Here is a 53,261-nt window from a genome sequence, read left to right as displayed (position 1 = left end):
TGTCATTTCTTCTACATCACCATCTTACGTGCACTGTGAAAGCAGCTAGTGAGGATAATGAAGATCCTTGTCAAACCTGCATGTCCGAACAAATGGAGGAACAGAATTGCACTGTATCAGAGCTATTTAGTTACCAGATGTTACACTCATAGCTTTGTGACACTAACTGTAGACATTTTCACTCCCCCCAAAAATGATTGACTTGCGAGTATTTGAACAACATAGTTACTGGCTTTCTATTTGAGCCTATGCTTGGCAATTGGTCGGGGTACAGTGTGTCAGGTTTTGTAGTTGACATGTTTTTAGTGATGAAATGAAGCCCACATTGACCTGACAAACAGATGAAGGAGCTGCTAAACCGTGTTTAGATTGTAAAAGCACGGCTGCAAAGCCAGCATCTCTCTCTCGTTTGTGTTTTTTGCTTAAGCAGTTTTACTTAGGCTTGAATCCTGCAACCAAAATTCACACTGAAGACATTTGGCCCCTTTTTCGGTGGGGTGGGTGTCATTTGAATGATATGGCTTCCATCTACAGGTGGTAGACTCTAAATTTGTCATGTTGTCCGTGAATCAAATCAAACCAACACAAAGGCCCAATTTCAATCTGGCACTTCCACTGTGTGGAAGAGTCTGTTAATTATGAAGGAGGGCAGAAATAAAGCGGAAAAAGTCTGGGATGCCCTCACCTTTCTCAGGTGAAAACAGGTACTTCCAAACAGCTCCTTTGGAGATGTGCGCCGCTATGAGATGAATGTATTAATATGTCCATGACATATTGGAAAATACGCCGTGTTGTGTTTCAGTTTGATTCAGGTATTTTTAACATGCTCCAGGTCGTTATGGTGATTTTACATACTGCTCTCTGTTATTAGAATTTGTTGCAACAAAAATAAGAACAAATAAATTCAGATGCACTTTTAAAAACATGTACAAATGTAGAAAACTTCCACAAAAGTGTTTTTCATACTGAGATAGTCTTCAAACAGTCCTTCTTATCTGTAAGTGTGTTTCCTCCATGTAGCGAGTAAGTCAGCACAGGTGCACACTTGGTGTTTTGCGGACTCTAGAGCCCACCACCACATAATGCTTGTTGGAACAGCACTTAATGTGGCCTCCACAAAGTGCAAACAAAGTGAAAGGGTGTAGGTGGCTGGACTGGAATTGGTTTAGTATTATATTTCATCCTACTATGACTGAGGATGGAATACTACTATAATAATACTAGTCACTAGACTTGGATATTTAAGATCACCTCTGTTAAGCTTTAATATCAGAAGGTGAAAACAGCACTGGAATCCACTACTGCCAGCAGCAGAATCTTTAAAAGACTTTCATAATAAATTATTTTACAAATTCAAAAAATCAAAATGGCGATATCCAGATATCTATAGGCTACTAATGTGGTGAACTTCTGTAATTACCAGTTCTTGTCCCAACTCTCCAGCTCAGCTGCTGGTCTACATGTGCAAGTATGTGCGTGGTAATCCAGGAGACGCACATCAAGCAGTATTAACCAAAGGCACAGAGAGCTCTTTAGGGTGCCTTATTCTCTGGTCATCTTTACAGAACACAAGTATTTTTGTTGAAACATTTCCTCCTCTAGACATAAAAACAAAAACAAACTAAAAATTAAAAAAAAACACAAAAAGAAGAAAAGCCATATGTGTTTTAGATGTTTTTAAAACTAGGATATTTGGCCTGATGCATCACGGTCTGTGCTACAGTTCTGAGTTAGTCAGTGTTGACGGCCCCCGAAGCTTTTTCCATGTATTTTGTACAACTACGAGATTTTTAACAACAGAAGCTGAACCAGGTGCAGTTGGATAAAACGCACGTTCCTTGTTTGTTCACCTCCATGTTCGATGTATTCACACTGATGTTGTCATTATGCTGACGATGAAGGTCTTAATCAACGCCTTAATCTTGTTACGTCTCACTGTGTAGCTCTGCTATTGTTGCAATACACTGTAAACTACCTAATGTATCTGCTGTTCTTGTAAATACTCGGCCAATATTATTTTCACTTTGCTTTTTACATATTTTGCTTTCATACCTTTTTATTGTGGATGTTATGTGTTGCTGTTAATTTCCAAAGTTATGTTTGTTCGGGTTTTTTTAGGGTGACTTGAAAAGCGGCTCCACCTCTGAATGTTTCATAGCTGCTATCGTTGACTATGAGAAGATATTTTTGCTAGTATACGATGAAGATTTCTATTCACACAGACAATACTTCAGATTTAAATGTCAGACAGTCTTTTCCATGAGCAGTAAAAAGCAGAATATGATGAGCTCAGTTACATTCGATTACAGCTGGTGACATAACGCTTTCATCACTTACAAAGATTTCGATTTCCCTCTCATCAATAAAACTGTTGGCCGTGACTGCAAGAACGTGCCAGTTCTATCTTTTCTATCATTTACAACCATGACAATAATTAGAAAGTGATTGATAGATAGTATAGAGTGCGGAAAAATATTTTTTGAAAAATATGAGGGTCATTGGCCATGAGAACTGTAATGTTTTCAAAGATGTTACTGCCTCAAGCATAGTAGTTACAAAAGCTTTCCGTAAGAGCCGCCATGTTTGTTGAAAAGGTTTAATGTATTTTGCTCTCTCTGGTCTTATTTTGATGTTTTCTGTCAAACACAAAGTTGTATTGTGAGAGACAATTAAAAAGTTCTTTCAATATAAAGTTGTTACGTTTTTGGCACAAAGATGTTTTACAGGAATCCTTTCAAGCTGAAATGTTTGCCTTCTTCCCAAAAGTTGGAGGACAAAATCTAAACGATACATCTTTACAAAATAAAAGGAGTCACTTACCAGCATCCTGAAATCTAACTGAATAAGTTATGTGTATTTTGTTTAAAGGTATTTACTAATGTTTTTTAAAAATTGTTGGAAAAGATTCCAAAATTAACTAAAACTGTCCACCATCTCCGATCTGTGAGACATTAATTGACATAAACTACAGCTGGGATGTATTTTTATAATATAATATAATGTTGTACAAAACATGTTGTGATCAGGATGCAGTGCATCAAGTCCTTTAGTTGACGTGTTGATTAAATAAAGCCCACATTGGGCTGACAAAGGTGTGAAGGAGCTGCAGAGTCAGCATCTCTCTCTCGTTCGTGGTTTTTGATTAAGCAGTTTTACTTTGGCTTGAATTCTGCAACCAAAATTCACGCTGAAGACATTTGGCCTCTTTTTTCCAGTGGGGGGGATTTCTATGTTTTGACTTCCATCTAGTGGTGTTCTAGAGGTGATACACACTTTTATGCTACAGTTCTGAGTCGGTGATGATGCTCCCAAGACTTTTTCCTATGTTTTGTACAACTACGAGATTTTTAAAGCCAATATTATTTTTGCTTTAGCTTTCTACATATTTTGCTTTCATACATTTTTATTGTGGATGTTATTGTGGATGTTATGTGCTCCTGCTGTTTTTCAAGGTGACTTGAAAAGCAGTTCCACCTCTGAATGTTTCATAGCTGCTATCACTGACTATGAGAAGATATTTTTGCTAGTATACGATAAAGATTTCTATTCACACAGACAATTTAAATATTTCAGATTTAAATGTCAGACAGTCTTTTCCATGAGCAGTAAGAAGCAGAATATGATGAGCTCAGTTACATTCGACTACAGCCAGTGACAGAACACTTTGCTTTGAATCTACTGAGCCAGAAGCAGATTGTATAACAGCTTGTTATATTTTAAGAAAATCCTTCATCAATTGCAAATTTTCCTCTCATCAATAAAACTGATGTCCATCAGTGCAATAATGTGCCAGTTCTGTATTTTATATATATTACAGTCCATCTGGAAAGTAATAATAGCATCTTAATCTGTTCCACATGAAACAGCCATATTCCAACATGGATAATATTAATTTTCATACATAATTTAACACACAACACCCCTTAATGACAAATGAAAAAAATGCTTAAAAGTCTTTGACACCCACAAGTATTTCTGAGTGTGACCTTACAGGCTTGGCACACCTTTTTGGGGGAAGTTTCTGTCATTCTTTTTTCTTCTTTGCAGCACCTCTGCAGCTCCATCATGTTGGTTGGGAGCGTTGGCGCACAGATATTTTCAGATCTCTCCAGAGATGTTTGGGTTCCGGTCTGGACTCTGGTTGGGCAACTAAAAGACCTGATGCTCCAGACATGATGCTTAGCATTCAGGCCAAAGAGTGCAATCTGTGTTTCATCAGACCGGAGAATTTTGTTTCTCATCTGATAAAAAGGAAGGGCTCCCATCTGATAGCACTTCAGGTACCTTTTGGCAAACTCCAGCTGAACTATCATGTGGCTTTTACTAAGCAATCACTTCCATCTGGTCACTGTATCATACAGGCCTGGGTAGAGTGCAGCAAAAATACTTGTCCTTCCGGAAAGTTTTCCTCTCTCCATAGAGCAACGCTGGATTTCTGTCAGTGGCCATTGGGTTGTTGGTGAACTCCCTGACTATTGCTGAGACTGGCCAGGCAGCCAACTCTTGGAAGAGTTCTGGTGGTTCCAAATGTCTTCCATTCATGGTTGATGGAGGCCACTGAGCTCACTGTGACCTTTAATGCTGCAGATATGTTTCTTTTTTCCCCCAATCTCTTCATCGATACCAGTTTCTGAGGTAAAGGCCATGAATACTTATATAAATCTTATATTTTCATTTTTTAGTTTCCATAGATTCACAAGAATTTCAACTCTTTTCACTCATTATGGGGTAGTATGTGTGGAATTTTAAGTAAAAATTAATTCAATTTATTCTGGAATAAGGCTGTAACAGGAAAAACATGTGGAACCTGTTCTGCAAATACTTTCCAGACACACTGCATAATCATGGCAATAATTAAAAAGTGATAATGTATAGTGTGGAAAATATTTTTGAAAAATACAAGCATTATCGAATGATGCCACTGCTAAAGCACTGTCATTCTCATAACTCTCAAAAACACAAAGCATATTGTCAAACTATATTAAAAAACCAAACAAACACACAAAAACAGCAATAGTGCAAATGATTACACGTATAAGCTGCTGAACCTTCCTCTCATTGCACTGCTAGATGATCACAACAGTGCTTCTTGGCACATGGAAGCAGACCTACACAACATGAAGAGGCACAAATGTATATCTACAGTAAAGCCTGAGCAGGAATTGAATTGGGCTGTACTAATGTAAAACCATAACAGACTGTGTTTGGTACAAAATGACTTATGTCAGCATCACAGTGCTCAAACACTCCAGTGTGGAAACAAAAGTACTGTTACATTTGGAAGATGAGGTATTTACAGACAGTTTATAGAATTTAAGGTAATACACATCTTCAGTCCAAAGGCAAAGTGAATAAATGTAAACACCAACCATTACACTAACATTTAAATCATTTGTGAACACCATTAAGCATCAACCTCCCAACTTTTTTTTAAAGCGAGTGACATAAATGTCAAAGTCCTCCCCTCTCCTCCAATTTCTGGAAAAGGGCCAGGCTGCGGAGACGAGACTGTCTTTCTCCGTTCTTCCACAGAATGAGCAGGTGGTCCGCCGAGCATGTAACCAAACCTTTCTCCGTGAAACTTACGAACATCTGAAATAAGTCCAAAAGACATTACTGCAGCCCTGGCATTACATAATTATAAGAAAGAACTTTAGTTTAAGCCTTATGTACCTGGACTGCTCCTGAGTGTCCAATCAGATCTCCAGTCAACTCTAGCATCCTAATGTTGGGAATGTCTATAACCTTCTTTGAAGGAGGCCCAGATTGTTTGTTTGAACGGCCAAAACTCCACATCCCAAAGAACCCTGTCGCGTGGACAGAAAATTACTGTTACAGGATACCCAAGGAAACTGTACTTGTTGCTGATGATATTGCTGTTAAAAATTTATTTTCTGTGTTTACGGGTAGAGATGACAGATGACAGGATAGGCTAAAAACAGCATTACCATGACTGTCAGAATAGTAACTAATAGGTCTGCTCTAAACGTCATAATAATGATGTGACAGGAACACTGACTTGTGCTAACCTGCTACACACCACTTTTATTTCATATACACAATACCACGTCTGGCCAACATTACAGCACTCCCACCTCCACACACACATTCCTCAGTCTTTAAAGTTTCCAGTCATAATTATTCATAAGTAAGTAATAGATCATGGGGAATCTAGTTTTAGCAGTGTGTGTGTGTGTGTGTGTGTGTGTGTGTGTGTGTGTGTGTGTGTGTGTGTGTGTGTGTGTCTCACCTGAAGAAGCTGGTTCAGCCGGCAAAGGCAAGTCTTGGATCTCCCACATCCTCACACTGCCATCTTCAGAGCAGGACATCAGCTCACTAAAACAGAGGCAGTGTCACACACATACACACACAGATTGTCTGCATAGCAACAGCTATTTGAATAATAGTTGCAGGCTGATTTACTGCTAGATAATTATATTGAAAACAAAACTATTAATTATTAAATTTGATTAAAAATGCACTGGTTCATGGCTGTCCAAAAAAATCTTTTATCAGTGAAAGATATGACTCCCTACATATTTATCATGTGGCCGTCTTGTCTTGTAGGCATAAATCTACTAATGTTTAGATAATAAACAGAAGCTTGATTCACAGTAGAGAAGGCACAGAAGCCAACAAAGCCTTAAGATTCAGTCTATGAGGGTTCAACATTACATAAACCAGGAATAATGAGGCTTCCCTTAGTGTTATGGATGAAAACAGCAGGAAGGCAGTATTGGCGCTACAGCTGAACTACATGAGGGTTGACTCAGTGAAAGAGAGAAAATATTTCAGCCTGGAGTTGATTTGAGCACCTGTAACTCCATTAAAGTGTCCTTTATCAAAACACCTGTTCAACAACTTCAGAGGAAAAGCAATTATTTCAGCTCCACCACAAGTTTGTTTCACACAGCAAGACAATATGTTAAGAACAAGATAAAACATCAGCTGACTGTATGACTGCTTGTTTAGTTTTCCATAATCTTTATATTTGGAAGATATCTTTTTAAACTGTCTACAAGCCCAGTCTTTCATACCTGCAGCTTTCAGAGATTTACTCCACCGCATTTATTTCAAAGTTGTAGTTACTACTTATTTTGCACATTTAGATCCTTTATACAATAAGACTTATTGAATTGGTTGGTGCCCTGTATAAAACCATGGACAAAAAACAAGAAGTAAAATCAGCAAACTTTGGTAAGATAAAAGTAACTTTTGACTGGTACTGTACATGCTCTTAAGAATTAAGTAAAATATGTCCTGACCTATGAACCTGACTGAGACTGTTTTTAATTTTGCAGCTAACTCAGACTTTAATAACATTACAGTGCTGACCTGCTTCTCTGAATTAATTTGGCTAACAGTCACTGCTCATGAACATGTTACTCTAACATGAACATGTTACTATAGAGTCAGTCTCACTCCCTCTTGAAAGTTGAGTAAATTGTACTAAGCTTTCACTGATCCTTTGTGTCTAACGTTTCCCCACAAGTAATCTAATCACGTTGCCGTCATAGCAATCACCAGACTCTCATCCTTCAGTTGGACAAACTCCAACTCAACCATCTTGATCTGCAGTTGTTCGGTTATGAAGATGAGCTGTGAGTTGGAGGGTCACCCCAACCACAACCAACAGCAGGTATAACTTAGACACTATGATTCTTACAACTGTAGTGTCTATGGTCAGCATGTAGGAAGTACCACATAAAGATTTTTCATTTTTTACATTTGACCTCATTTCATATCTGCCTTTCTTTCAAGTTGAAAGAAACTCCATCATGCTACCCTTATCTGATTTTTACTACACTACAAACCGCTCAAGTACTTTTCAAAAGAACAAAGAAAAACCAAATGAATACATACAAAATACAAAAGTATTCCTTTAAAAGTTAATACTAACCAGAGAGTGAGCTCTGAGGGTTTCTTTTTTATGAATGTATTCAAGTAAGCATAGATCACCGTGGAGTGCATGTGCAAACTGCCCAAGCTACAGCTATTGATTTTTAGGTGGGTTGTTTAGTTTTCCTTTCAGAAAGTATTTTGCCCGTGTGTGTTCTAGAGGGTAAAAAAAAGAAGTCTTAGAAAAGGTGTAAGATCTTACCAGTCAGACAGCAGCATGGTGTGTAACACATTAGAGTCGTGGGCAACCTTTCTGTAGGCCACCACGCTTCTGGTCTGAACACTGTAGACGTAGAGACCGCTGCCCACAGCAGCAAGGATGAGCTACAAAACACACAAACAGAAAGTTCTCATTTTAAATGACAATAAAACAACAGAGTATTCCCAGTATACAAGCCCATCCTGCCCTTTCCTGTCCTCACATTTCCATTGGTGGTCAGGTGCTGAATGGACATCTCGCTGGGTTTAGGAGCCCCCATTCGTATTTCAGTCTGATTGTAGTCTTGAGACTCCTCCCAGAGAATGTGTTCATAGGCCAGGAGGTTCCACTCAGTCGCATTCCATAAGATCAACTCACCCATATGGGACCCGCTGGCGAAGAGCCCGTCTGAAGAACACAAGAGGAAAAGGCATGAGTCCAGGGCTACAAACACAGTGAGAATAAAGTGTTGACATAGCTTCTAAATGTATCAAACCTGGTGACCAGGTGATGGCGGCTGTGGCTGCAAACAGTCCTAGAGACTCTACAGGAAAAGAGCTTACCGATTTAAATACTCTGTAAAAATGAGTTCACGGTCTCAGCTCCTCATTTTGGGCCATCTCGGATAAAAAGTGAAGTCTATTTTGTAAATCTTGGACTATGTTTCACCAAGGAGGATTATCTGTGGCCACTAATTAGCTAACGGCTGGTGATTGGAAAGTCGACAGCCAGTGAGAAAGCAGTTTAACAGTGAGACACGCACATCTTTGTCAGACCCGTTTTAGTTTTTTTAGTTTTTAAATCAAGATAACAAAGGGTGAAAATGCTAATCTCAAGCCTTTGAAACAGATCTTCAGTAGCTACATCCACCTTTTACACGGTCTGTGGGTTCAAAATGCAGTCTCTTTGCAGCTTAAAAATCAAACAGACACACCGAGTTTCAGACTGACCATTGACGTTGATAAGAGCTCGGATCTGATCCTGGTGGTCGGAGAGGCAGCGGATCTCAGCCACTGACAGAGAGGAATCAGCAGAAACTGTCAAGCTGTAGATCACTGCAAAGACAAAGGAATATTTTGTTTCAAATAACGCACTTTTAATCTACTGATCTGTTCATCCGCACCATATTTTGTGCTCTTACTTATTTTTTTATCCATGGCAGCTGCTATGTAGTTCTTCGGCAGTTCAATCAAAGCAGTGATTCCTTCGACACGTCAAAACACAAAAACATTGATCAGCGTCAGCGGCCAGCACGGTTGGTGTAACAGTAAAAATGTGGTTGTGCGACGGACATTTTTTTCTCACCAGTATCACTGTGGTTGGGTCGCTGACACTGCAGCTGAAAGTCTCTATTCCACACGCATAGTTCTTCCCCACCAGAGAGCCACACACACAGTCGCTCGAGCACCAGCAAACACTGAGACAGACACACAGCTGGATCAGGATGTGAAATATCATTTTAGATTTTTTTTTTAAATTGTTTTAGATTTTTAATTTCTATATACACCAAAATAATTTGGTGGAAAATTCATCCTTAAGAAAGGCACTAAGGAAAAAAATGCCAACATCAAGAGATGATGAGCAGATCCTGACGTTTCTAATGAAGAAAAGGAAGAAACTGAGATTCTGGATTCATCCAATTCTCACAAGAAGGCAGCGACAGAGACAATTGGATGGTTTGATCCAGCAATTGAAGCTGTATCATGAGTACATTTGTACAACACTGTTGAAGATGTCAGTGGGGCAGTTTGGTATTATTTTACTATTTGTATATCCAGGATTGGAGCGCATTTTAAAACTGTGTATACACAGTTTTCCATTTTCACTTCCAAAAATAAATAGCTGATAATACAGATGCAAGATGTGTGTGTGTGTGTTTTTAGGGATTTCAAAGGTGTTTTTTGCTACCTTTACAGAAGAATGAAGATCTGAAATGGTCTGGACCCTGTTGCCTGTATCAGGGTCCCACAGCTGACATGCAGGATTAAGGAGACTCAAGCCTGAATCACAAAGTCATGAATTACTCATGAAACACTTGCTGTACATTTGTGTGCATTGTTTCAGGATACACTGAGGCTTCGGTCTGAAGAGGCAGTGATAAGCGAGGTGTTCAGTGTGACTTCATTTTTGCAGGTGATGGTGGTTATGGCTGTTATCTGCTGAGAATGGCCTCTCAGCTCCTGCAGCCTCTCCCCAGTCTAGCAATCGGACAAGCAAAAATAAAAGCAATTAGCAATTAGTCCCACTGTGCTGTGTGCAATTTCGCAAGACGCAGAAAGAAAGAAAAAAAACTGGCAGCATATTACCTCAACATTCCACACCAAAACAAGGCCATCATCCCCTGCTGAGGCACATCTGGGTAACATGAGAAGAAAGGTAAGAGTTATTTCTTGAATTTAGACTCCTGTGTCACACTGGCCCCTCAGCTGAGAATTGTAGGACTGGCAGGACTCTGCTTTAGCAGGTCGACTAGTCAATTGCAGATACAACCTATTCATACAAGGAATCATTTCCTGCAGCTTCATCTCCACCGAGAAATGTTAAAAAAAAATACATCTGTCCTGGGGCTTATCGCGTTACTTGCTTTCTGACCCTGAACCATCCAAACTGCCTGTTCCCAAAACCAACAGACAGGATGAGCGGATAAAACAGAGACAAAATGAGAAGAGAGGAAGTGTTGAGGATACATTTTCAGACTTCAAAAGCAATCTGGAGAGAATTTTCTGGCCTTTGCCCCCAACTGTGGACCTGTGAGCAGAGAGGACGAGACCCAAAGGAGGAGGTGATTACTGGAGGAGACCAGGCGTAAAGCAACCCCCCCTCCACCCTGACATACACACACACTTAGGTTGGGTATAAATCCCAATCTTACACTTATGCAGGTCCACTCTGCCATCCCAGTGTGTAGCATGCTTCCACAATACAGCGCAAACGAGGAGAGCAGGTGCAAACCTTTATGTGTGTGTGTGTGTGTGTGTGTGTGTGTGTGTGTGTGTGTGTGTGTGTGTGTGTGTACGGACAGTATTAAAAGGCTTTGGTTATACTGTACCATGCACACACCATCACATAGTGGTGATGATTGGGCTCCTGTCATGCTCTGTAAGTTTGTTGTAGGTGAGGATCTCCTGTCAATCATAGTGGGATGGAGGCCAGCCAAGGGTAGAGAGGAGAGAGGTTATAGAGGGAAAGAGAGATAAGAGAGGGCAGGAGAGGCGAGAGGGAGGGTTGGGGAAGGGGAGAGGGGGCCGTTTGCGGTCGGCTTACCTGAAGTCATCAATCTGCACCAGAAATCGAACAATGTCAAAATGTCCTTTCAGCACCTGCAGCTCAGTGAAGCAGTTTTTGGGCTGTTCCTCTCCAATGCACAGCACAGGGCTTTTCTGCAGACACAAGAGGGAAAGCAGTGAGACAAACAGGCCGCGGTGCTGTACACCCAGCCCTGAGGCTGAGAGTAGATAGGGAAGACAAGAGTACGGGAAGAAAGAAGTGGAAAGCAAACTTGTACTTCTAAGCAAATATATTTTTAAGGGATACAAATTGGCATTTATATTTTTATTCACTTTTGTTTTTGTTACTTTACCCATCTTACAAACAAAGAATAGCCATCGCTGCATTCTGATTTTATATCAAAAACATGACAAATATACCAGCTGTTCAATTGTTACTTTTTCTGTAGAGTGAGTTGTTTTGCTTCTCATACTTAAATCCCAACTGGCAATATGTTGGAGTTTTTTGTCATATGTACAATAAGATGGGTGGAGGGTTTCATTACTTCCCTGATATTGTTACTACTCATGAACGTGCTTAACATTTAGTGCCTGTTACAGGTTTCTTATGGAAGCACTTTGCATTGTTATCCTGAAATACCTTTTTGACACAGCTGATAAGGCCTATGTTTTATAGGCTAAACTGTTTTGGAATAGCTAGCGATATACATATTATATAGGTAATTCATGTTCTACTTCATAATGTAAGTGGGCTTCTCAGCAACCATCATACATTTCAGTCTATGTCCTGTCCACAAAGTATAAGCATGGTCTGACACCACCATGTTAAAATACTACATCTCTGATATTGGCCTTACTTTGAGAATAAAGCCAGCATAAAATATTTTGAGCATTGAGTTTAGTAACAAGGAAATTATCTGTCTTTTATCAAACTGAAAATAACAAAAAAACACTTTATCACTTTATTATTATTATTATTATTATTATTATTATTATTATTATTATTAACTGCTTTTTTAACGGATTGTTAAAGTAAATACAGAATAAATCATTGACATGGCAGCAGTTCAGTGCATTCATTAGCAGGTGGACTTGGTAAAAACAACCTGCTGAAGTTCGAACTCAGCATGCGAAGGATGAAGAAAAGTGATTTAAGTGAGTGAACGTGGAGTGCCGGACATGCTGGTCTGACTATTTCAGAAACTGCTGATCTACTGGGATTTTCCTGCACAGCCATCTTTAGGGTTTACAGAGAAATGTCCAATGAGAAAATTTCTAGTGAACAGCAGTGAAAAAGTCAGAGATCAAAGGAGAACAGCCAGACTGCTTTGACCTAAAATGGGGATAAAAGCAAATCCAACAACCATTTATTACAGCCAAGGCGTGTAGAAGAGCACCTCTGAAGACACAACACACCAAACCTTGAAGCAGATATGAAATGTTGCCCAGTCTGATAAGTCTCCATTTCTGCTTTAAAATTTGGATCGTAAAGTCAGAATTTGGGAGTTAAAAAACAAAACAAAACTTGAAAGCATGGAATAGTTCTGTCTGGTGGTGATAAAATGGTCTGGGGATAGTCAAAAGAGCCTGGATGACCTGGATGACTGTGAACCTTCACAGAGATGCGGTGTCGGGGATAGTTTTTTGGCACACTTTGGGTTCCTCAGTATCAAGTGATCAACAGTTAAACATCAAATCCTATCCGAGTATTGTTGCTGACCATGTCCATCTTTTCATGGCCCCAGTGAACACATCTTCCGATGATTGCTTCCATCAGAACACAACATGTTACAAAGCTCAGATCACATTAAGATGGTCTCTTTTACATGACAATGAGCTCCTGTGCTCATATGGTCTCCAGTCACCAAATCCCAGTCTACCATGGGATTGGGATGTGAAGGAATGGAAGATGGCAGCAACTGTGTGTGACCACTACAAAGGTAAAAGGGTGTCCAACCCAGTACTAGCAATGTGTAACTAGCAAAGTGACCGGTGAGTGTTTACGCCTGTATTTAGTGGATATTTATATCACATACTGAGACAGGCTTCCTGAACATGGAGGTACAATCTGCTTTGGAATACATGAGTCTTTGGAGGAGTTTGGAGGAGAGGAGCGTTTATGGGACAAATTACAGCATATTTCCATAAGTTACACAGGTAGACTCATAAAATCATCACATACATTTCCAAACAAGGTATGCTGCAAACACGAGCTCCCAGGCTCAGCTTACCTCCGCTGAGCTCTGAGCTTCCCGACCACCGAGAATCCACCGGAGCATGACGTCAGCCGGTCAAACACAGTAAAGCCAGTTTTTACAAACGCTTCTCTGAACACGAACCCAAAACTCAAAGCACAACAAAGCAGCTAGCTAACGTTACAAGCTTCTCTATCTGAAAAGTCCCCAGCGTCACACAGAAACAGCCTCTCGCCGTTTTCACTGTGAGGAAGCTTCGGCGGGTAACGCTTCGGTTTGTTGGACAGATAATTTAATTTCGCCAGAACTGAGAGAGTCACGTTAATACTGCAGTTTTCAGCTACATGTTTCAAAAGGTTTTCAGTCACGACCACAACAAACCATTCATGTGACTCGCACTACGGAAGCTTTGCATGGACACGATTCACTGAAGTCGAATGATAATTGGGAAGTAAATATATTTAGACCGCTGCGCATTTTAATGATTTCATGGACTTTTGCGACACTTGGAAAACTGAACCCAGCATCCACTCAGGCAGTGTTTGTATTCGTTTGTGTGTTTTGCTTAAAATAATCTGCCCATGCCTATTTAAAACTAATAAATCTGCACTCCGAAATTGCTTTACTTTTCAGCATAATGTTACATTAAAGCTTGAAATGTATTATTAATAATAATAAAAATACTGAATTAACAATTGGGCGATATAAATAAATAACGACATAAATGCAATTAATGATAAAATAATAAGCTACACACGTTGAAAGCATAGATCTTGATAGAAATAGCAGTGGACCTGTAGAAACCAAAAACAACTTAATCCGGAGGGGTTGTTTTGTTGTTTTTTTTGTTTTGTTTTTTACTTTGAGATTCTCATTTATGAATTTCCGTCTCGAACAGGGACTGACAGAAATCTGGTCTTGAGCAAGGTCAGTCTTTGGAACAACCTCAATGAATCCTGTTACAAAGGTAACACATGTTGAATTTCAGTCAAAAGTGAAATCACTTTTTTATGTTGGTCACACCAAACCTGGGTCTCAGTGCACTTTTAAGCTCAGTAGCGATATAAGCAGATTTAGTTAAATATAACCAATAAAACCCAGGTTGCCTTTTTGGTACATAGGCGAGTCAGATGCAAGGCCTGCAAATCCACAGCAAAAATTACTTGCTGTTGAGAAAATGAGGGAAACAGTCTAATCTGGGAAAGCTGGATGTATTTTTTTTAAATATTTTAAACAGTTATTACTCAAAAATGAAGCTTTTTATGCTCCACTTTAAGAAATATTCTGCAGATATACATGAAAACAGCCTAGTACTATCAAATTATTTACATTCATCAGTCTGCACAATGAAGCTCAAACATTCAAGATTGCTAAAACACATTTTGGAATCAGGTCAGATCTTTAAATGAGCGTCATTCCTCTTCGTACAACTAGATGGCAGTGTGTAACAATAACACAAGATCAGAAGAAGTCTCAAAACTCTACTAGTGAGGAAAATCCTTTTTTTATCAGTTGTTTCCTTTTGTATAAAAAAATTATGATGTAATTCTTTTTTTTTATATACAGATGGGTCAGTTCAGCATTTTCTGCCCACAGTTTCCTCTCTTCCTCTTGTTTATTTTTTTTTTCCTTCATCGACTTCTGCAATAATGCTGACCTTCTCTTCAACCAAACCTTCTTCCTCAGCTTTACAATCTCTTTCTTTGAGTGTATTCCCTGTTAACACACACATACACACACACACACACACACGCACCCCTAGCTGAGTCTGCTCCTGCTCCCCCAATTGAGACGACACGCAGTGTAGGGCCTGTGACCTTCATGGTGGCTCAGATCTGTGGCTGGCACTGATTTCTGATTTAGTGTCGATCCGCTGCGCTTGTCAGGGGCTGCGAGGTGCTTTCCATGCGGTAATAGAAAAGCTCAAGGGCAGCTAGAGAAAGGAGGAGGGTTAGGGCAAGGGATCGGTTGAGGTGGAGTGAATGGGTTTTAGATGTGAGAATGTTTGTTTTACTACAGTATCTGTTAGATATCTGAATGGATGGGTCAAAAATTTAGATTGCAGAGCACTGTTTTGAATCAATATATAATTATTAGAAAAGTTGTGACTCGTGATCCTGTTACTGAGAGTCTACTGTTACTGAATAAATTGTGCTAGATGAAAAGTCAGAGAATGAGAAAAATCAGAAGAACATGTGGCCATGATGGTAGCACTTGTTAGTGTTTCAGGATTGAATGAATTGGATCAAGTGGCAGATATTATTATGTAAACAATGTAGACAATCCAAGATTTTTGAAAAATACAGGAAATAAGGTTGATAGAGAGAACAGAAGTTAAAGAACAGATTCAGGTGCGCAGTGGGAAGAAATGTGGAAAAGAGGGTTTGTTGAGTGCAGTAGCCGAGGAGGACGAGGTGTCAAATATGACCAATGGTAGAAATCATCTAAGATGTGAAAGCCCTGATGTGATTGTCACTGAAGCACTAAAGACCAACAGATTCAGGGTGAGAAAGAAAAGAAGTCTGTGTGCTCCCTCTTTCTCCACCATAGTGCCTGATTTCACCCCCTATCTCCAGCCTGTAAGGAAAACAAATGGTTATGATGATGGAAAAGAAATTAAGTAGTAATTTAACAAAGGGCCAACAACAGTATTCAATAACACACTCCCTCCCTTGCTGTTCAGAGGGGTCTTGTAGAGAGATAGGCTCATTCCTGACCAACACACTTCACTGTCCCTCTTCATCAGGCGTTCACTGTGTTCTGCTTTATCTACTGAGGGCCTGCTCCACTTAGACCTGAACACACAGGGCAGCACCTTTATAAGTTCGCAGCTAATGATAATAATAATAATATTCTTTTATTTGTAGGGCAAAACATAATTACAGAGTTCTTTGCAGAGCCAAATAGAAAATCACACGTAAAATTGAAAAAATAAATAAATAAATAAATCAATAAATAAAATGTAACATAAACCTATTTTGTAAATTTCTTTATAAAGCTACTTTAATTAATATATTCTGCTTCTCTGAATTGTTTGGGGACACTCAGCTTTATGTACATTCATTGCATAAAAATCTTTGAAATTGTTTATTTGTTTCGTCTTTTCTTTTTGGGGATGCTGAGGATGCTCCATTTTAATGTGATAGTAGTCACTTGTCCGAAAGAAAGGTAACCAAGGTAACATTTAGCATTATTTCACTCTAAATGGGAGTATAATGACCTAAATACCACCAAAAATAAATAAATGACTGAGACTGTAAACTCATCGAAAGATTTTTACTACCATCATAAATTAAGAAAGAAGAGTATGGTGAAAGGTTTGGTAATTTTCTTACAGACCTATGTACAGAGTTCCCTTTGAAACCAGAAGATTCACCCTTTACTGGCTATTAGAAGATAAGCATGTTTAAGGCACTTCCCATTTTGATTTACTTTACAGACCTTTGAGTCTACTTCCTTCTTATATGCAACAGACACACTTGGTAAAGTCGTGGATGGAGATCAGAGCATTGTCAAATATTTTGCCACAATGTGCAGTGAACATGCAATTTTGTTGCCTTTGAAATGGTTGTTTTGAAGTCAGGCGTCAGGTAGCCAACCATTGCAGTCAGTTGCTAGTTTCAGGCTGACTTTGGTGACGGTGATATAACACTATAGCAATTTGGAGACAGGTTGTGCAATTGTCTTGTGATCAAAAATGGTCACCCAGTCGTTGATGTTGATGCATACCTCTGAATGCTCAATTGGTCTTTGGAATTATTTTGGAATTATTATGAATTTTACTTCAGGATGATCCCAGAGTACCCTTCCTTTCTTGTAGATGCAGTGGATGTGCAAGTAGCAATTTAGGCCTTTGTGTAAGATGTGTTCAGGCTCATAGCAAGAAAGTTAGCAAAATAGCTCTAGCTAACAAGTTTAGGTTTATTAAATAAGCTAATCACAGTCAAACCTTAGAAACACATAATTATTTGTAACTGTTAACATTTCTCCATATTACAAGTAACCTTTGGAGCTGTTTGAGACGTCTGTGTCTATTTGTGTTGCTGCTGTCATGATTAAAAACCCACAGAAGTGACTGTCAGCAGCATCTTGAGCTTTCTCTTGACATCAAAATTGTCTTTTCTTCGTTATCCTGTGCTGATCCTTTAAATTCGTAGGTTCCTCCTGCGCCTAATTTAAACAGAAACAGGATGTGCACTTGACTTTAATCTACATTGCAGGTAATGGTGGTCTGGGGCTGACCAGGACGGAGGAATGCATTTAAGCATCTGTCATTGTGATTTGTCACATGAGCATGACTCTAATTGCTGTGTTTCAGTCATCATGGGTTAATTATCAGCCTTGACCTGCAGTATTACATACGTACAGATTACACATGAGGGTGGAAAGATTATTTTTACACAGCACCAAAACTTGGGAGATATTACACCAATACAATATAAAGCTGCCAGTTCTCCTTTATTCTGTATTATCTTCCTCTCTGCCTAACTGATCATCACTGTCTCAGTCTCTCGTCCCTCCTCCTCCCCCCTCCCTCATTTGGTGACCCTCTAATGTTCTGTTCATTTTCTCTTATGAATAGATAATGGACAAAAATCAAATCTCTTCATTTGCATGTAATACAATTAAGACCTTTTCAAACAAAGACAAATGGAGGGAGCAGCGAGATGTCAGTCAGCCTCGTCAGCGAGTGAGCAAAGACAGCATCAGCGAACCTCCCCATTTTAACGAAAATTAATAAAACCTTCAAATGGAATTTTCTTGCCACCATCTGGAATAACGATCACCGAGACACTACGAGACTCTGCCTGTCAAATAACATTAAAGCTCCCATGAATTTGGATTCATAGCATGGATCTGAAGCCACCAATGTATCCGTACCCCTTAAAACTAAGAGGATAAGATTTTTGGGACGTGTGGCCTGAACTGACTTCAGACATAAATTTCTTTTTTCTCTGTAGCTTGTTTTATGAGATATATTGCATTATAATTTTAATATAATTTTTACACTGCTATTTAAGTATTGGTCAATTGGTTTTAATGGTAGATAGTGTCAGCTTGATATCTATATTAGACTATAACTAAGCAATGTAAACTTCAAAGAGCACTTATTATGCTCATGTTAAATAAAGTCTGATTTGATATGATCGCATTGATAGATACAATCATATTTGGGTGAAAGGCTGGAGCCTTTCATAATTCTATTAAAAATGCCCCCAAAAGACACCAGCACTGCAAGCATGGTGAACAGGTCAACCTCAGTGGATGCAATTAGTCGAGGAGAGATCAATACAAGGGAGAAGAAGAGAGTCAGTGTCGCTCAGTCACAATATAGTAAAAACTGCTTGTTTCTGGATGATTTCATCAATCACCTGGCGCAAAGTAACCAGTCTACAGACAGCAGCAATGGGAATCAGACTGATTGCAATCACTCTCAAAGATATTGGCGAAGGTTTGCAAATAATTGCTGTCTAATAAATAAATATAGACAGATTCCTTAAACAGTCAGTCTGCACTGATGAATGCAACACATCTGTGACAGGTCTCTTTGCATCAGAGGACTTGACCCCATTCAGTAGCAAACCAATGGCAGACTGATAGCAGACTAATTTCATCTTATTGTCAGTAAGATTGCTGGCATAAAGAGGGAGGAGCTGAACCTGCTTTTTTCAGTCAGGCCAATAATTTTTCTGACCTCATTAGCATCTGTGTGTATTATGGATACACCTCTCATACATACTGTTTAACTTAGATTAACTTAGTGTAGATAGCATGAAAAAAGAACTTTTGTGCACATCTGAAGTTTAATATTTGTACCTTATTTTATTTTTCTACTTGAAGTTATTCTGTGTTTCATGACTAGGCCGAGTGGCTTTGACAAAGATTCCAAGAAGTATTAAAAACAGAGACATTAAACCTATTTATTAAGCTTTATTGGTACTGATAGGCCAATTTCTAGCTTCAGAGGTTAGCACTTTCCCTCTGTTTTCATTGTTGTCAGTGGACAAGTTTGTATGAGTATTGTATTGATCCGCTAATCATCATATCAGAATTACTGAAATGTCAGTCTACTGCTGTTGTTTTGTAAACATAATTACAAACGTGTGAATATTTGTGTGTTACCATTCTGATTTCTAATTGCTCTTTAGTATTTGTGCATAATGTCCCTCTGACATCCTTCTTGTGCACATCATAAACATATGTGCAGAAAGAAAATAACCACACGTGCATTCCTGAAAATGCATGCAAACACACACATTTAAACTGTTAAACTCTCTCTCTCACACACACACACACACACATACACACACACACAAGAAAATTAATGAGCTCTCATTCATAATCCAGGATAGAGAGAGCCATATTCACCCTTGGATGGTTTATTGACTGATTTCATTTATTTGTGTGGAATAAATAGGAGGTAAACATTGGCTCGCGCTCGCATTTTCTGCGACACCCTCGCTGCACAGCATTCTGGGAGAAATGATCCCACCAACAGCAGGGTCACTGATTGGCTACCGCGTCAGTGTGTGACAAATTACCCAATGAGAAACAGGTTACCCATTTCCACAAACTAATTAACCTGGCTGATAGTGAAACAAATTATTACATTTATGTAATATTATTTCACATCTGTTGCTAGACTGCAAAAATCTTTATCCCGAGGGGCTCATGAATGAAAGCCAAAGTCTATGACATGGAATTACATCAAAATAAAAAGATTCACAATAATTTATAGAACAGTACCTGCTGGCTAATTAAGTAGTAGTATTCTACAAATAGAAGAAGTAAGTCAGAACATTTCTGTGAAAATTGATACACAATAAAGCAAGTAGAGGTTTAGTCATTGATGATTATACAATCAAACACACACACGGGTCAATCATCCCAGCAGGCCTCACTGTATTGTGATACCCTTTAGATGATAACCTGCTATCTTCTGTGTTATATTTCTAGGTGATGAGAGTTTGTTTCACGGGGGTGACATAAGTATTCAGTTGTCTAAAGGAGAATGGTGTAAAACTGGATACATTAATTACAGCATGCTGTCTAAAGTTAGCCTGTGATTAACAGTAATTGGATGTAATATAGCTAACACTTTTTCTTCATGTAGGTGAATGAACTTTCTGTATGATTATAAAAGTATAGGAACACTTGAATCCAGACTTGTGTAAAATAAAATAAAAGTGTTAAAGAATACATTTAGCATAACACATCCGGAAGACTGGCAGGGCCATTTTCCATAAATCCTAAATCCATGTACAAACAGTCCTCTGTATGTTTTTTTTAATTATTATTATATTTTTTTCCAAAATCTTGGCTTTCAGGGAAGTTCTGACTGACATACACAGAAATCTGTTCACATAATCATTTTGCCTTTCTCCAGAATATGGGTTAGGGACTTGCCAATATGATGTCGGGGAAGAGGAATTACTTAGCTTGGATTTCACAATAGAGAAAATATTGTATTGTTTTCAATATAATATAAATGTATCTCTAACACAGTAATGAAAAAAAAAGTGTAAGAGCAGCTTGCACTTCAGACATGAGTGCATCCATACTCCTCGTTTAAAGGTGAATGGATACCTTGGAAATCTCTGTTGCCAAAATGCTGACCAAAATGCTTGTCTAATCTAAAAGTACAGTTGTATCAGATACTCGCTGGCAGGCACTCACATTTGAGATATCTACTGTTACTGCTCTAGTTTTTTATAATCATGGGAACTCTAAATGTAATTGATTAATTCTCTCATTAGAGTGCTTAAAGGGCCTTTTCCACTGCACTTTCCACTCACTTTGTTTGGAGATTTGCAGCTTCATCAGCAAACATTGCGTCACTAGGCTCCCTTGATTAAAACCTGAACTGCAACTCAAAGGTCCGCCTTTAATGTCTATGTTCCATTTGAAGATTACATTTCAGAAGTGGAATAGAGGTGTGATGGTTAGGACTCTCGCCTCACTCTGGGAATGTCCTGGATTCAAATCTGCCTGCTGGTTGGGGCTCTCTGTTTGGAGATTTCATGTTCTCGCTGTAACTGCGTGGGCTCAGTCTGAGGACATTAGCTTCCTCCTACATCTAGCAACATGGTGAAGAAGTGGTGATTCTGAGTTGGCCGTAGGTGTGAATGGGAGTGTGGATGGTTATCTGTCTCTCTGTGTTAGCCCTGTAAAAATTTGTGACCTGTCCAGTGGTTCTACCTCATCACAGGTAGATTCAAACCGCCTACAAATCTGAACTGAGTGAGCACAAGATGGATGGATGGTTTACAAAGGAACTATATTAATAAAAGGCTTTAACATAAAATTAATAAAAAGGCTTTCCCTAAACTTGACTGTTACACAAACAGGTGCTGCACAGGAGAAGCTCTAAAGCCAACCAAGAAACATTGACTTCAATTGCCAACTGTGGGCAAAATGACTTTTATTTTATTTAAATTTTTTCTGACCATAGCCTTTTCTTGCAGAGGCAGTGCATTATTTACTGATTATAAATAAACTTAAACATGATGTGTTATTCCTAACAACGTAAAGTAAAATGATGCACTTGCTGTGTGGAGCACAAACACTCCAACACACATTTTGTGCTGCACCTCAGTGGCAGCTTCGTGTCCCGTTTCCACACTGGAATACAATCAGAGAAACTAAACACTGGAACATATAAATATCTGTATATATGTAGTTTAAGGGATTTCAAAGGCCATTACTAACTGATGCTTTAAATTAAGCTAGCGCTTTGTTTTGTTTTCAAAATTCCTGAACTTATCACTGTGTATTTGCTTCCTGATAGAAAATTTAAGACAACAAAAAACCAGCTGCCTTAGATCAGGCCTAAAAAGTAGAATTCGGTAATGAATTAATACAACACTGTGAAGTGCACTGAAATGTGTACGGCATAGACTCCATACAAAAAGCAGGATCTCACAGCTGGTTGCACAAATGCTGCATTCAAGTTCAGCCTGTTTCTCACTGTTTTATTCTTTTATTACAGAAAGCAGACCTTTTAGATAGTGCCATCAGGTCTGTTGTCACATTTAGGTCACTGGAGCAAGTTGGAAAGAGTCCGTGAGATTTATAAACCTTGTCTAATTGATGTTCCAGGTGAGATAAATGATGGGTATTACTTTATAAAGCCTGTTTTATAAGTATTATCAATTTACCTAATAAATATAATTGAATTTAGTCTGTAATTTAATTCTGTCTGCTTACAACTAAATCTATAATTTAGCTGGAAACAGACAGAAGTGCTTATTAGTGTATTAAAGCACTCACATTTGGAGGCTGGCATAGAAGCAGAATGAGAGATTAGTCAATAAAATGCAGTCATATAAAAATATGTGAAAATGTTATATTGATGATAAATACTGTACACCAATAAAAGTGTCTTTATTATTCATAATGTATCATAAACATTTTATTAAATGCTTACATGTTGCTTGTAAATGCCATTCTGTGATGCAGCCATAACGTTTGGGGCTTTGGAGGTCATTATTTGTGCTATTTGTATAACAAAAATAACAAAATGAAGAAACACACCTTTGACTCTAATTTGTCAGTTTGGTCTTTACTGAGATTGAGTTTGACACGCTTGATCTCTCCTAAATTACTAATGTGGATTCTGGATTTTGAGCATTCAGTGTGGAAGTGCTCATATAGATATATATCTATATATATATCTATGTGTGTGTATATATATATATATATATATATATATATATATATATATATATATATATATATATATAGATAGATAGATAGATAGATAGATAGATAGATAGATAGATAGATGTAAGGCAAAGAAGTTAACAGCATCACAAATAACTTTTTTTTTTTTTTTACTTAAATAAGTTTATACCAGATAGAGAATTTGATACAGTTAACGCTAAACAAAAATTTCAGATTCATCACTACAATCATTTAAAATCTAAATACCTTTTGGACTGAGCTTGTAAAGAAACGAGGGTTAATTCGTGTTGTGGCATAATTGAAAATGGTTTTTATTTGATCATTTACACTGAATTGATATAAACATGTCCATGAAACAAAACGGTTCAAACATTTAAGAAAGTCATAGCTGAGAATAAGCACAGACATAATTTTGGAAACATAAGTTATCACAAACTGACCAAATGGGAACAAGAGTGCTTCCGCTACACAAAACATCCTATATAACAGATTATAGTTAAGTCACTTTCAATGTCTTAATTCAGAGTATTTCCCCCCTTTTTATTTTTGCTTTGGACAGCACATGCAGTCAAGTCTTTAATTTATTTATTTTTTTACCCCCGTTCCTGTCAAATCAGTCTCCCTCCTGGTGAATCGTCCATGTTTTCCTTCTTTTAAATCTCCAGGTGTGTGGCTTTTGCGTGGCCAGTGTGCATCCCTTTGGTCTTATAGAGTTGCATGCTGTGCAGCAGGAGGGGGGGAAAGGGGGAGATTGAATCTGTGATCTAGTTTTTGTAGTTAAAAGTATCCACAGAATTTGTCTTCAAAAACCTTCAGTCACCGAGCAAATATAACCGAGTGCCCCGCGGCAATCATGGCCAGGGCTGGATGTGCCCAATAAATAAATAAATAAGTGAATAAATACCGAACTCACGCATCGGTTCGTTTAAATAGAGAAATAAATAGCTGATCGAGGCTACATGCGAAATAATAAATTATAGCCTAAAACAGAACCAGTCCTATGGTTAATAAAGGCCAAAGGGCCCAATGAATAATGTCAGTTCTCCCCCTCTTTCTCGTGAACTGGGTAGAAGAAGAAGAAAAAATGTTATCTGAACAAATATCCCGGGTGTATTTGTCCCACTGTGCCTCTTTGGGTGGACTGGGTGGGTAAGAACAAAATGCACAAGATCTCTGTAGTTGGTGAAAGAAAAGCTCGTTGCGCTGACTGTCGTCACTAGGTGAAGCTCATGGATACTGTGTGCTCCAGCGCTTTGCGGCGCAGAGAGGCGATGCTTGTCCCTCTCCAGACGTCACTGTCCGGGGAGCTACACAGCTGAGGCGACCCGGTCACGTTCGTCGGGCCAGATAGAGACGCGGGGACCATTCCGGGGAAAGTGGGCTGGTAGAGGTGCGACTGCAGCCCGGAGCCGTTCGACGACATGTTGGATAGACCCATGGAGTTGGGCGGTGGTCCGGCTCCAAGGCTGCACTGAGACAGGGACTGCGCCATGGCCTGCTGGCGGCCCAGAGCGGGCGGGAGCTGCAGCTGAGACACGCCAGGCATACCTGCCGTGGCCCAGCGGGTGTCGTTGGCGTGGAAGGAGCAGAGGCTGTCGCCCATAGCCGCTGCTGCCGCAGCTGCGGATGGGAACTGAGGCAAACCGTGGTGCGTCGGCAGCAGAGTCCCCGGAGCCCGGAACACGTTGGTGGTCTTCTTGCGCTTCTTCCACTTAGCCCGTCGGTTCTGGAACCAGACCTGCAGACAAAGACGGGAGGAGTCAGGGGGAGCTGAGTCAGTGACTTTAGTGACAGGTCACGTTACCAACGCTGGGAGCACCAATAATAATAATATATATATATATATATTTTTTTTTTAAAAAGGTCATGATATCAATGTGTGATCATGGAAATGCACCAGCAATAAATCACAGCAGAAATACACAGATTTATGAATTTTGGTTAAATTCTCAAATAACAGCTGTTTGCAGTAATGAGTGAACATTCACATTAATGTTGAAATGACACTAAAGAGTACTAGGTTTTATTTTTATATTATTTTAATTATTCATTGCCGTTGACATCGTGGTGCCGATTTTTATTTTTTATTTTTTATTTTTTTTAAGAAAGAGAGAGAGAGACCTATTTATTTTTTTAAGGTTCAACCAGATTTTTATGTTAAATATTTTCTACTTTAAAGTTATTTTGTGGGCTATTTATTATTATTATTATTATTATTATTATTATTATTATTATTATTATTATTATTATTATTATTATTATTATTATTATTTGTAGCAGTAGTAGTAGCAGTCGTCGTATAGTTTGAGCCACATTTTTTCAGATTCCTGTGCTACATCCGGCCTGGGATAAAAAAGGCAATGTTATTGCTGCTGTAGAGCGGTGGTTTGCTCTGTTAGTCCCGGAGTCCCCGTGCTTCTGTGGGTCTGGCTGTAAGCGGGCGTCTATGATTAATGTGAAGATTTGGTTGAGAAAGTGGGGCGCAGTAATAAGAACGGGACAATCGCACTCTCTTTCCCCGGAGTAACCCAGCCGTGAAATCCGGCCTGAAATGCATTACACTTCAAAGGAAAGAAAACGCAATTTCTCATCCCCCCTTAAAAAACAGAAATAAAAATGAGACAGGGTGCATCTTCAGCGCGTCCGGCATTAAGACGCAGACAGCGGTGACAGGCCCATCGCTAAATCGAATCTGGATCTTGCTTCTTATTTTCAGCGCTGTCATAATAGCAGATGAGCGTCATTTCGCTAATTTTGATTTTATGTAAATGGCGGAGGGACTGAATGGACTCTTGCAATAATAGTAATGATTATTATGGGGTATTATTTCACATGCGAGCGATCCAAGCGCATTTTCCGTTCTCATCCAATAAGGCGCAAGAGTGAGCCACTGAAGTGGCAGCATTACAGCGAGAATGAAATGCAGTCTGATGAAGTTGTAGACTGACCATCACTGTTAGTTCAGGACTGTTAAAAGGTTGATACGAGGCGATTAATCGAGTATAATAAAGCTGCCGTCAGCATTTGGTTCCCTGTAGATGGATTACATGCGGCAGACACTGGAATTTGGGCCATTTTAATAAGTAAACATTAAAATAAAGCAACCTCGGTTTTTAAAAGAAAAGTGATATTTTATAAAGTTTGAATAAAATCAAATAAAATACTACAAACAACCCAATTAATGCACCTTTTTTTATAACGAAAGAATGGCATGTTAGTATCAAGCTTTTTTAATAACACCTGCACTCGTTATGTTCAATGCGAAGATAAACCGCAGTGTGTGTCAGACACATTAACATTAAAAATAATTAAACTATAAAAACCTAATAATATTAATAATAGGCGGATGCCATAAAACGTCGTTTATTTTATTTTTTACAGTGACTACAATTCTGTGAAATACTAAAACTTGTTTTTTGCATTCCTTCTTAGGCAATATTTTTGATATGTCAACCAAGCAATAAGCTTGATTATTTGCACAAATTGATATAACACATTCCTCTAGCTTAGAATTTGGTTTTTGTGAGAAAAAATAAAAGAGTAAATTAAACAAAAGAATCTAAAATCTTAACCCTGACTGCTTTTTTTGTTTTTTGTTTTTTGTTTTTGTTTTGCATCCTAATAAAGTGTTTCGGTAAGCTTCCTCTAAAGAGCCGTTGTAGCGTCTGCAGAGTAACTTAATTGTGTTATGTTGCAGTAACTATTGAGCTCCAAATGAAAGCATTTGGGCTTTTTTTTAATAGTTCAATATTTAATCACTTTAATGTGCAGGTATTATTTTTGTTGCATTTTCGGTACTCCGGGAGATTTTATTTTTAACGCCTGTATGTTTCAAATCTGGGCTTTCAAAAGTTCATTTTCTTCATTTTCATTTCTTATCAACATCACACTCCCAGCCGCCTCCCACCTGCACTCTGGACTCCGTCAGGCCGATCCTCAGAGCCAGTTCCTCCCGCATGAAGATGTCAGGGTAGTGTGTTTTGGCGAAGCTTCTCTCCAGCTCGTTGAGCTGCGCCGGCGTGAAGCGGGTCCGGTGTCGCTTCTGTTTCTGGGGCTGCTGCCCTCCAGACTGGTTGGGGTTGTTGTTGCTGTTGTTGTTCTGCTGCTGTTGCTGCTGTTGTTTGTCCTGCTCTTTGCTGTTCACCTGCACCGGGTTGGATCCCCCGCCGCTGGTGATATCGTCACCCGGGAGCATCGTAGTCCCTTCCACGCCGTCCGGGCCCGGGCCGAGCTCCCCGGAGTGTCCCGGGTCAGGTCCCCCACCGCCGAGCCTGCATTTCAAAGCCTCCCTGTGGCCCAGGAGCTCCGCGGCATCCTTCATCCCTGCACAGACAACCGCAGCAGGTGAGAGCTGCACATTAAACACTTGGTCTATACAGGAAGGAAAAGGAACACGTTAGGCAAATGCAGTGACATATTCAAGTGCACACAACAAGCATGCCTTACATGCGAAAAGGCGAATTTAGGAGCCGCTGAAGCATTGTTTAGGCTGCAGTAGAGGATGAAGCAGTTGTTGTGCATGCTTTAAACGCCTCAACACAAATACAGACATTTAAAAAAAGAAAAAAAAAAAAAGAACAGAAACAGCCACTGCAGCTATTTTCAAGAGACAGCATGCACATTGCAATCTGCTCCTTAAATACTCTTCATTCAATTTGATCACACTGGTATCTTGGAAAATTGTTAAATCAAATTACGCAGTAATATAATAATAATAATTACTTTTCCAATGAATTAAGCGAGTTTAGCTCACTTCAGCCCCATTAAGATCACATAAGAAGCAAATTGACCATTTCTGAGCTTGATTTAAGATTAGAAGTTCCTCCAGCTTACAGTAGAGTTGAAGACCGGAGTTTGGTGATGTTAACTCACCGAGGCGAGCATCCAGGAGGTCGGCATGAGATAGCATTACGCACCGCTCCAGGGCGAAATGCTATTCCCAAAAAAAAAAAAGGAAACGAAAAAAAGAAAAAAATCTCTATGACTTTAACCTATTTAAGAAAAATATATAGCCTAAATGAAAGCAAATTCGGTTTGTGGTTAAAAGGGAGGTTCGTTGCATTATAATGTAGTTTAGCGAAATGGGGAGGCGCTTAACAACGGAATGAACCCATGAGCTTCTCCAAACGAGGACCAATCAGAGTTGAAGCCTGAGGTATGTCAGCTTTAGCCCGAGACCCGAGCACCCACTCCACCTGCTCCTCCTCCTCCTTCTCCATCCTCTCCATCCACAAGTTCATTCCTCCTCATTCCTGTAATTGGCTTTGATTTCTCCCCCCAAATTACATCCAATAAAATAACCTGATTTAATATCTGAGCGAAAGCTTCGACCCGCTCAAGAAATGTTGGATCACCACAATATTTGTTTAATTGCGCACGCTGCTCTGCGTGTGCTTTTACAGCAAGCCACTCGGACAAGAATTATTATTACTCGTATTAGGAAGAACCACATAAAGAGATACCACATGACAGCTACGAGTCTGCATCTTTTAATACTGCTTGTTCTTGTTCATTTTTTTTTCTTTTTAGTCAGCTTGACGATATCATCCACCTATTTACGACATTAAATACCTCTTGGAGGTCAGACTTTTTTTTCTTTTTTTTTATTTCCCGTTACTGGAATCAACTAACTTTATTTGTGACCAGGCTAATGTTCAAGGCCAGCAGGTTTATATAAGATTCGTCATATCTGAGCACTTTGAAATAAAAGCAGTATAAAGTGGATGTGATCTCCTGTATAGTTCCAACTGTCAGGCAGGGAGGGACTCGGTCTAAATGATGTGTGAGCAAATTAATTCAGCGAACAGTAAAGTGAGGATGCTCGCCTTTGATAAAGGGACACAGTCAGCCTAATATACCCGAAAGTCTGACACCTGAACAGATAGTCTGACAACACGGGCAACCACGTAATCATGTTTCCAACACTTTCAGGTGGGGATGGGGGGAGGCATCAGTTGTTTTTTTTAAAAATCATCTGTCTAAATTATGTTGAAGAAACAAGAAAAAGCTTTTAAAAATTAACTGAAAACTCTCTTTGTCAGTAAACCACCATTAGACTCAATTAGCACGCCTGCTTTTTTATTTTTATTTTGCTAGCCTACACACACATGCACACAACAGTCTGCTACATTATATATTTAAAAAGAAAAAAAACTTAAGACAGATGTCGGAACGTTTTGAGAGAACCGGTTTATTTATTGTGTGCTGGGGGAAAAAATAGAGACACAAAGGAGGCGTCCGAGCGTGAACCCGGGGCTCGATTGGGTCTCTTTTCTTCGTCCGTCCGGGCTTCAGTTGCCTCCGCGCAGCTTTTATTTGCATGCAATCTGGTGGCACAAGTGACACACTGGGAGGGATGGGTGGATGGACGGACGGAGAGGAGTCGTGCTCGGGGGTCTGTTTGGGATGTGGAGGAGATTTTTTAACAAAGGGGGGAGGGGGGGGGACTTGGAGATATTTCTCGTCTCTATTTTTTTCTCTCCAAGGCTCCATTTGAAAGCCGGACTTGAGGTAGCTGTGAAGATTTTTTTTAAGCCGGAGCTAACCGTTTTAAATCCAAATTTTACAAACCAAAAAGGGTCTATGTCATTACTGATCGCATTAATACTCGAATGCAGAAGTGAAATATATTCTTCCTCTGGCATCGTGTTTGAGGAAGCTTTCCTGACGCCCCCAAAGCTGTGAGGATCATTTCAAATCCTCACAATCCCCGATGATGGATCGTGCGCTTCGTTTTACGACTTGTCCAGAGCTGCACGCTTTTATAGCTGTACAAACACGAGCGAATGACTCCTCTCGTTGCGGCAGGTCGACACAACGTGAGAGGTGATGATGACATGTCAAGCAGCGTGAGATATTTGTGCTGAATGTGGGCCTGAGATACAAAACGAAAAGGGAAAAAAAAACGAATCCTAAAAATTTTATGCACAAACATAAAGGAGAGGAGATAGTTATTTTATGGATGCAAAGTTTATTTTAATGTATTTATTATTAAATATCAGTGCTGGGAATATTGGCCCCCATGTTTATTTAACTGGTTTAATTGTTTTAGATTGTATATAATGATTTAGCCATTACCGAGAATATGAAATCAAAAATATTTCATGTTTTCAGTGCAATGGAGACTCAGACATACATCTTTAATTCCTTCTTAATATTATTACTGTTAGTGTTTACTTTTATATAACAGTGTATTTCATTAAATGCAACCTTTCACCTTACAGCGTGAATAGATTTTATGTGTGTGTGTTGCTGCTGTTGGCTAATTAGGGTAAGCAAATGACCTAGGCACAGCTATTACTGCGTTTATCCTCCTGTAAATTCTTCTAACATGCTCGCATCAATCTTTTCCGTCATATAAATAAAAATAGACAAACAAACAAATCCCCCCGCCCCCGCGAAAGTTAATGCGGCGCATCTGAGTGGAAAGTAGACATTTTCACGCATTGTGGAGATGAGAACTGAGGACTTTTAATAAAACTGAGAGTAAAAAAAAATATCTGAAAATAAAAATGTAACACTGCTCGATGTGGTGTAGTCAAACCCATGTGTTATTGCTGCTGGTGGAGGCACTTTTGATAACAGGCCAGACTTGAACCCGTGACCTTCTGGTTCACAGTGCAGGCTCTCCAAACCATGGCCCAGGCCACTGTTTGCAACTTCTCTCTCTCTCTCTCTTTCGCTCTCCCTGCTTTGCCTTTGCAGTCTGGATTCACTCAGTTCGAGATTTCTGAGGAGCAAAACAATTGATCTTCCATCTGCACGAGCTCCCGGTTTAACAAATGAGATTCTTGTTTCACGCAGCTGATTTGGTGGCTGTCTGGGGTATTTGGAGTAATAAGTTATACAGAGGCGAGGGAGCTGAGAAACGGCTGCAGCTGATGCTGCAACTCGGCTGCAACCTACAGCTCTCCGCTCTGCGTCAGGCAAAAAAAAGAGAGAAAAGAAATGAAAAAAAAAGGAAAAAAAGAAGAAGTTTGACACAGACAAAGTTTCAGGAGCAGAATATGACGAAAACAACGTGTCGACCGAAATGACTGATGGGGGCTGTGCGTAAAACCATGTAGCCTGTTACATAATATCCTACTTTAAAACATTTCCTTAAATGTAAAATCACTGTATGCATAGAAATTTGAATATGTATGGCTCTACCCACTTTATTAACAGTAATCCACAGTTTGCAAATAAAGGCTACTGTCTACAGTATAGGGGAAAATAAAAAATATGCCACAATTAAGTGTAGATACTTCAAATAAAGAACAGGTGAATAAAAAGGAACCTTTTTCAGGTTGGAAATGGCTATCGAGCATGCTCCGAAGTTATAACAATTAGCTCATTATGGAGTCATTTCTGAAGACTTAATTGGATTTCCTGATAAGTCACGTGACTCTGGAAGGCGCGAAATGAAACTTCTAGGTGACAGCTGTAAAAAGCAGCGACGCAGGGTTCCCGTGCATCTCAGAAGCAAATGTGTAGTCCACTTTGTACTCAGTCTGAGAAATGTATTACTACAGAGCAACATGTTTACAAAGCACGCAAATTAAAATGCATTTCAACGGATTAACCAGGAAAAAGCTACATCTGCCATGCCACTATTAGCTTTATTACGTCTGATTAGTGCTTTTATTTTTATAAGCAGTCTACGCGAGTATTTCCGTCCACTTGAACACAGGATTTCGGGTCAGTGTTTTCTCCACGTTACTTTCTCATCCGGCCACGACACGTTCCGAGCTGTCAGCAGCAGCCTGCGTGGGTCCTCCGGTCACACAAACCCGCAGGTGCAGCGCCCCGCCGCCGCATCTCATGCCTCAATTAACGCCGCTGCCCTCTGCACGGACTCGATTAGGCCCGTGATTTATCCGAAAGAAATATAATTATACCTCCAAATAAAATAATCAGCATTGAAGAGCGATTTCCTTAACGAGATGGAGCGGGGTAGATGTCACGGAGTAGCAGCGCCTCATTAGGGCGGTAATGAGACTTTGGGGTGATCCCGATAATTATCGAAATCTGTAAAATAAGGATCAAGTCAAATGTAACCTTAATTTGTCTGGCAATTGAGTTCATTTTTTAGTATGACTATTTAGGAAGGACTCCCTCAGCCTTAATGTAAGGTGTCATTATTTTAGGCCATCTGGGTAATAGATGTAACTGCAGAGGCGACATTACAGGCCTGTTTTGTCATTCATGGCTCACACTAACATTTGTCATATGACTGACAGGGTTACCAAAAGAGCTCTTGCCTTTATTGTAGATATCAAGACACAGTCCATTTCACTGCTGCTAACAGGAATAACAGCACTGTTAATGCCATTAATCTCATTAATCTATGAGATCAACATTAAACTTTCATGTGTTTCTCCCAGTTTCAATGTGTAAACAGTGCATAAAAGGGTCAAACAACACTTAAAGAAAACACTACACTAATCTACTATAATAAACTGAAGGTTTTATAATATTATTGTGGAATTATTTTATTTTTTTCACACAGGAGAAGCGTGATCAAAATGTGGTGGCACGTTAGCAGTAAAGAAAAGAAATAATTACATCAAGAAAAGAGACTTTGAATGGATTCAGTTGGCCTCCACGGTTCCAAACAAGGCCTGACGAAAGGAATGGACATTTAAGCAAGTGAATCTCACAGTGAGAACAGAAATGCATCAGAAATCATCCTTCAAGCTTCACTGAGTCCAATATGCTTCTAGCCTCTTTGTACTCCTCTGATTCAGCCAATTCCTCTTCTGTTTCCTGAAAACACACAAACACACATATAGGTTTTGTTTTAGTGCCATCTACTATACTTCCAAAGAAGGAGTTACAACTGTCTTCACTAGACAAACAGGTTTGTTGTCTTCATATAAAAGCATTCTTGAGGAAATATTTCAAACTGTATCATAATGGTAGGAACCAAATTCATCCAGGAAGGGTTGATATGAGGTAAAACCTGACACTGAAGTGTGTTTGCATTCCTCTGGTAGTCACCACAGTGACAGCACTTCCTAATGACCTGTGATGAGCATGTGCATATGCGTATGCCTGTCTGAAGGGAAGAAAGAAGGGAGGATGAGTAACAGGGAAGGGGACAGGTTGCTAATTTCAGGTTAGCTCCCCCTGCCCAGCATTCAGCTCCCATGTGAGTGACTCACACCTCCAGCTGTCTGACTGTTGCTCTGCATTAATTTCAATGACCCTGAGACATCCATGCTGATGTTTGCCTCTCACCATATCAGCTTAAGTCCTGGAGGGTTTGGCATGCTGTGTGGCTGTATATATACTGTATATATATCTGTATATAAGTGCAAAGTGTGGTGCTTGAGCTTATTCTAATGATCAGTTCATTAAGTCTACACACATTTAAAAGAAAAAACATCTGACTCAACACTGGAATATCCAGGATACCACAATATACTTTAAATTATGTGGCCACAAGTGTCCTGGCATGAAACTGTAGCCAATTGTAGACCTTTCCCACTAGTATGTACTTGAGTCAGCTTGGCATGGCTCGACTTGGATTTTAAGGTCTACCATTAGGTGGGAGTACCTGACACCAGTTACTTTTTTTTGTACCCACTTAGCCAGGGCTCCAAGTGATCTGAGACGATCCGAAAACGTGACATCAACAGACAGCATTCCCCCAATTGGCTAGTCAGTGGCGTCACTTATTGAGTCATGAGAGTCTTCATGAAAATCAAAACCACCATTTTTGAAACCCAGCAACAAGGGAAAAGGCTGCACAAAAAACAACATCCTGGTCCCCAAGTGTGACAAAAAGCCATACACTGAGCAGCAGGTGTACAATCGCCTCGATGTCCACTTTTGTTATGGTGTTTGTGTCGCATACAAATGACATCACAGGACTTTTGGCAGCATTGCTATAAGGACCCTACACACATTAGGTGGTAATGATTGTAATGGAAAACGACCGAAACAGCGTAAAGTCAAGGCAAGCTGAGTAGGTACTAGTGGAAAAGGGCTTTTAGTGTCTGCTAGGCCTCACCCACACAGTGCTAGAGACCAATTGGCAACCCCTGGTCACAAGTGTGCATTCAAATTTGCATTCTCCGATTCACTGGTTGCTGGATGCCGGTAGGTGAAATCAGTTGCCACAAGGTACTGCACTAAAAAACTCCTTATGATTGCTTCTGTCACTAGCAGTCTGTTGCTGTCCTGCGTAATTTGAATGGAATATGCATATGTGTCTGCAAATACTTGCTAACTAACTACTAAACTGTAGTAAAAACTTGAAAAAAGAATAATGCATACTAAAAAAATGACCATTCACCTTCAAAATAAAGTCTCTGGCCCTGTGTGACTGGGGCTTAGCAACCAATTTCAGAGCGACTGCGAGCAACCTTCAGTAAACACTCACAACCAGTAAAGGAAACCTTTTTTTTCCCTAGCAAACTGTGGGTAACTGGTCTCTAGGCATTCCTGCCTGTTGTGACATGGCAGTAAATTTAACAGGAACATTATTACTACTACTACTACTACATCCTTGCTTATTTATGGTACAGCATTAAGGGAACTATGTAGCTTGTTATCACACCAGTAACCATAACCTGATGTTGTCTTTTCCATTATCGTTTTTTTTTCTGTTACATGCTGGTCTCATTGGGAAAGACAACTTTTTAAAGATCTGGCATTAAACTGAAATCCAAACACATTAAAATGGGGATCTTAGGCCTTTTCATTCTTTATTATTAATTATTTTGATTATTAATATTTTAATTATTAACTATTTTAGTGAAATGAAGCCTGACAGGAAGGATGAAGCATGATCCAGGTGTTGATCATGTCTACCAGATGTGAAAAAGGATAGGTATTCGCTAGTACTAATACCATACTATGTTTAGAAAGCAAGAGTATGAGAGTTGTGTGTCTTTCATACAATTATAATTACAAATCTGCATTTTTAATGAAGCTTTACTAAGAAACACATAATTAGTTATTAAATATTGTGATACCTACAAAAGAGAAAAAAAGATTAAAAATAAAACTTGAATGCTGGGGTTAACCATTTTTCTTGATGCTGGAATTTTAAAGTATAATAAGCTGAACATTTTTTTCTTCTACCCACACACGCATGGCATGAAATTCTTTTTCAGGGAGGCCATGAGATATTAGAAGTCCAACTGAATTAATTATCACAATAGCTTGTGTCCTGTTGTTTTATGAAAATTTAGTTCACCTCATGGTGGTACTTACTAGCAGCTGTAGCAGATCTGCGTGTGCTATGGCCAGCCGGCGGTGACAATCTGGGATCATCATTCTGGACTCCTGCAACACCTCCATCTGAAAGCACACAGAGACCGCATCAGTGCCATCACCACCTTTATTAATCCAAAAACCCCTGCCACTGCTCCTATTACCAGCTTTCATTACAGGTCTTCACAAAAGTCAACACATTACTGAACATGTATTTTCCAAGCTTTGACCATTAATTTGAACAGCTAGACAAAGTGTATTCACTGGCTGGATTGTGCTGTAGCTTTACTCCTGGCAGTGACATGCAGGGTGTCCCTCATGCACTCTGCTGTGGTTAACATCTCTCAACAAGCCGGCAGTATGAAAAATGTTATTGAGTTATTGATCGGGCCGGGAGTTGGGCAGCAGGGGACCACCTCGATCTGGCTCCACACCTGGATGAATGAGCCGAGAGCATTGTGATCAGGCGTAAAGAGGTATTACTACGCCTGCAGTGTAACTGTGTTGCAGCCTGGGGTACTTTCACAGCCGCGGCTAATGTGGAATTCCCCCAGCTGGCACCCTAAAGAGCGGAGAAGAGCTGGCTAACACTGTCAGACACAGTCACTCATGACAGATGCTTCCTCAGCTAGGCCTGTGTCGAGCTGGAAAAAGTCAAAACATGGACTCAGTTGCACATGTGTACATTACACGGCTATGCACACTAACAGCCTGCCTGCCTGATGGCGTACAAGTTCATCCAAGTGCCTAAACTGACATACCGAAAAATAGTGGACAAATTGTCAAGTTGGCTGCCATCTAGATGTGACAAGGTAAGCTAGAGTAGGCAAAAGAGTACTGAAACAGAGAAAAGTCACGGTGCCCTCCCGGTTCGGTGGAATGATCCCATCAGCACAGGATAAAGATGACACTTACAGCGTATTGATTCCATTAAAATAAAAACCTGTAATCCATCCTGCCTCAGACCTCTCATCTCCAACCATAATCCATCTGGCCTCCCAATCTCCCCATTTAACACCAACCAAGCCTGCTGCTCAGCCTGAGCTGCCACTCTATGAATGAACAAACAAAACAACACACACACTGAATTTTAATGGAAGCCGTAAACATAATCAGACGTGATATCTGTGGTTCAGTTCCTCCCCGTTTGAATCAAGTTTGGATCCGCATCAGCGAACACTGGCCCAAATAAAGGGCAGTTATATGAAAAACCACGTCCTTCCAACAATCTTGTGTAAGCTGACCATAAAATACTGTAATAGGCAAAACTCATATTTGTCTATATATGAGTAGCAGGCTCTCTTGACAAGATCTTGAAATATTTGTATTATTTACCTTTTTTTCACACTATTTCTTTATCGTTGTGATACTGGAATGAAGCAAAGACATCAAGAGAAGCTGTGAATTTAGTTTCCCCCAGGTATTAAACACACATTAAAGGCAAATTCAGAAATTCATTTAACATTTAAAGCTGATAAACCCCCTCGCTAGCCTACAAAATAAGGGCTATAAAGATCCCATAACGCAACGCTCCGATTTTAAATTATTTTGCCATTTCCTTTTATTTTCTGTACACGGCGGGTAATGATTTGGTTATATATTTTGAGGCATAATTGAAATGTCTCTGTGCTTGCAACACCACATGGAATCATAAAGTTCCATTTGCTTATTTATTTAAAAAAAAACAGCAAACCTGATCACCCTGATCACTTCCACATCCGCAACACACACCAGATTTCCTCGACTAGATCAAAACAGTGATGTAGTGTCATTAACTTTAACTTCAATATTATTTTGTGAAGAAGCAAATGGTAAAAAGCCAAATTTGGCAAGTAGCGCTGGTGGTGGACAACAACTGGGTTCACGGCACAGTGCTATGTGACAAAGTTGAGCTTATGTGCCAAATTTAAAAGAAAATTCTTCTTCTGGCTTTGACATTATAAGCTCTGGACACCATATCTAGAGACTGTTTTCATCAGCAGAGGATTGGTCCAGTCTAACAAAGAAGCAGACCTTGGACCTTGCTGTGGTGAAAGGGTAAATGTGCACATGGAAGAGAACCAGACTTCCAGCTTCCATATCAAAAATGCTAAAAGTGATGCAGTGCTTCACAAGGACAAAACCTTTAAAACTAAACTGGTTTCTATGTTCCTTGACTATGTAGCTTGCAAAGATGACACATTAATATATTTATGTATATATCATTCTGATGTTTGGTGTTTATAAACCATCAAGTGTTTGCCATCTGATTATATACAGTGGTATAATGAAAATGTTTAGAATTATAAGATACAATATCCATTAGGGCTGTGCGATATGACCAAAATCTCATATCCCGATATAAGAATTCTATCGTCCGATAACGATATAAATCACAAAAGTGTAACATTTTCTGTAAATTCTGTGAATCTCGGGCAGCTCGACTTGCGGGAAGTGTTTCCAGCTACGTGTCATGTACCTGGAGTCGAGTGTTTTAACAGATGCATGAAGCTATACATTTTTAGACATAAGTTGTAACGGCCGCCGTTTTCTTTGTGAGTATTTATTACACGGCGCGCTGCGGGGAAAAGCCTGTTCCAACGTTTGAGTCTAAGGTTTATTTTTTAGCACCTGGCGGCTCTTTTTTAATTCTCATCCGTAAATAATCTGCTCTTTCACGTGATTCAGTTTATTTTTGAAAATTCTCAACAGGATCTTGAGCTTTATTGTGAAAGGTTTATGTGGAACATAAACAAGCGGACACGCCATGGTGTTACCGTTGTTGTTGTTGCTAACGACAATGCATAAAAACAGGCGCTTGTCCGTCCGTAGTGTGGTTATATTAAATATAAGAGAAAGAGAGAACTTTAACAAATTAATATAGCCACTACAGTGACCATCAAAACGATGAAAAAAATGTTGCTATGAACAGTTTATTTTGCGACACCACGAAACAAACGATAGCGTAAAATGAAACGATAGACGTTTTTATATTGTCATTCGATATATATCGTTATATCGAACAGCCCTAATATCCATACATGTCTGTGTCATACATAAGTAAAGCAAAAAAAGCTCAAAAACTGCCCACACGACTGTCCATTTTGCTAGCTAACATTAATATTATTATATTATTTGAATTGAATATTTTAAAAGACATAAGAAACATGTTGGAGTGAGAAAATTCCACAACCTGTGTACAGACAAATGATGGAGGGATGCAGGCGCAGTGAGAATGGAGAGCAGGATATGGGCCAGTGATCTGTTAGGGACACTAAATTACCAGCATGTGTCAGTAATTATCAAACTCTTTTAAAGTAACATGATATAATTACATCTGAATCAAGCAAATTACAAAATCACTAATGATTCTCCTCTCAAAACCTAATTCTTCATTATCACTGTGGACTGACCTCATTATATGAACGAAGGGCTACTCGAATTATCAAGACACAATTCACTCCCTAACTATGCGAGAGCAACAACCCTCCCTCACTTTACTGGCTGAGATCAACAGAAGGAACAGGTGGTGATAAATGGATAATTCAAAGGCTTTCAAATTAAGACACATAATTGCTGTACAGCATCAAAGAAGCAAAATGTACCTGTTTCTTGATGACATAATCATCTGCCGCCTCTGTTTTCAGGCGCTCGATCTTCTCTTCCTGCTGCTTCGCTTCAGTTATGTACGCAATCTCCTCCTTGGCCAGCCTGCACAGAAACAAGAAGACGGAAAAGACACGGTTAAAGGCAGCCATACAGTGTTGTTCCATCAAACATAAAACGTAAACGCACAGCCTCTCAGACGGATAATATAGGCTGAACCAAGAAAAGGAGACTGTGATGGTCACTTTTTACAGACAGGGCCATCTATCCTCATTCTCCCCAGCACTCTTGTGACTGAGGAGGACACAGTGAGATCATCTCCCACAGGATGGCAAGAAACACACCTCAATAACACGCAGCAAACACATCACTTCTCCTCACTGCTCTGAAGTGGAGATCAGCCTTAAATAATGCTTTGAAATTCAACTTATCATTTAGACAGCGCTCTAACAGTGGCTAAAATAGGATGCATTTACATGAAAGACATTTTATTTCTGGAAAGGAGCAACACTTCACACTAAATTTAAACCGGATAACAGTTTTTTTTCTTTAATAACTGGCAGTAGCAGATCTAAGCCTGAAAATAATGTGGATGAGAACTATGGTGTTTATATGAGTATATGAGGTTTTATTATTTTTATTCACTTGTTAAAACGGAGTTTATTAAACTCTTTAAAATTGAGATTAAACAGCACAACACTGTCATTCATCTGCAGTCAGATTTGTTTTGTTTTTGGTTTCTTTACAACCATCGGAGAAACATCGGGCTTTTTAGCCTGTACACCAGTGTTAGTGAGCTGCCAGCAATATATTTTAATGTGATATATTTGTTAACTTTTATAGAAAAAAAACTTTAGGGGGCAGTTGATGTCCACGGTCTGGCCTGCTCTAAAACGGAAGAATATATCAATTGTATAACATGCATTTCATTTTGTATCCTCTTATTGTTTTTGCAGCACTTAAACCTTGAACTTATGCATCTTGCAGTCAACAGTATTCACTAATTATATTATTTAACTTCATATATTACAATATATGAATGCGTCACTAGTGAGTGAGATCTGATTCTTATTTAACGATAGTACACAGAATGCAACATCATAAACTTACATACAGGATAACACTGATACAAATGTTAAACTAAACTGAATTTAGATTTAAAATAATAATAATAATAATACTAAATGATTCAATTAAATTTTCTGCCATAATGGCCAAAGGGATTCAAAAGCCCAAGTTCACATTTGTCTTGTGCACTGAAAATAAAGAAATTAATATATATACACACTTCTCAGTCACAGAGCAAAAATCGCAAATCGTCATTTTTGAGAAGGCTGACCAACAAACACAGAATTTTCTTTGTAATCATCAAATATTTTGTTCATCTCTAATCTATATACGCACATAAATGTAGCTCTGTCTGGAAACTTCCAGCATTCTGCATGGAATAAATGGAAAAGCTGTGGGGGTTCAATGCCGGGAGGGTTTATTTTCAATGTGAAGAAAAAGCAATACAGCTTACATGAGAGCAACAAGTCAGTCAACTTCCTTTGCATATCTAATAGCAATAAATGATTTCGCCTAATCTACCTAGTGATGATATATGAACGCATGAAACTGCATTACTTCGTTACATTTGGCTGGTTCTTTTTAAAATGATTTAACTCTCTCCTTTACATACATAGGGAAAATGGGTAATAGAAACGGAAAGCTAACTAAAGAATTTTAAAAATTCTAAAATTGAGTAATCCCAGTGGATTTCCAATCTTCTAACAAAGGCTTTGGAAAATCGAGCCTGTGGCAGACGAATTTGGACAATTACAGATCTTTTTGTGTTTTGATTTTTACTGCAGAGAGGAAAGCCTCTGAAAACACATTTAGATTTCATTCTTTATTTAAAAATATTAATAGTAGGTCTCTGCCCTGAATTCATCTAAAGATCATATTACATCATACATATTACTTTTATCAATACACTTTTGAAATGTGCAAAGTAGGACATTATATCATGTCACTCATGTCTTTTGTGTTAGCATGTCACAGAAAAACACACAGAAATCAGCGTAACCTGCATACTGCCATCCAGCTCACATCCTATCAACATGATTATCTGGCTCCTTTATCCACCTTTATTGTCTTCGACACACACACACACACACACACACACACACACACACACACACACACACACACACACACACACACACACACACACACACACACACTCCCAGAAGCTACTAGTTCTTTTTTAGACATTAATTGATCATCAATTCAATCCCTAATTTAGACCAAGTCAGGTGGTAAATGGGCCTCTTTTTCTTGATTATTAGTGAAAATAGGCTTGAGTACATTGATAAATTCTGATTATTTATCAATTACGGCCCAAATGGAACTAAATCTCTTAAATAGATTCCGACCCTGATTGGCATAATGGAGTTTGAAAATATAGCTATTGATAATGATTTCCAACTAACAGTCTTTTTCCGGCTGCGCCTGCTGGAGGGACTGACAACACAAATTTCATTTTTCATAAAATCAGCTGTGTGTGTGTAAGTGAGTAATCCTTCATTAGTCAGTCACATTACTGGAGACCCTTCCCTACGCGTTGCACTGCTCTTTGCCTAGCCAAGGAAGCCAATAGCACTCTGTCATATTTTACATCAATTACCACTCATTCTAATACGGTTCCATCAGGAAGCTTTTAAACAGGCACCGTATGCAATAGCAGATCCTGTCTTTCACTCTCATGCTTAATGTAGAATGAGTTATGTCACCTGTTAAGAGTCAAAGAAGGTGGCAAAGAGAGGAGAAACGATGGAGGTAGGAAGGCTGAAATAATTTGAATAAAACTGAAGGACAGTCTAATAACAAAATGTCCATTCCTCCCCTTTCCAGTCCTGATGTTAATTTCTTATTTCTCCCAGACTTGGAGCGCTGTGCGAATAAGGGGTGGGGTCGTGGCTGGTTTTAAATAGACCTGCCACCTCAGGCTTAATGGAAAAGGCAGCTCTCTGGAAAATAGAAAAAAAAAAAGGAATTAGAAGCCAGCCGACACACACATTCGGTCGCCTGCTCTAGCACTGTATTTTTGAGCTGCGATGTAGTCTGCGCTGGGACCGGAATGACAAAGGCAAATTACTGTTGTCATTTTATTAAGGGCATCCGCCTCGCTAGGGCAGAAAGGCACTGACTGGAATGTGCAGAAGCCACTGGAAATAGGCCTGGCTAAAAGAGCAGGCAGGTTTCCTCTAAAGTCGTACATATAAATGTATGTGTGTGTGTGTGTGTGTGTGTATACTTGAGAGTGTGAGAGAGAGAGAGAGAGAGAGAGAGAGAGAGAGAGAGAGAGAGAGAGAGAGAGAGAGAGAGAGAGAGAGGGTAGAGGAAGTGAAAAAGCTGGGAACAGAGGCAAAAAGGAGACTATAAGAGAAGGACACAACACAGAGCAATGACACTCTACACTTAAACAGTTTGATAAAAGGTTCATGTCAACGTACAGCTGTTGGCCTTGAGGGAGTAAGATTTTAAATCTTATCTTTTGTTCAAATAATATACTCAACTTAAAAACCTCAGAAGAGAAAGCAGGGATGATACTGGCTAATAAAATACTGCACCCTTGCATTGTTGTTTTTCCTATACTGACCACTCCTGGACACTCTGTGACATTATCCTCTCTGGGATGTCCAGCCTCCATCATTACCACCGGGGAGCCTGTTGGTAATCTGACCCTCATCAAAGTGCAATCGATAGCGTATTACACAAACAGCACTGACAGGAGGGAATTAGAGGTCTGCCTGATTGACGATAGGTACACTCAAACCATCCCACAGACAACTGAGCCCATTATCTCAAGAATCCTCATAATGTCTACAACATTTTCTATTCCAGCATGGTAAATTTGGCCGTTGTACAAATGTGGAGCCAAGCTCGAAGTAGATGCCAACTCTTTTAGTAGGACAGCTTAGACTAGTTAATGAGTTTGCAGGTCCTACATCAAAAGGCCCATATCAATCTATCTAGAAGTGAAGCGAACACTAAACCATTATAGATGAGCAGTGTTTGCCTACAGACAGGATTTACAGTTTGGAAAAGAGAAAGAATAAAGATGGAATATGTTCATTAGAAAATTTGGAAAACTAGGCAAACAATGAAGAAACAAATGGGACGAAACAGCTACTGTACACCCAGTTGTACCGTTAAAGTTAAAAAGCAATACAAGATGTCTGAACTTGCCAGGAGTTTGTGCAACTAGCCAACTTGATGTTAAACATTGATGCCGTTGTTAACTGCCGCCAGAAATACAAGTCGGTTAAACCTATTATAGTTATTTTAATAATGTAAAACTGCAATTACTGGTTCATGAAGCTCCTAAAATACACAAAATGTTTGTTTTGCCATTATTTAACTTTGTCCATTTAAGATATTCTGTGCTTTTAAATTATTTTTTTCAGTTTTTATACTACCGTAATTGTCGGGCTATAAGCTGCTACTTTTTGCACAAGCTTTGAACCCTGCGGCTTTTAGTCAGGTGCAGCTTTTCCATGGATTGTCCATGATTTTTGTGATATCGTAAGACGATTTGTTTTGTTTGTTCCGCTGTTGTACGGCACTACGTTGCCTGGCGGAAGGGCATGTGATCAGACACACAGTATCGGGGTTCAAGAGTGGTATGTTGGTCACATGTCCATCTGCCAGGCAACATAGTGCCGTACAAGTAGCGCAAAAAACAAACTTCAAAGTAGCGCTACGCGTACAGCGGGAGGTGTGGATGACTAGCGGCGATAAACTTGCGAAAAGCAAGTTATGCTCAACTCCACCAGTGGAATCTGACAGCGTGGAAAAGTGTGAAAACATCCATGATCACCAACGGATTTCGAAGGGCTGGACTGCTGCATGATGGAGAGGAGGACACCACCACGGCCCTTCTGAGGGTGTTCGACTCTGACACTGACAACGAGGATTTCTTTGGTTTTGAAAGTGACAACGAAGGAAAGGAGCTGAGAGTAGATGACGAAGCCATCCTGAGCCTGTTCGTATCCGACACTGGAGAAGAGGACTTTGGTGGTTTTAGTGCGCAGGAAGATGGTGGTGAATGACTGACTTTTCTTCTTGTTAAAGCCGTGTCACTGCACCTGAGCCTAAAAGGTAGTCCGAATCTATTTTTCTGGTGTGCTGCAGGTTATTCTTATGTAGGGCTGCTCGATTATGGCAAAAATGATAATCACGATTATTTTCACTGAAATTGAGATCACGATTATTTGACGATATTTATTTAACCCTTTAAGACCTACTATAGAACCAAGTCCACCAGAGCTTATATTATTTTTTTACATGTTGTAGTGCCATTTGTGGGAGCATTTCAAGTTGCTATACATCAATACAACTGTTATAGCCCATATTTTAATAATATGTATGCATTAAGTCCATAGTAATTACATAAATTGCAAAAAAGTGCAATAAACTACAAAAAAAATTGAAAATTGCTTTTTTTTTGTTTACATATATTTTTACTTGGAGAAATTTAAGAGGTTTATCCCTCAAAACTTTAAATACAATAAAGTTGCAAAAAATAGTTTCCCACCACAGGAAATTTATTTTGAGTGTCTTCATAGTTTTATTTTGGAGATACAGCAATTTTTATATACTGCAGGAAAAACAAAAAACAATCCTATGATGCAAATTTGCAAAGAAAACAGCATGTGCATCATTTCACTGTGGGAAGTGTTACGAACAGCTGATAGGAACGGCAAAGCGTGTTTCTGCAATATTATGTTTTTGTTCCTGCAAGCGCTTTTTATGCAATTTTTGCAAAGCTATATGTGGAACGAAACCGTGACCGAGGACAAGCTGATGGCATAAGATGTAAGTACAACTCCTCCGGTTTCATATGCAAAACAAATTATTGCGCTACGGTTCAGGTTCTACAGGGATTTAAAAATAGTTACGCAAAACGGAGCGTGCTGCTCTGACCGGCTTTAAAGGGTTAACAATGACTTTAAAAAAATAATATAAAATAGTGTGCAACACCACTGAAGTTTTTTTTTTTTAAACTCTTTTCAACCAACGGCAGTCACTCTCCAAATAACTTCTGCTTAGCTTTCCGAGCTTCCCTCGGGTCCTCTTAATCAGCGGTCTCCAACCTTTTTTGCGCCACGGACCGGTTTATGCCCGACAATATTTTCACGGACCGGCCTTTAAGGTGTCGCGGATAAATGAGGGAGGGGCTAATAATCGGCTCAGTCATTTTTAATGATCGTTGAAAGCCCAGATCGTAATCGTGATTAAAATTCGATTAATTGAGCAGCCCTATTGTTATGTACTACATTTGTTACTCATTTATGAAGCACAGTACATGTTTCGTACTTGTAATTACCGCTACTTGTACATATACTTAAAAAGTTATGCAAATATGTACCCATAACTTGTTTTTCAAAATATTAATAAAAGGGGTGTGTCTCCAAACAGCCATCTCTTTCCTGACAATTCGCTTTGTGCATATTCTCGTACATATGGTAAGTCAACATTGAAACACCTGCAGCTTTTAGTCAGGTGCGGCTAATGTATGTACAAAACAGGATTTTCCCCTGATTTTAGCTTGTGCGGCTAATATTCAGGTGCGCTTTGTAGTCCGGGAAATACGGTAGTTAACTAGCCTAATTTTTTTCTGTCATTTAAACAACTCAAATCACAAACCAGAAACATCCCTAAGTTCTTTTTTTATGAATACTATTTCAAATTTTCCTGAAAATGCTTGATCTCCAATTTAATTGCATTTGAAAGGTGAGTCTATTATCTAGCCTGTCCTCACTGATTGTCATACATTAGAAGACATTAGATATTCATCAGCCGTTTGCAACATAATTTAACAGCATAACAAACATCTCTCTACACCAAGCCCAAACAGAAACTCTACATTAAAGCCACAAGGGCTAAGTTTATTGCAGGGCGTGTAATACAGGATATCTGTTTAAGGAAGGTGTAACTGTGAACTGGAATATGTCCTGGTTGCACTGCACACAGAACAGTTTAGTGGTGCTCACATCTATTTTAAAGAAAAACGTTTAATCTAATTGTAAAGAACTTTTCTCTTGTAAGGTTTCTTTTCTTTAGGAGTGAAAGAAGCCTTCTATGTCAACTGCGAACGACCATCTTTGAACAGAGGTGGTGGCTTATGACACCAACTGTCTGCCATCTATAATCCAGTTCTGAGATCCCTTCCCAGATGCCTTAACGCCCACTCACATCCTGGGCCATCTGACCTCAGTAAATTACACGATAGGGTGATTGCGACCTAGGGCTGTGCGATATGACCAAAATCTCATATCCCGATATAAGACATCTATCATCCCGATAACGATATAAATCACAAAAAATTAAAGTTTTCTGTAAATTCTGTGAATCTCGGGCAGCTCGACTTGCATGAAGTGTTTTCAGCTGGGCGTCGTGTACCTGGAGTTATGACTTTTAGCCGATCCATGAAGCGATACATTTTTAGACATAAGTTGTAAAGGCCGCCGTTTTCTTTGTGAATATTTATTACACGGCGTGCTGCGGGGAAAAGCCTGTTCTAACGTTTGAGTCTAAGGTTTATTTTTTAGCACCTAACGCCTCTTTTTTGCTTCTCATCCGTAAACACTGCATACTCTTTCACAGGATTTAGTTTATTTTGAAAAGTCTCAACAGGATCTTGAGCTTTATTGTGAAAGGTTAATATGCAAAACAAACAAGCGGACGGCGGAACCACGCCATTGTTCTACTGTCGTGGTTGCTAATGGAAATGCGTAAAAACAGTCGCTTGTCCATCCGTAGTGTGGTCATATTAAATATAAGAGAAAAAGAGAACTTTAACAAATTAATATAACCACTACAGTGACCATCAAAACGATGAAAAAATATTGCCGTAAACATTATATTTTGCCACACTACGAAACAAACGATAGTGTAAAATGAAACGATAGACGTTTTTATATCGTCACCCGATATATATCGTTATATCGAACAGCCCTATTGTGACCTACACCCGTCTTCACACCTTCGCTCGTGTGATTAGGCAGAGGATCATTAGGGGATCCATTGTCCCTCTTGGGGGGGGAGAGACACTCTCACAGGGCTTAAACCTGGGACTCTCCACAATTTGACCCTAGAACTGAAGAAGCTTCTCGGATAAGAGGTGAAACGTCTTCAAGCAACTTAAAGAAGTCCAGACGCCTTTCTTTCCAAGCTCCTTAGACTACGATGACCTGGATGACTGAGAACATCCACAGACAAACACAGTGCACAAATCACATGACTTCACTGTCAGTACCACTGCCCTCCAGTGTACTGTGTGATCGTGAAGAACTAAGCAAACAACTTACTTACATGTTTTATGAATTTAAAAAAAATAATCATTTAAATGATGCTTGATGCGGATTAGGGGTCAGGGTTAGGTAGGTACAAACTTTATTTACAACATCAAACCAGGTTTTAACTTCTTAAACTCCATCAGGCAACCAGCTACAGTTAGGTTTAGAGTTACATTTAAGGCCTAGTCACACATGGCCTTGGGTCAGTTGGCAACTGCTTGAGAATCACCAGTCGCTAGGGAAAAATGTGTACTCTCCTGGCAGGTTATGGTTACTGGCAGTCACTGTGAAAAAGACTGCCAAAGCCTCAGTCACACTGGGCTGGAGACCGGTCAGTTATGCCCTGTTAGCCACCACCTGCTGGGAAAAATGTGTATTCCCCGGCAGGCTGGTGAGTGGTTGCATGAGGCTGCCTGCGATCACTGAAACTGGTCGCAAGAAAAGCTACAAGGTCCTGTGGCAACTGCTAAAAGATGACTCTGGTTACTCATAGATTGAATGGAAGATCCTAACTTGCCAACGTCTTCCATGCAAAGTATAGTGCAAACTATGGGCAACCACAGCAAGATGCTTGCAACCAAAGCAATCACAACAAGGTTTTCAATGTAGCACCCTCTTAGCGACCAATTTCACCCACCAACAGCCAGTAATCACCAGGAACACTCACTGAAAGGTTTGCAAATACATATTTTTCCAGAGTGATCAAAGGTTGCCAGCTGGCTACCAACTAGTCCCTATGCCAGTAGGATTTAACTCCTTCCAGTTGTTCTCCATTTGTGTAGCTTATAACTTTCACATAGCAACTTTCAGTAGGAATTGTACCGACTCAACCTAAATTACCCAACACTCTGGGTACAAACTGCGTATGAATAAAAATCCACAACCTGAAAAAACGGTTTCTTGAACCAGCCCCCCCACCAAAAAAATGTTTAACAACAGTTTTTATTAAACCAGTTATGATCATCTACCAATTTAAGGAAGCCTGGAGTCCAAAGTACATATGCAGCAGTACTTTAGTGCAGTGAAGGTGCACTGGCCTGTATTATTCATTAACTAGTTGTCATTTTTTTTACTCCTCATTATAATATGTACGTGTCAAGACTGTGTTGTCATCCCTGCCTGCCTGTAACAATTCTGACCCCAAAATGGGATGCAAGTATTTGCAAAATCTCACCCCAAGTCCATCTCACCTTAACATGGTACCAATGCGGAGCTACGTAGCTTACTCAGCAGGTGCTTCCCACACCCGCAGAGTTTAATGATAATAATAATATAACGGTGCTTCTACGTTGGGCTGTTTCATGCAGCAGCTCCAATTAGCAAAGATGAGGGAGTTTCCACTGAAAATTTTTTTATAATGACAATTAAAATTAATGTTATGTTGCGATAACTTAAGTTTACGAACTTGAGTTCGAGTGACCCAGTTGATATCAGCACGTGGAAGTTTTAAAATGCAGCCAGAAAATGGACACTTTATTTGATCAGCAGTGTGTTAGCTACCTAGCTAACATTAGGGATCAGTCGACCACCACTTTGAATTGAGCTGAATTACACACACTACAATTATGATACAGCGCTATGGTTGAACAAACAGTGAACTCTAACCCCCACATTATAACTATTAGCTACTCAGGGTTAAGCGACGGTAAGAAATAGCCGCTTTGAACAGAATACACTTTCTTGTCATTCAAGCCGCTAGCTATAGGCCGCGCCCCAACACCGCACTAAAGTTAAAATGTGGTTGGTAACACATTTCGACCTGCGGCGTAGGTTTTCGCCTGGCCGCCCGGCTAACTTAGTTAGCTCAAAAACGCCGACCTCACGTTAGCATCTATAAGTAGCTTGCATAACATACGAAATACTAGTTAAGTTAAACGAAGAGCCAGCCTTACCGTTTAACAATACCAGTTTTAATCTTAATCTGCCGTGTTCTTGGATCTGCCATGGCTGTAGATGCAATGTATTACTGGGAAGTAACGTGTTGTCGCTAGCTTACTGTGTTAACGGTGTGCAGGTGGAAGTGGAAGGAAGGATAATGAGCTGCTGGCAGATAAATCGATCGTTAGAGAAGCTCATTGTCGAGTTTTCTGGTCTGAATGACAGATCTGGTAGGTAATACAGTTTCGTGAGTGTGTTTCTCTGGTTCTTGTGCATGCTTTTGCTATTTTTCTTCAAATTACACCTCGATAAACCGAAATCATAAAATGACGAAAATAAATAAATACTGTGGTGGTTAAGTTAATTAAATCAGGAGCAATTACGGAGACTGGGAGCTCTATGTTATATGTAGTTGGTTTTCCACAAAGTCTGATAATTGTTGTAAAAGACAGCTAGCCCATTTCAGCTACCTGCTCATCAGTGATCCCAAATTTGGGGTAAAGTAAGGTTACCTCATGAAGCTGTAACAAAGGAATTAATGGCCAACTACTGCCCCTCTAGATAAGAGAAATCAGCTGAGATACTCTGGGTAAGGAAATGAAGATATCTGTCAGCATCACTTTGTGGGCATCAATACTATGTAAGCACCAAAATATGAGTATCTAAGCCAGTCAGAGCTACATCTGTAGTTATATGATTGGTAGGGATTGCGAAGAAAAGGATCATTTGAAATGTTGACCTGATGCCTTTTTTTTTCAGGAAAGAAAAACTAAACATATTCAACTGTCTAAAGTAAAGTAGCTTTGTTGTGTGTCTGCATAGGTAGTGCTGCGGCATTGAAGAAAACTGAAGACATTTCCAGGAAACATTTATACATAACAGGAACAGTACAGGGTAACTAATATGAAAGATCCCTCTCTTCCATTAAGCTTGGCCTTGTACTCCAAGTTTGCAAGCCTAACCTAAGCCTTCGATACTAAAAGGGACCAAAGCATTTGGTTACACTAATACCAATTAACAATGTTAGTTACAATTACACATGAGCCTCTCAATATACAACAAATAAATATTTTGGGTAACTTTAAAAACCTAATCTAAAAGAAAAACAAAACAAAAAAACACCCAAACTAATCAACCATCACTGTTTGATTGGTGTGAGTTTAATATTATGAAGATTTAAATATTTCATTATATATGTAATATTTCATTATAATTTAATAATATGGAGACTTTTGGAAATATCTCACATGTACAATTTATTGGTACTTGAATACTTGCATTTGATGTTTTATATTGTGCCAAATCACAGTAAGCTAAAGACCCCACAATAAATCGCTCTTATATAGCACATTTCTACTCTACGTGAGCACTCAAAACTTTATACAACGTATCTCATTCACCCTGTCATACAAGCACTTTTTTCCATGCTTGAGTACTTTTTATCTGACATACACACACATTCAGACCCAGATGTATCGGAGAGCAACTTGGGGTTAGTATCTTGCCCAAGGATATTTGACATGCATGCTGGAGCAGCCACCAATTGAACAATATTGGTAGATGGCCTGCTCTGCATCCTGAGCTACAGCCAGAAGGTAAAGAAAACCCCAACAATCAAATGACCCCCTTTGTGTAAGCACTAGGCAATAGTTCGAAGAAAAAACTCCCGTTTAACAGGAAGAAACCTCCAGCATAACCAGGCTCACCTGCCATGACCTGTTGTGGTTGATGGGGGAAGACAGGACAAAAGACACTGTCTAAAAGAGCCAAATGTTAATAATAACTAATGATGCAATTCAGAGTTGTGTATAAACACAGTGAATGAAAAAGGCGAGTGAAGAAGAAACAATTGAATAGAACTCAACTGAATTTAATTGAACTGAATGGAATTGAATAGAGAATAAGACTCTAATAATCTAATGATGTCAGATTATAGATTTGCATGGATTAATGCATCTTCTTTTTCTAAAGCAAAAGAAAGAAATGTCCATAATATTATTCCTTGCTATTTTTCACAAGATTTGTATATTTAGTTTCTTTAAGAATTAAACTGTGTATACACAAATATTGTGTGTGTAAGTTAAGGTTTATAAGCCTCAAAATCAGCCTTTTTTTATTTACCCAATAGATCACTTAAATGATACGATTGACATGCCTTATAAAGCTGTGTTACAAAGACACAAAATTCAATATCATTTGAATCTTTGTGTATTTAATATTGATTTGTGTGATCTATAACAAAATGAATCAATTTCACAGTACTTTACATGGCTGCCTGTATCAAAATATATATATTTATATACTAGAGACCTCAGCTTTCCCAATAACATTAAGGGTTTACAATATTCTTGCACATTAAAAGCTTTGGAACAGCAGCACACTTGTGAAGTTAGTGCTGGGAAAGGAGTACAACTTCTTTTATTTGAGCAAGAGAAAAAGTTTCCACCTGTGAGACCCACTCTCACAAAATGCAAAAAGACACCTAATGTCCCGCATTATCCATAAAAGAGAAACTGTGCTAAATAAAGCTTCAGTAGTCTTGTTTTTCATGCACTAGGGTGAATTTAATTGAATCTTGTCACTGATAGAATTATGCACACAAGCATAATTTAAGTAAGAAACATTCAGAATAAAGTGAAATAAAAGGAAACAGGGCCACACAACAGATTGTTGTATGTATCAGGTCAAATTGGATTAGAGGCAGTAATCAGGTTTGCAGTGATGGTGTTGTGTCTCATAATGCAATTCCACTTCATCTAATAAATCCCAGTTTTGGGTCATATAGATCTTTTAATGTGCACATACTCAAATTATGTAGAAATTCAAACATACAGTACTGTGAAAAACTCTTGAGCCACCCTTGATTTCATTATATTTTGCTTGGAAAGTAGTAAAGTAAAGGTGGTAATCTAGGTACAGACTTAAATGGAAATACGAGGCGAAAAAAAAAAACCCCAGAGTTATTACAATTCAGTCTGAAATATCTTAGGTAAGCTTTCTTGTAATTTCTTGAAGTAATCTTCAGGAATAATTCTCCAGGCTTATTGAAGCTCTTCTTTGGATGTTGGCTAGAAGACAGAAGGCCTTAGATGCTCACTAAAGATGTTTTTACCACTGATTTTCAGTCCTGTGCTCGTGTAGTTAGGCATATCTCAGCCTTTTCTCTCTGTTTGCTTTTCTTAAGAATGGCTTCTCGACAGCCACCCTTCCACTGAGACCATTTCTGATGAGGCTAAGGTAGATGGATCAACTGAAGGGTCAGATGCATCTCTTAGGTCCTGTGTCAGGTCTATGCTATATTTTTTCCTATTTTTTAAGGATGTAACTTTCAGATCTGTATATCTGATGCAGATATCTTTTAAGCCTGATGCTTCTTCTTTTGTCTAGTTTCCTCAAAATGTTTAGTGCTAGTGCCTAAAGGTATATATAAAATTACTTCTCTGCTAAGTTGTCAATTACGTGTGTAGACACAACACTGGTTGACTCCTTGAGTTAGGAGCCTCTTTTAAGCTTGAACGATTCATAATCATTCAACAAACAAAGAAAAATATTAGTCTGAAGTCTGCAGTCAGATTCAAGGAATGGCTTGAAAATGAGTGAACAGGCAGCCAACGTCCAAAGAAAAACTTTATTATTATTATGGTACAGTTCTCTTAAATGTAATAATTTTGCTTTGTTTACATTTGAATTCAAGACTTTTACTTGTTACAATGGAATATTTTTTACCTTAGCATAAAGTAAATGTGATACCATTTACCATTTAATTGTTGTAGGCAGTAGGCTAGGGGTGGTGTTGTTTCTTGTAAAGCAATTTGCCTTTATTCAATATACAATATCTATTTTTTAATTTGGTTGTTAGTTTGTTTTTTATATATCCTGCCTCAAAATATGTATAAGTGGATAAAATCTACATGCTGTGTTGACTTACGGCACTAATATTTGTGCTGCCAAAAATCTGCAGACTTAGTTTATATGTGATTACATTTGATACTCTACCACCTGAACTTAAGATTTTCATTTAGATGTGGCACTTTTAAACCCTGGC

At 39.1% G+C, this 53,261-nt stretch overlaps 3 protein-coding genes across 6 annotated transcripts; all 3 read right to left on the bottom strand.

Annotated features, from left to right (window-relative positions):
• Positions 1-4,996: 4,996 nt before the first annotated feature.
• wdr41 (WD repeat domain 41) lies at positions 4,997-13,895 on the bottom strand. The gene is made up of 13 exons (XM_085358487.1): positions 13,557-13,895; positions 11,363-11,478; positions 10,405-10,453; positions 10,168-10,296; positions 10,007-10,069; positions 9,404-9,515; positions 9,240-9,302; positions 9,049-9,153; positions 8,322-8,506; positions 8,102-8,223; positions 6,251-6,336; positions 5,674-5,807; positions 4,997-5,592 (listed from the first exon to the last, which is right to left on the bottom strand). Exons 1-13 carry the CDS (start codon positions 13,602-13,604, stop codon positions 5,452-5,454), a joined length of 1,353 nt encoding a protein of 450 aa, XP_085214613.1. The 5' UTR covers positions 13,605-13,895; the 3' UTR covers positions 4,997-5,451.
• A 10,525-nt stretch (positions 13,896-24,420) lies between these two features.
• On the bottom strand, positions 24,421-28,113 carry otpa (orthopedia homeobox a). 4 transcript variants are annotated; one of them, XM_085358483.1, is made up of 3 exons: positions 28,038-28,113; positions 27,112-27,575; positions 24,421-24,942 (listed from the first exon to the last, which is right to left on the bottom strand). In XM_085358483.1, exons 1-3 carry the CDS (start codon positions 28,111-28,113, stop codon positions 24,421-24,423), a joined length of 1,062 nt encoding a protein of 353 aa, XP_085214609.1. The 4 variants fall into 4 exon arrangements, with proteins under 4 accessions (XP_085214609.1, XP_085214611.1, XP_085214610.1 ...); XM_085358485.1 differs by having other exon boundaries at positions 27,112-27,527; XM_085358484.1 differs by having other exon boundaries at positions 28,077-28,113.
• A 4,504-nt stretch (positions 28,114-32,617) lies between these two features.
• On the bottom strand, positions 32,618-49,358 carry tbca (tubulin cofactor a). The gene is made up of 4 exons (XM_085358482.1): positions 49,231-49,358; positions 38,993-39,098; positions 35,409-35,495; positions 32,618-32,951 (listed from the first exon to the last, which is right to left on the bottom strand). Exons 1-4 carry the CDS (start codon positions 49,281-49,283, stop codon positions 32,871-32,873), a joined length of 327 nt encoding a protein of 108 aa, XP_085214608.1. The 5' UTR covers positions 49,284-49,358; the 3' UTR covers positions 32,618-32,870.
• Between the last annotated feature and the right edge of the window lie 3,903 nt (positions 49,359-53,261).

Source organism: Diplotaxodon limnothrissa, linkage group LG7 (genome assembly GCF_057381915.1).
Source record: "Diplotaxodon limnothrissa isolate DT_005_m linkage group LG7, D_limnothrissa_male_GT1.1, whole genome shotgun sequence".
Taxonomy (NCBI): Eukaryota; Metazoa; Chordata; class Actinopteri; order Cichliformes; family Cichlidae; genus Diplotaxodon; species Diplotaxodon limnothrissa.
The sequence above is the reverse complement of the archived record's forward strand: the minus strand, read 5'-3'. Positions and strand labels throughout refer to the sequence as shown.

Coding starts and splice junctions, on each gene's coding strand:
- wdr41 (XM_085358487.1), bottom strand. CDS start 13,604: ATGCTCCGGTGGATTCTCGGTGGTCGGGAAGCTCAGAGCTCAGCGGAG. Junction 8,224..8,321: donor ACCTGACCACCAATGGAAAT/GTGAGGACAGGA, acceptor TGTGTTTTGTAG/CTCATCCTTGCTGCTGTGGG. Junction 5,808..6,250: donor GGCTGAACCAGCTTCTTCAG/GTGAGACACACA, acceptor TCCACGCGACAG/GGTTCTTTGGGATGTGGAGT.
- otpa (XM_085358483.1), bottom strand. CDS start 28,113: ATGCTATCTCATGCCGACCTCCTGGATGCTCGCCTCGGTGAGTTAACA. Junction 27,576..28,037: donor CTCCGGTCTTCAACTCTACT/GTAAGCTGGAGG, acceptor CTTCCTGTATAG/ACCAAGTGTTTAATGTGCAG. Junction 24,943..27,111: donor TGACGGAGTCCAGAGTGCAG/GTGGGAGGCGGC, acceptor CTTTGTCTGCAG/GTCTGGTTCCAGAACCGACG.
- tbca (XM_085358482.1), bottom strand. CDS start 49,283: ATGGCAGATCCAAGAACACGGCAGATTAAGATTAAAACTGGTATTGTT. Junction 35,496..38,992: donor ATTATGTCATCAAGAAACAG/GTACATTTTGCT, acceptor GTGTGCTTTCAG/ATGGAGGTGTTGCAGGAGTC. Junction 32,952..35,408: donor CAGATCTGCTACAGCTGCTA/GTAAGTACCACC, acceptor GTGTGTTTTCAG/GAAACAGAAGAGGAATTGGC.